The sequence below is a fragment of the Cricetulus griseus genome, chromosome 5, assembly GCF_003668045.3.
Source record: "Cricetulus griseus strain 17A/GY chromosome 5, alternate assembly CriGri-PICRH-1.0, whole genome shotgun sequence".
NCBI lineage: Eukaryota > Metazoa > Chordata > Mammalia > Rodentia > Cricetidae > Cricetulus > Cricetulus griseus.
In genome coordinates, this window is record NC_048598.1 from 15,871,648 (window position 1) to 15,943,736 (window position 72,089).

Below are 72,089 nucleotides of genomic sequence, written 5' to 3' on the forward strand. Positions count from 1 at the left end.
CATTCTTTTGTATGTATGTGTGAGGGGGTATGTGCCGCCGAGTGATGTGATGTGGAGGTCTCTCCTTCCATCTTGTGGGGCCTGGAGATCAAACTAAGATCGTCAGGCTTGGCAGCAAGTACCTTTACCTGCTGAGCACCTCACAGGCCCTTTTTAATTTATTCCTTAAAGCTTTGAAAGTCTAAGCAGGCTCTGCTGTTCAGTTTTGAAACATTCATGAGGGCCATTCTACAGACAACAAAGCAAACACTTAATTGGTTTTTAAGTTTTTTTCTTTCTTTTTTTTTTTTTAGTCACCTCTTGCTGGGTGGGTCGGTCAGTTGGTCTCAAACTCACAATCCTGCTTTGGTCCCCCAAAATCTGTGATTACAGCTATGTGCACTGTGCCCACCTTGACCAGGTATTTTTTTTTTTAAACTTTTTCAATGTTGAGTGTTATTTTTCCCATTGGTTGTATGGGAGGTTAGTATGATTTCCATCTCTCTGATTCCTTTAGTTATGAAAAATAGTTTTACGGTGAAGCTCTGAGAAATTTCATTATGTGATGTTATAAGAGAATAATTGGATCATAGAGTTCTGTTTGATTAGCAGATGGAGAGAGGGCTGAACAGGATTTTATTTAATAAAAGTGTAATAAGAGTATATTGTTTTTCTACATCAATAAGTTTGAACACATACATTCCTAGCAGTTCCTAGAGAGAGCCTCACAACCGCAGACATGCCTTACAGCGTTTACAAAGTATTGCTCATCAGAGTGAGAAAGCTGCAACAGTCCAAACATCCATCAAAGGGAGAGTAAACAGGATCATGGTGTGTTTGTATAATACAGTAGAAAACAATACAGCCGTGGAAATGAGTTAGAACCATACATATTAATATGCATGAATTATAAAAATAGAGAATTTTAAAACCACGGGATATATATGATTTCATTTATACAAAGCTCAAAAATAGGCATATGCAGGTGACAAAATCATTAAAAAAAAAACCCAAAGGGACAATGTACAGGAACTTTAAGATGGTGGTTCCCCTTCTGGTGGAAGGAAGAGGTAGTGATGGGGGAGGGGCCTAGACATGTTCTCCAGGCCTGTTATTTAAGCTGAGTGGGAGGTACAGAGTGTTACTCATTTTATTATCCTTTAAACGGTTCATACAATTATATCAAACCCCCCCCCCCCCAGTTTTCAAACAGCGCTGGGCTGAACTCCTGGCTTTGTAAGTATCAGGTAAATGCTCTGCCACTTGCTACCCTGGGAGCTACACGCCCAGCCCTAAATTCTATTGTATACATCATTCAAAATCAAGGTGATTTGCAAAATAGTGACTGGGACATAGATAAGAGTTGGCAGATTTTGGTTGTGGAGATGGAGAGGTTTCCCTTTGTCATAGCAGGACTCAAGGGGACATTGTAGAGGAAATCCTCTATGCCACCTGCTGGTAGGAAAGAGGGGTGAGAAGTGGGAGTGATGGAGAGACAAAGCCTGGTGAGGTGTGTGTGTGGGAGCATCTGATCAAAGTAGGGAGCACCTCCCATGGAAGCTCCCATGGAAGCAGTGTCTCTGGAGACAAATTTAGTGAGTCTGTAGATTGAGAGATGAGAGGCCAATTAACCTGACATTTTTTTTACTGAGGCATCAGTGAGGGTCTCAATTGATATGTGAAGGGAACATGTTGGAGCCACAAGGAGGGAGAAGGCATGAGGGGCCTCCAACTGGGAAGCTGACTTCCAAGGGGCCAAGAGCAGGCCATGGTGCAGTGTTGAGTGCCCCTGCTTTGTGGATAGAAACATAAGGCTAACCCAGCACACACAGTGGTAGCTGGACTCTGGCAGAGTCTAGATCCCAGTTGGGCTAGTGATCCAGATAATTTAAATAAAGGGGCACTGAAGTGGCAGAGGGATCTGAGGAGGAAATGACTTAGTTGCTGGCCATGGATTTGGTTTGAGTGAAAGGAAAAATAGGTTTGGGTGGGTTAAGGGAGATGTTAGTGCTAGGTTTAATGGCTTTGGGATCTTGCAAAGGCCAATGACTTCTAGTGGTGCAATGGACCAGGGTAAGCCTAAAGTTAATGGTCAGAAATGCTTGGAATGAAGATTCCAGAAGTGATCAGGCATGGCTCATGCCTTTAATCCCAGCACTTGGGAGGCAGAGGCAGGTGAATCTCTTGAGTTCAAGATCAGCCTTGTCTACAAAGTGAGTTCCAGGTCAGCCAGGGCCACACAGAGAAAACCTGTCCTGAAGAAACAAAAGATACCAGAAGTGGTTTAGACCATTCAGTTCAGGGTTGAAGTGACAGAGAGGGACTGGGACAATGACAGTGGTTATTAACTGGGGATGGATGGTGAAACTTGTGTCTGTAGAATAATGACCTGTGTGGATGTAGTCACTGAGAATGAAGACAAGAAAAGGCTGAGAGGAAGACAGAAAGATCAGAAGCGTGTGAAGCAGCAGGTGGCATCTGGCAAAACTGGACAGCTCAGATCCAGCTGGCTGGAAGCTCTGTAGTGGAAAAATGACTGAAGCAGAAACGAACACAAAGGTTTAGAGGGCAGGGTGTGGCTGAGATGCTTCTTGAAATACACCAAGTGTCACCCACTAAGGCATTTTTGCCTGCCACATTAGAAGTGTCAGAGGGGACAGTAAGAATGAACAGCTAGCAAATGAGCTATGTGCAGGGTCCCTGGGGATGAAGGTCTGAGCAGTTTGCGTCTTTAGTAATGACATAAACATGGATTGCTAATTGATGGAGGTGGCCTTTGGATAAAATTGCCCAGCCTTAGCCAGTGGACTTGGGGTTTTTAGACCATTCTCTCCCAAGTGCTCAGGTTTGTTTTATTTTGTGGTTAACTTGAGAAATCCTGTCTCTACCTCTACTGAATTTTGTAGGGGAACCAATGACTAAGTCCTCCAATGGGTCACCTGTCCAGGCTGTTGTGTGATTGCAGGCTAATTGCCTCTCTACTAATTAAGTGTCCTAGGGCAGCCCCAAACACATCAGAGGTAAAACAAAATGATTTTGCTATTTATTATCTTCAGTCTAAGAGGTATGTATGTATGAATGCATACATACTAGGGTACTCCTGTGGTGTCTGTTCACTGATGCTGGCAGACGAGGAAGGTTTGTTTTCTACACTTGATTATGGCCAAGTCTGGCAGCTCTGCTTCCTCAGGCCATATTCCAGCTTTGCCACTGTAAAATTCCATCTCTTATTTGAGGGAGAAGGGCAGGCCACCTACACTGCCCCCCACCAGGTGTTTTGCCTGCATGTATGTCTGTGTACCATGTGACGTCAAAGAGGCAGAAGAGGACTTCTGATCCCTGGGACTGGAGTTACAGGAACCCAGGTCCTCTGGAAGGGTAGCCAATGCTCCTAACTGCTCCTAACATTCACCTCGAAACTGCCTTTCATTTGTTATTCTCATCACACATGTATGACAATACACGTGTATTGGGACAGTCAAGCAATCTGCATTCAAGGCTTTGAGGAATCTGGCTTAGCACTCTGGGTACCTGTATCCAAGTCCTCTGACTCACAGAGGTTCCAAGGGTAGCCTGAGATCCAGTGAGGGTGTCAGAAGCAGATGAAGGCTGTCCTGAGACTAACTCCACTGCCTGCCTGTGAGTCTGGGATTCCATAGAAGACAAGTCTTCCTATACCTGGGAGTGCTCCCCAGTGTGGAAAAGGCTTTGAAATGGCAGCCCTCAACAGCATGGGAGGGGGTCACTCTCAAGTGGGACTATGAATTCTTCTAAGCCAGGGCAGGGCTGCAAAGCTGAGGCTCATCTGGTCTTTGGAAATAAACAGGTCCCTGAACCAGTAGAGTGGTGGCTTCTACCATTTCTTTAGTGTTACTTTGGTTTGGACAGGAAGGAAATTGCTCAGATGTGCTGATTGAGTCAAGGTGTGTTGAGAATGCTCAGCAGTTCTCTGTTGTGGAATATTTGTTTAACTAGGCAAAGGTGTGTTGCATTTTTTGTGCTGCATTTGTTTAACTATGTAAAGATGTGTTGCATTTGCATTACTTAAATAAAATTAACCTGGACTCAGAGAGGCGGAGTTAGCAACTAGCTGACAGGAAGTAGCAGAACACGTTTTTTTTTAGTTGGGGCAGTGTGGAAGGAGAGGGGCTTCCAGGGCACCAGCAGAGAGAGAAAGCCAGTTGCTACTCTATCTGAGCTTGCAGGTTTTTGCCCTAACCTTTGAGTCTCAAGTTTTATTAGAATGATAGAGATTTAGTTAATGCTGCCTTTAGCGGCATCAGCAGAGCAAGTGTCTGAGGGAACAGAATCCTCCCAGGTTATGGCCTGAGCAGCAGGGCCACTGGTAGTTTTAAAGTGCAGCCACTGTGACAAAGGTTGTTTTCTATCAGTAAGAATGTTAAGTAGCTGTTTGCTACTAATTTACCTTTTAGAAAGTATAGAAAGTCATTAACCTTCCTTAGCACAGACTTCTAGAAAGTTAGAGCAAGGCCAGTACACAGGTTAAATTTAGGGACAATTAAAAACTGATAGCTGTTCCCTAATATCATTGGCATTTCTTTGTTTGTTTAAATAGAGAGGACTTTTAAGTTATTTAGCAGATCTGAGTCTGTTAGGAAATTAAGGTAAGAGTCCTATTTTGTATCCCTGAGGTGAGAACAGCTTAGTTACAGTATATCACTCTTATTTGGCAGAGTGGACAAATATGATCTTGGTAGAGCCTAAAAACTATTAATTTACTTGATAATATTTAATTTGAGGGGAAACGTTTCAATTAGGGTAGGAAAACATTGCGCTAGGTACAAAAGGCCAATGGAGGTGAAAGGCAAAGGTTCAGGTTAGAAGTACCAAGCAGAAGAGGTTGATGGCAAATAAGGAACATAAGCAAGCAGGCTCCTGCTTAATTGCTGAAAGGGGATTGGGAAAGCCTTCCAGTCGGCCCACTCTGCCGCCACTCTCCAGAAACAAAAGTAATTACCGTTTGAGTAAGGGAAGCTGTGAATACAAGGAGGACAGGGTATGGAAGGGGCTGGCCGAGTTCCTGCAGAGCAGATGGGATTCCTGGATTTTACCAAAAAAAACCCTTCCCAGAGCAAATACAGAACAGCACTGTCTCTTAGAGGTCAGAAAGAACTATAAAACATTTCTTATAAAAGTAGTTTTTAATAAATCGATGTATTTCAATGTTGTAACATGATAACCCAAATGCTATATCAAGGTAGCAAAAGTGAAGGTTCCTGGTGTTTTAGAAACGCTGTGAATGACAGTACACTTGCATTCAACTTCACAAGAAATTCTTTTCAGGTCCATAAAGATTCACTGACAGCTGTCCCACCTGTTGACAGTGGAGATGTGTGTATAAGACTGAGCAGACAATGAAAGTCTAACAATGGAGCTACACTCTCAAATCATACTGACAAGAACCGCATGTAAAGGCAGGATGGCCAACTGCTGACAGAGACTTTCAAAAATTAGCCATTTAAAGCAAACTTAGCATATACCAAAGCTATAGGAAATGTAGAATGGAGCCATAGACGACACATGGGTTAGAGCCCTGAAGCAGTGACTGTGTTTCTACCCGTCTTGTGATAGAAGCAGCCATGGAAACAGAGTTCTGCAGCTGTCTGTGGTGCCTAGTCTCCACACACACACAACGCTATCAATGGACTAACCCTGGAATCCCTGCTCTGTAAGATGCTGGTGATGGGTAGGTTGCTATTGCTGTGAGTCAGAGCAATAGTTGGCTGGAGTTCAGGCCTGGAGGTGTTCTAGGACAATCACCACCTCTACAGCCCTGTGTTACACTTCTAAAGCTGATGTCCCAGTGAGGGTTAAAAATCCAAGCATATTTAAAATGAGTACCAGAAACCAGCTGTCTGATCTGTTACTGCTGTTACCGTTCAACCTACCAGGAGAAATGGTTTCACCTGGTTACAACTAAAGACGCTGTGTCCGACTCCATGTATTCATTACCAGAGTTTTGACTTGGAATTTTCTTCTTATGAGTTCTGGTTCAGAACAAAATTGCTTTCTTCCAAGGGCAAGAAAAGCAAAATTAATTAAACCCATTCTTAATTTGCACTGTAGAGAAGGTCCTCACTAAATGAGATTTTCTTTCTCTTTCAACCTCAAGTACACTAGACTGCAAGGAATCTCATGTCCAGAATTTGATTTGCTGACTTTCCGAGAACTGGTGCGGGCACTGTTATTTTCCCAGATCTTTATATACTTCAATCTTCAAACACTACAGATAGACGTGAGAACAGCAAGTCGCTTGTGTATTGAGCTGCTGAGATCTGCGTGAGCAGAGGAGCTGTTTCTAGCTATTTACCCAGACATGTCTGAGGGGCCATTTTTCTCTTGGGTCAATAGCAGATTCAAAACATTTATATCTCAATGACTTAGAAATACTTCCATCCATGTTATTAATTAAAAACAAAAACAAAAAAAACCCAAGTCAACTGCACCAAGCATTTCCTACTAAACTAGGCTTGAGGGCTAGGGCTCTTCTTTTAGAGAACAACCTCCTGGAGAGCATTAGTGTTTTGTCCTAAGTCTCATTTTCAGACCTGAACCAAGTCAACTCTTTGTAAAGACCGAATATTCTGTCTTGCTTCACGGTTCCTGATACAAAGGCTCTGCCCCGCCCCCCCCCCCCAATGGAGCAGAGTAACTTGCAACGGCTTTCCTCTCTGGAAACAGAACAGTCAAACAGCACAAAGTGGCTTCATTTTCCTCAGGCCAGTGTTTATAACCCAAGGTTTACTGTCCCTAAGGAGGGTGTGCTTACGTTAAGTATCAATCAAAATCAGCTCATGGAAAAGTTAAAGACGTAATTTACTTAAAGATATGTATCTTCGCATAGAGAACTGTGACTTTCATACTAATGAAGTATGTAAGCTGCAGTCAGTACCTTGGATGTTTCTATGCTGCACCCACTACTTTACACAGGACACTCACTCTTAAGGCAGAACATTGATTGTGACAATGAAATGATTGGTTCTTACATCCAAGGGTCACCTGGGGGTAGACTCTAGCAGACAACTTTCTTACTAAAGAAGACTTAGCTGTATCGAAAACTTCATTCCTAAGATTATGTTATGTAAGAGACACACATTTGAGAACATAAAAAGATGAATCAGACACACAAAAATATGATTTTCCAACGGGAGATCAGTGAAAATAGAATTTCTATTATGAGGCGAAACTACTCTCATCATGAACTAATAAACTCCAATAAACCATTTCTGATATGGTGTACACAAAGTATTAAACATTAAAGAATTACCTTTGGGGGGGTGTTTCTTTAGACTCTAGTTTTCAACGTCTAGTACAAAAGGTAGCCTGGCTAGTTAAAAAAGCAGTTTACTGTCAGTTTGTACTGCTGCTCAGGAAGCTAGGTTAGGACACTCCTACCCCACCAAAAACATCCTGTGCAGGGAGGAGTTTAGTATATATTCAAATAAAAATGAAGCCCCTGCCCCAACACATGTGCAAAAACACTTGTCAGTTATAAGAATAACTTCCATGAAAACATCTTCACTATAGAATTGAGGCATGAAGCCAGGCAGATACAAGAGCACCACCCTGCTGAGGGGGGCATATTTGGGATGAAACCAGTGGCTCCACGGGCACCTAGGAAAATGTGCTACTTAGAATCGGAAGGGAGTGGAGAGGAACTGACCCAGGGCCCCAAGCCCTCGGGCTGTTTGTGCGCTCCTTCATGCCAAGCCGGTTTGGATCCCTGTATCTGGGGCCAGAAATGGTAACCAAACAAATACAAATCTAATGCACAGCTCTTAAGCAGGTGATGGGAATCATAACTCTGTAATTACCTCTTCATGTGCCTACTTTTTATGCTGGAGCTCTGGCAATTTTCAGGATGTATATAAAGATGACCTGCCTAACTTTTGAAGATGAAGATTTTCTTCTTTCATGGTGGTAGAAGTCCATGCAAGACTTGTAAACAGTGATACAAAATACTGTAAACGTAATTTAACAGAGCTCATATAAAACACAGGAAGTGAATCCAAATTTACAAGTGGATTAAAAAAAAGAAAAAAAAAAAAAAAAAAAAAAAAAGAGGGCAGCTTCATATAAAGTTTTCCCTCCTGCGCCAAGTGAATTTTCTTCTTCTTCTTCTTTTTTTTTTTTTGTTTTTGTTTTTGATTACAAATATAATCCTGAGCTGAAAAACTGGGATTTGGGGGAGAGCCATCTTTGCATACAAAATATCCAAAGGACATTTACTCTATTTTCTTTTCTCTAGTACTATTCAGAGACAGTTCTGAAGGTGTGACTTTGGAGATGCTCATAGTTTAGTGTGACGCCCAGTTCTGGCAGCAGCTGCAGGACTTGCCATGGCTGCGGATGCGGCTGCGTCCTCTGCTTCTTCCAGCTCATCCTGGAGCTCTTGGCTGACACTAGACTGCAGTGCGGCTGGAGTGAGCCACTCCTTTGGGAGGCAGCTCTGTAGGAAGGGTATACAGGAGCTGAAGTAGGCCAGTCGGTTGATCCAGCGAGGAATCTCTTTCCCACAAAGAATCTAAGGGGGGAGAAGAGGTTAATGCTGACTGTCTTGCTAAGGGGTGGGTGGCTGTAAGAGAAAATATAGTGCAGACCAGCTTGTGGTGTTTCCGCTCTAGGCTGCTGACAGATAAGCAGAGCCTTCACTCAGGACCCCTGACCCTCCTGAAACCCCTTTACTTTCAGCTGTGTATTTTTTTTTTTTTACAGTTGTGAAATCAAGCTAATTCTGCTCAGCTTTTGTCTGTCTTGGATCCTTGAACTACTCTGAAACACATAAAATTACTGTGAACAGTATACAGAAGAAAAAGGCTTGTTAGCACAAGATGTTACTAGAGTAAGAGAAGCAAGCCTCTTGGGTATTTTTGTCAAATCTTTTTCCAGGTTCTTTTCTGCTCTCCCAATTTCTACCATCCCACTCTGCCCTGGGTGCATTCTATGCCTCTGCATTCAACCATGACCCATTTGTTTCAAGGACGCTCAGATGGTTCAGAAAGAAGTGTCCCCAAATGAAGACTAGCTCCATGATAACTGGCAGAGGAACTTTCATGGTGGAAGTTCCACCCAAGCCCCCATTATCTCCCTCCAAGCCCTGCTGAATCTCAGAAAGCCCGCCAAATGGTGACCTTTCCTTCTGAGGAGCTGGAAGGCCATTGGAAAGTGATGTATCAATTAAATGTGGGCTTTTCTAACTCAGTTTGATTTGGTATGATTTGGATTGCTGCATCAGCAGAGAGGCTTATGGGGTGTAGAAACTTTTCAGGGACAGTGGTCAGAACAAGGCATGGAGGCCTGGCTAGGCTTCAGCCTAGAGACTTTAGTGGACAGAAGTAGGTGTCAACTGGGATTCTTCTTGGCTGATGACCTGCTGCGCTTCTCTGCCCACTGCCCATTCTTAGAGTACTTAGGACTGGAAATCTTCTGCCTACTTCAGATAGTGAGATGCAGCTCAAAATCATGGTGACTTTACCCTGTATCTCACCTTGGCTCTCACAAAAAAAAAAAAAAAAAAAAAAACAAACAAAAAAAAAACTAGGCTCAACTGAATCCACACTAGTTTCACATCATGGGATCTGAAGCTAGTATCTGAAATATCTGCAAATATTAGGTTAATGACTTTGGAAGAAGGCTTCCAAGTTTCTTACACTAAAGTAGTTAACATTTAGAAAGCTAGCAGGTGTGCAATACTTTCCCCTAAGAATTCACAGCAGCATTTCTTAATCCCTTTTCTATCTTAGCTAAAAGGAAAATGAGGTGGCTTCATTAAGGACAGGTAGTGTACTCTGACCATTTGATTACCCATCATCTATCACAGTGCCTAAGAGCAGAGGGAGGCAGGTGGGTACTTAAATATGTTTAAAGAATATTTATGTGGGCACGAGTTGGGAGAAAGCTGAGCAATGAACTCACTAGATACGGTTCCCATCTGTTTATGCACTAGCAAACACTGTGTCTTACATTTGAAATAGACCCAGGAGTATCTGCATAGATATTAACCACATAAGAAATAGTTAAGAAAACTCAAGTTAACATGACAGACACTGCTGCCCATTACACAATCTCCTTCTCAAATTCTGGTTCTATTCAGCAATCTGTTGTCTTCTATTTGTGTTTCAGGAACGCTGACTTCGCCCCAGTTCTTAGGGTTGGGAAGACTGACCAACCTAAAACAGAGTCTGTGATAATCAGCTACCTGCATCTATAGATATGAGTTATGCTGGGATACAGCCATATCTATTTAATTACTGCCTATGCCTCTTGGTTACAATGAGAAGAGGCAGAGCTAAGGTCATGAATGGCTCACAAGCTTAAAGCACCCACTAGCTGTCTCTTTATAAAAAGTTTACCAGTTCTTGAGTTTGTTTGTTTGTTTTTTAAATTTGTTTTAAAGAATGTTATTTTATGCATGAGTGCTTTAACAGCCCGAACATCTGTATGCCATGTATATACAAGAGGGGTTCAGATCCCTAAAACTCGGAGTCAAAACCCATTAATAGGGCGGCGATGCACACCTTTAATCCCAGTGCTCAGGAGACAAAACAACAACAACAAAAACAAACAACCCCCCCCAAACCATTAGTATGTTATTCAGCATTGTAACTACAATTTTTTTTTAAATGAAATAAACCACTAGTAGTGAGGTAACTGTGAAACTTGTCTTCAAATACATCCGTGTAAACGGGGACATATTATTTTTTCCTATGGCTATTTACCAAATAGTATTTGGTTTATATGGTATGAAGGGTAATATTGTCAACTGAACCAACCACCAAATAGATAATGCTCTGGGCAGGTCTGTGAGGATGATCTAGGTTAGATCTTTGAGGTGAGGAGACATACCCTAAAAGACGACAACACTATTCATGGGCCGGGGTCCCAGATAGTGCACAAAAAGGAGAAAGGAAACTCAGCACCAGGTTTATCACTCTGCTTCCTGACTGTAGATGCAGGGAAAGCATGGCTCCTGATGCCATGACAAACCTCCCTTTAACTATAAGCCACAATAATCTCTCCCTTGTTTTCTTTTTGTAACTTTTCTTCCCCAAATCTGTCCCTCTCTCTTTGAAATTTATTTATCCTCCCCCCCCCCAAGACAGGGTTTCTCTGTGGCTTTGGAGGCTGTCCTGGAACTAGCTCTTGTAGACCAGGCTGGTCTCAAAATCACAAAAATCCACCTGCCTCTGCCTCTCGATTGCTGGGATTAAAGGTGTGCTCCACCAATGCCAGACTCAAAGTTACGACTTACAAGTATTAAGTTTGGGTACCAACTCGACAAGGAGAACTATTGTCAACTTTATAAGACTGAGGATAAACAAACAGATAACCTCTGGGCATGTCAGTGAGGGATTTATGTGGGTTAGGTTACTGAATGAGTTGGAGTCCTGGATACCCATTTCTCTGTTTCCTGACTGAGGATACAATGTAGTCAGTAGCCCCAGGCTCCTGCTGCCATGCCTTCCGAGCAATGATGGACTGATGTGTGATGTCCTTCTGTACGCTGGAATATGTTTTTATTGGTTGATGAACAAAGCTGCTTTGGCCTATGGCAGGGTAGAATATCGATAGGCGGGAAATACACACAGAGATAGAGGAAGAAAGAAGACGGAGTTGAGGGAAGATGCAGCTGGCGAGGAAGCAAGACATGTAAAAAGTGAGGTAATGCCATGACCACATGGCAATACATAGATTAGTAGAAATGGCTTAACTGAAATGTAAGAGCCATTGCCCAAACAATTATAACTAATATTAAGACTCTGAGTGATTATTTGGGGGTTGCTGGCAGGACAGTAACTTCTGCTTATAATGGACTTCCTATAAATCAAAATAAATACTAACATTTGTTTCTTTTTTTGAGGTAGGGTTTCTCTATACAGTCTTGGAACTCACTCTATAGATCAGGCTGGTCTCAAACACACAGATACCTACGTGACTCTGCCTCCTGAAACTATTCTCATTATTTATTTATTCGTTTGTTTATTACTTTTTTTGATTTTTTGAGACAGGGCTTCTCTGTGTAGCTTTGGAGGCTGTCCTGGGACTTGCTCTGTAGGCCAGGCTGGCCTCGAACTCAGAGATCCGCCTGCCTCTGCCTCCACCTCCCAAGTGCTAGGATTAAAGGTGTGCGCCACCACTCTTACTTTCTAAAGTTATATCTGTCATAGCAACAAATAACTAATGAACACAAAAGAATCATCTTGTTTTCAAACGCAAATCCAGCAATGCTTTTAGGAATCTCAGTGATATTGATGAAAAAATATGAAGAGGTATGTACAGGAGTATTTATTATAATATTTTGAATGATATCAAAAAGACTAGACTAACTTAAGGACCAGCAACAAGAAACTAGTTCAATTTTATACTGTCACATGAAGACTGTCAGCTGCGAAATGAAAAGCATCGTTATATATTGCTTCAGAATGAACTCTAGAACATAAACAGGTCCCCTTATCTGTGATTTTACTGCTGAAATTTGTTATAATTAGTCCACTTTAGTCTAAAAAATGCTTTTAAGAAAGACTACATCAAGCCTTTAATGCCTACATTTGTGAGGCAGAGGCAGAGAGCCCGGCAATTCTCTGTGAGTTCAAAGACAGCCTGATCTACATAGTGAATTCCAGGCTTGCCAATAGAGAGACCCTGTCTCAAAAAAAAACAAAACAAAAAAGCAAAACAAAACAAGACTACCTCTGCATAACTTTGTTACCGCACAGCATGATGTTTTTGTGGTTATATTCCATTGCAGGTATTTACATGTGGGGGCCTGAATGAGTCATGTTATTTACAGTCTCAGGCACTTGAGCTTCAGACCTCACCTCCTCCCAGTGTGGTTCAGGATGGGTGCTCACAGAGTCCAGTTCCCACCATCACGCCTACTACTTGCCGCCAGGCTTCCCCACCTTAATGGACTCTTACTTGGAAACATAAGCTGAGTAAACTCTTCCATGTTGCCTTGAACACGGTGTTTTATCTTATCAACAGAAAAGTAATTAACACATCATGTAAACAAAACCTATAGTACAAGCCAGGTGTGGTGGCATAGGCTTCAACATGGACTTCAGCACTCAGGAGGCAGGGGCAGATGGATCTGAGTTCCAGGCCAGACTGGCTTACAGAGTGAGTTCCAGAGATACCCAGAGAAACCCTGTCTAAAACCAAACAAATTATCTATTAAGAAGACTCAGGAAGGGGGGACTGAGAGATGGCTCACAGGTTAAGAGCACTGACTGCTCTTCCAGAGGTTCTGAGTTCAATTCCCAGTAACCACATGGTGGCTCACAACCATCTGTAATGAGATCTGGTGCTCTCTTCTGGTGTGCAGATGTACATGGAAGCAGAATGTTGTATACATAATAAATAAATAAATAAAATCTAAAAAAAAAAAAAAAAAAGGAAGAGCCAGGATAATTCAGGTAGGCAACTAAAATTTACCAAACAAAAGCCTCAGCAGCTAAGAAGTGTCCCCTTCTCTGTGAAGCCCTGGCTGTCCTTGAACTCAGAGATTCGCCTGCCTCTTGATGGGGAATATTCTTCTATGTATTTGTTTATTTATCTTATTGGTTGATGAATAAAACACTGCTGGCCAATAGGGTAGCAAGACAGGTGGGACTTGGTATGAGGATGATTCTGGGAAGTGTAGGCAGAGAAGAATCAGCATCCCAGGAAGTGACATAGTTGGGCAGAAACTGCCACTAGCTAACCATAGAGGTCTGGAGGTCTGTGCAGATAGGCAGGTAGTGACGTAGCTGGGCACAATCAGAATATAAGCAGGGACAAACAGAAAATCAATTTCTTCTCTGCGGAGATGTAAAAGGCAAAGGAGCTGCAGGTTCAGCATTCCCGGTAAGCCAAGACCACATGGAAATACTTAAATTGATAGAAACGAGTTAAAAATTAAGTCAGAGCTAGCTAATAAGAAACCATAGCCAACAGCCAACAGTTTCATAATTAATACAGTGTCTGTATGCTTCTTTGGGGGCAGAGAAGGGCAGCGGGACCTCAGCGGGGTGTTACAGCCTCTGCCTCTATAGCGCTGGAATTAAAGGTGTGCCTCACAGCTGCCCAGAACTAACAGTTTTTGGTTTTTCAAGACAGGGTTTCTCTTGTGTAACAGTCCTGGCTGTTCTGGAACTCACTCTGTAGACCAGGCTGGCCTCAAGTGCTGGGATTAAAGGTGTGTGCCACCACCGTCCAGCTGTTAAGTTTCTTAACCTTTACTTTTTTTTAAAGTTAAGAGTTTTAGTTTGTATTGGTTTGCTAGCTTAGGGTATGAGTGGACTTTGAAGGGGTAGGGTCTAGTGGAAGGCGTGTGGGAGCAGGAATGTACTTGAAGGGACACTGGGCACCAGCTCCTTGCCCCACTTCTCTCTCAGTGACATATGTTAAGCCACTTTGCTATTCGTGTAGTTCTCACCAAGACATACTGTGCACAGGCCCCAACCAATGGCAATCCACTGTGAATGAAAAGTATGTTTTTTCTCATGTATTTGTCACAGTTATAAAGTGCTAACATCATCAAGTGAGTAAGAGGCAATTATCTGTAGTCATTCTACCCACAAAAGAATGAACAGAATCACCACTTAAAACTTTGCTGACTCTAAAACTGCCACATTGGATGAAGAAATACAATTTTATGCACATGAAGAATCGGGGTGGGGGGAACACCAAGGTTGAATAGTGACATAGAAAGTACACCAGGAAAGTGTTATCTGCAGAACTTGTAGGATGAAATTGAATTTACCTCTGATAAAGCTGAAGAAAAGTGATTGCAGTTTTTGTGCATCAAATGATAGGCATTGCCTTTATACTCTTTTCCCAGTTCTTCTACAATTTTTTCTATATCATCTTCTAAAAAGTCCGTACTCCCTAAAACAACAGCTTCTCTTAAAGAACAAAAAACAAAATAAACAAAGCAGTTTCGATCAGGTCATTTATAATAAGCATTATTAAATACTTGCTTATTTTCAGGTATATCGCAATAAATAAGTCAGGTCTAACATTCAGACTAAAGGTAAATGAGATACTTAGAAATTTCAATGATTTATAGTTTCTATTTTGCTTTATGAAACATATTCATTAACAGAGAATCAGATTTAAGCTAAAAATACCCCTGCTAAATACACACAGCAAAGAGCCATGAAACCTGACTAAATTTTAAAATATATTATCCAAAATATCAAATAAAAACACTTCAATATATTTCCTGGAAAATGTAACAGATATTACTCAACAAAAGGCAGAATTTTAGATATAAGCTAGTTGTAAAAGACAGTTAAAAATTATTAGAAAATCATTTTACCAGGCATAAATGGAAATTTAGGGGCATCAGAGCTGAGTTAGGAGAGCTATGTACTCAGAAGTGTTGTAACCCTGTTCTGAATTTATCTGTTCTATTCTCGGCACATTAACTATTACAGACCCAGAGGTTTCTTTGGAGCTTCTTGAAATGAAGACTCTAAATATCATGTTAGATGTAACAAGTAAGGAATAAAAAGACTGATTAACACAGGGAAGGGTCCAGAGACACCGCTTGGTTTAGAGCTACTGCTGCATTGATGTTATCAGCAACACTTTCCAGCTTAATCAGTTATTCTGAATTTACAAGTGTTTCTTTGAGAAAACGAAGAGATTTTTATATTAGGTCACAGTAAAAAAAATTCCACTCTGTCCACTTTCCCTCTGAGTTTCCTGAGGCAGAATGTAAGATAAGCAAAGACAACTATATTTGAGAAGCAGACAGAAAGCAACTTAGAGACACCCTGAACAAAAAGCAAAGACAGGTTATTTCACACATTATTTGATTTCCCATCCTTACGTTAACAACTCAATTCAATTTAAATTAAAAATAAAGTGTCAGCCACTAAGCCAAAATTTAAAACTATTTTAACTTTTTAGATTTTTAATCTACAGGATGAATTCTTTATGCCTGAAAACAAGCTCCGACACCTTAAACAGTGCAGAAGAAATTACCCTCCCTACTTACTTAAATTTAAATGTTTCTCCTAGTTCAGAAGCATTTCCTGGGGAAATTTCAAATATTCCAGAAAAAGGATAAGGATGGCCTCCATAAGCAAATTCTGAAAAGATAAAAGTCAAAATTTTTAGTATGTGTTGCATGAAATGTGTTCAGAATGCTGAAGCAGCTTTTAAAATACCTTTACAAGGTCCTGTTTGGGGATTACCAGTACAGAACACCTGTCTTTAAAGGCTGAAATGGTAAGAGTCACAGATACTCCAAAACTGCTCTGTGACTGCTCTGTAGATTGCTCTGCACCTACTCCAGCAGGAGACTGACCAGTATTCAAAAGGGATCAGTCTCTGTGGCACCAGCATACCATGAGGCCAGCAGCTCTGGACTTGGTTGCTTTTAAAGCTTGCACTTCCCTGGAGAAACTGTCTAATGAGAATGAGTTTTCATGTTCCCCCAGAGGAGCTGCTTTGTTTTAGTGTGCTTTGCCATCGTGCTGCAGGCATCCACACCTTCCCGAAGACTCCTGATTGACACTGGATTAGGAGTGAACACACCACTGTACTACGCATGGGGACATATGTCTGTAACCTTAGCACTCGGGGGAGGTGGATCTTGAGTTTTAGACTGGGCTATTTCTAGTGAGTTCCAGGCAGGTCTGAACTATATATGAACTGAGATCCTGTCTGAAACAAACATCAAACCTAAAACACCGTAAAATGACAACATTAAACACACAGCCACCCTCATGGTCTTCAGAGCATCTCTTGTAGCTAGGAGGGTACTATTTGTACATTCTCCTAATACACGCATTTCCAGCTATATGTTCTCATCTACAACAAAAATGCAGACAGCTTCAAGTTAGGAAAGAACCACAACTTCTGGCTTCAATTCTGGCATCTCATTTAGATATTAAGTGGTAAAGGCTTGGTAGATATAAGCAATCTCAAAAAAATGCTTAAGTAAGTTAGTCCTTAAGTCCTGATCACTTAAGATTTACTAAATAACTAGGCATGGTGATGCATGCCTATAATCTTAGTGCTAGAGACGTGGAGGCAGGAGGATCACTATAAGCTTGAGGGAAGCTTGGTCTACATTATGAGTTCCAGATTAGTCAGGGCTACATCTCTGTCTCAAAATGATTAAATAAATGAACATATTTGTTAAATATACAGTCGTAAGTTTTGAAACAAAGCACAGGAAAGAACATGGTAGCTGAGGTTTAGTTTTTCTCATTTAAATTTTATTTGGATGTGTTTGTATCTAGGTATATATGCTACCATGTATGCACAGGTGCCTGCAGGGGCCACAAGAAGACAACAGATTCCCTGGAGATAGAGACACAGTTAGGTACTAACTCTAGTCTCCCTATATCCACACCCAACAGAACTGAAACTGAGCTCCAAGGTTATCTTTTCATTCACAGATTCTGTAGAAATTTTTGAAAAATAATGTAGATGAGGGTGTTTAACACTTTAATTTTGAAATATAAACTTTTTTTTCTTTTTGGTTTTTTGAGACAGGGTTTCTCTGTGTAGTTTTGGAGCCTATCCTGGCACTCGCTCTGGAGACCAGGCTGGCCTCAAACTCACAGAGATTCACCTGTCTCTGCCTCCCAAGTGCTGGGATTAAAGGTGTGTGCCACCAATGCCCGGCTGAAATATAAACACTTTTTAACAAAGAAAGGATTTGATTAGTTACCCTAAACTGACCTGATTTAACTCTGAAGCCCAAGCTAGCTTTGAACTCATAATTCTCCAGTCTCTGCTCCCCAACTGCTGACATTAGAGGTGTCCACTTCCTAAGTTTTTCTTTGTCTATCTGGTCTTGAGGTAGGGTCTCATTCTGGCCTTAAACTCAACAATACTCTTATTTAGCTTTCTAAGAACTGGGATACAACCATATACCACTATGACCTGCTCCTCTTTAAGATTCAGTAAATCGTTCTATATAATTTATTTTTTTAAATATTGTATATATCAAGATTGGATTTGGTCAAAATTCATTGTTTTGGTTTTTTTGAGACAGGGCTTCTCTGTGTAGCCCTGGTTATCTTGGAACTTACTCTGTAGACAAGGCTGGCCTTGAACTTAGAGATCCACCTGCCTCTGCCTCCCAAATGCTGGAACTAAAGGGAAGTGCTGCCACCACCACCTGGTTTCATACTTGGATCTTTAAATTTTTATTTGTTTATTTATATGTTATGTATGAGTGCTCTGCATGTATACCTGCACACCACAAGAGGGCATCAGATCCTATTATAGATGATCGTAAGCCATCTCTCCAGACTCAGATGGATTCTAACCTTCTTAGGTATAGTAATGGAAGACACAGGTCCTTTTAGTTTTTATTTTTTTTTTTTGTACAAGAAACCATTACAATTTCTCTGAGTTTCCACGAACATGCTTTGAGTCATGCTTTTGTTCTTAAATTATTTTATGAAGGGCAGTAAAAATTGTGCAGGTAATAGAGCACTGGACTAGCATATAAGAATATTCGGGCTCAAATTCTAGTTCTGTTAGTTATTAGCAGTGTGAATGGTGACAGGTTAGAGCCTTAATTTCTTTTTATAAAAGAAAAACGCCACATTCTCTTACCTTACAGTGTGATCATATGGTTCCAAAGTTCACAGTACTATGGAAACCGTAACACACTATTCAAATTTAACCAAAAAGGGGTAACACACTTAGGCAAAAGGCCAGAGAGGACACCCATGGCTTCTAGTCCCATCCACTGCATTAATCATTGAAAATTTCAGCTGAAACTCCTCAATGTTTCTTGGGGTTAGCAAGTAAAGCTTAAATGACAAATCTTTATAGCCAAGATTTAATATGCTAAATTGTAGCTAGAAGCAACTAAAAAAAAAAAGGAGGGCGGGGCGGCTAGGTACATAGCCCAGAGGTACAGTACCTGCTTAGTAAGTCTGAGGCCTTGGATTCAATTATCAGCACCTGTCCACCCAAACACAAAGGCAGCAGAAACATCATACTGAAATATTTAAGTAAGTGGAGTTTTTCGTTTAAATTAGTGAATAGGTATGCAGGCAGTTTACCCTGGGTAAATTGGATAATGTATTCTAGTAGGTTACAAAGACTGCCCAGCTTATGTAAATATATGAGCTTCTGCTAAAAGGCAAGCTTCTAATTCATGCTTATGTATCACTCTAACTGAGCAAAATGCTAGGTGTTACTAAAGGCAAGATTGCTTAGCATATTCTTTATTGATACAGGCCTGCAAAATCCAATGTTTTACTGAAACTCTGTAAAGAAATTGGTATTTCAAATTTGACACTTTCTATCCTAACTAAAATGATTATTTTTGTTATGTAGTTAACTTTTCAAAGTGTAAAAGTTTCTTAAAAACTCTTATACATATTAGAGAAAAACAATCATGGTTTAACAACTTCAGAAAGAAGGGCTCGGTTTTTTGAGACAGGGTTTCACTTGTAGCGCTGGTTGTCCTGGAACTCACTCTGTAGACCAGGATGGCTTCGAACTCATAGAAATCTGTCTGCCTCTGTCTCCTGAGTACTGGGATAAAAGGTGCTTGTCACCAAACCTGGCTAAGAAAATGTTTTAGAAGACAAAGTAATTAGAATAAAAAGATAATGAATGTACCCTCTTATATTCTACCACAGACATTTTTTCAAAGCACAGTATAAATAGATGTCCAAGGTTTATTCTACTTTCTGCAATAACATATGTAAGTCACTTAAAAGAAAAGGGACAAAGAAAAAGACCTAACATTATGATTCTGTATTTTCTTTAATTGGCAGAATCTTCAGAAAACATATTTATAAACTGTGTTTACACATACCTCTGCCATAGACTTCAATTCCAGAATGAAAAACTCCAATTCCAATAGATGAGGTGTATTCATTCATCCAGTACTAAGGAGAGAAAAAACAATTTTTGAATATCCATTCATTTACAGTCCAATTCTACAGGACAGACAGAGTGCAAACCTAGTTCTTGCTGTTTTCCCTTACAATGCTGAAACTCAGAGTAGCCTAATCTGCTCTCCCACTTCCAATCTGGAAGGCCTTCCTGTATCTAGACAAATGTTTCAACTTAAGTCCAGCACACTATTTAAGGGTTAGCACATAATACATAACATTTAAATAAAGTAAAATCTAAATTTGGATCAGGTTGGTAACAAAAATTGACATAAAAGTGCCATTAGTGATTAAAACAGCACACATAGAAGGGGTCATGGTGGCACACTCCTTAAATCCCAGCACTTGAGAGGAGAGGCAGGTGGGGTTCAAAGCCAGCCTGGTCTACAGAGTGAGTTCCAGGCTAGCCAGAGCTACACAGTGAGTCCCTATCCCCAAAACAAAACAACCAAACAAAAGCACCACATATAGATATGCATATCTAGCTAGTTTCCCATCTATCCTTAACTGTGTAAAGGTGTGTTACATTTGTTCGTGCTGTATGTATTTGTTTAACAAAGTAAGGATGTGTGTTTAATTATATAATGATGTGTTGCATCTGTTTCACCTTGCCTGCCTAAGGCACCTGATTGGTCTAATAAAAAGCTAAATGGCCAATACTATGCAGGAGAGGATAGATAGGGCTGGCAGGGAGAGAGAACAAAAAGAATGAGAGGAGAAAATGAGGGAGAAAGAGAGTGACATACCTGGGACCAGAAGCCAGGCAGCCGCCAATCAGACACAAGCAGTGGAAGAAAGATACACAGAAGGAAGAAAGGTAAAAAGCCCCAGGCAAAGGTAGATAAAGAGAAACAATTAATTTAGAGTTAAAAGAGCTAGCCAGACACAAGCCTAAGCTAGGTGGAGCATTCATAACTAATAAGACGTCTAGGTGTTGGTGGCGCACACCTTTAATCCCAGCAGTTGGGAGGCAGAGGCAGGTGGATCTCTGTGAGTTTGAGGCCAGCTTGGTCTACAGAGCGAGTCCCAGGACAGGCTCTAAAGCAACCGAGAAACCCTGTCTCGAGGAACAAAACCCAAAAGATCTCTGTGTCATGATTTGGGAGCTGGTTGGTGGTCCTAAACAAAAAGCCTGTTACAATTTAGTATATACCTGTTCATGTGTACATGCATGCATGCCAAGATCAGATGTCAACACTGTCTTTCTCAGTTGCTTCTCCATTTTATTTTATTCAATTCTATTTTAAGACAGGGGTCTCTCACTCAACCTACAGTGTACTGACTGGACAAGCAAGCTCTGGACATGTGCTTGTCTCTATCTTCTTGGCACTGGAGTCAGACAGACATGACTCCTGGGTTTTCCCTTGGGTGTTGGGGATTCCAGTTCAGGTCCTCATGACGTGCAGCACGCGCTTTATCCCCTGAGCCACTGTGGTGGCTACTTGAGAGGATGGAGCCTCAATTAAGAAAATGCCTCAATAAGATCAGGCTATAGGCAGGCCTGTAGAGCATTCTCTTAGTGACTGATGTGAAGGGTCCAGACTATTGTGCATGGTACCATCCCTGGGCTGGTGGTCCTATATTAGGTAACAAAGCAGGCTGAGCAAGCTATGAGCAAGCTAGTAGCACACTGCCCCCCCCATGGCCTTTGCATCAGCTCCTGCCACCAGTGCCAATCCACTTCCCCAGCCACTATTAATTTTGTTTTTGTTTTTGTTTTTTTGGGCCAGGGTTTCTCTGTGTAGCTTTGGAGCCTATCCTGGCACTCACTCTGGAGACCAGGCTGGCCTCAAACTCACAGAGATCCGCCTGCCTCTGCCTCCCGAGTGCTGGGATTAAAGGTGTGTGCCACCAACATCCGGCCCACTATTAATTTTTTGAGACAAGTCTTGCTATCTAATCCAGGCTGCCCTTAAGACCTTCCCACTTTAACACCGAGTGCTGGGATTACAGGTTCATACTACTATATCAGCTCTTTTTCTAAATTTAGTCAAGTTTTAGCTGTGGCTTTACATCCCTTGCTAGAAAACATACATTGTCACAGGCTACTAGAAAAAGCATAAATGGACATGTCATTCCCCCCCTAAATTATATTTAGAAGTAAAAATGAAACAATAAGAAATATTTGGCAACAAGCAAGGTATCTTCCAGTGGTGGTCTGAATGAGAATTGCCCCCACCCCACCCCCACCCCCATTGGTGGAACTACTTGAGATGGATTAGGAGGCGTGGCTTTGTTAGAAACAGTGCCCTGGAGGTAGGCTTTGAGGTTTCAAAAGGCTGGTGGGATTCCCAGTGCTCTCTCTGCCTCCTACCTGTAGTTCAAGATGTGAACTCTTAGCTCCTCTAGCCAGCATGCTTCTGAAACTTTAAGTCCAATTAAATGTTTGTTTGTTTTTAGTAAGTTAGCTTTGCCATTATCACAACAAAGAAAACTAGTATACTTCCCAATTAAGTATCGAAATCCTCAATACAGCTGAGGAGGTATCTGAGCTGTAGAATACCAGCTCATGTACCAGGCCCTGTGTTTGGATCCCAACACTGAAAAATTGATCACAACAATACAGGATATAGCAAAAATATCCTGAAACATGTTTACGTATACATATAAAAAGCTCCTATTTGACAAAGGTAGTATTTAAAACCAATTATTAACAATGGGTAATTATTAAACTAGGTATGATGGTGAGTGCCAATAATCTCAGCATTTGGGAGACTGAGGCAGAGGGTGGTGAATTTAAAACTAGAATGGGTGACACCTTAATACCCTCTCAAAAATGCAAAAAGGAAGGAAAGAATGTATTCATCTAGGGGTGGGCAGGAGACAGAGGTGAGGGCAGCAGGGAAGGTAATGAATGAGAAGTATGATGAGACCCGTGAGGACACCAGATGAAACTCATCACTTTATATAGTAATCTCACAGACAGCGAGAGAGAGAAAACTCTAAAAAGCAAAGAACATCTCTGTCCCCGCCCTCTTGTCAAGACAAGTTTTCTCTGTGCAGCCCTAGCTGGCCTCAAACTCAGGGATCTGCCTACCTCTACCTTCTGAGTGCTGAGATTAAAAGTGTGCATCTTTTAAGAGGATAGTTACTAAAATATATTGGCAAAAACCTGACAAATAAAAACTATGCATCCAAAAATTCTAGTGTGTCTAAAGGTTAGAAGTCAGGAATGGTAATGCATGCCTCTAATACTAGCACAAAGAGGGCTGACACTAGAGGACTGCAAAGTTGAGACCAGGCTGAGCTACATAATAAGTGTGATATCAAGACTGGCTATAAAACAAGACCTTGTCTTAAGTTCACTTTTCTCAGCTAATTTCTTTTCTTTTAAGTAAACCAAAACATCTTTTTTTTTGGGGGGGGGGCGGTGTTGACACAGGTTTCTCTATGGTTTTGGAGGCTGTCCTGGAACTAGCTCAGGCTGGTCTCGAATTCACAGAGATTCATGCCTGCCTCCCGAGTGCTGGGACTGAAGGCATGCACCACTACTACCACCTGGCTAAACCAAAACATTTTGGTTGAATTTAGGCTTGAACTTACAGAAGGAGAAAATCAACACCCACACCCACACCCACTCACTCAAAAATTTGTAACTTTCAATTAGTGAGCTGGCTTAGAGGGTAAAGGTGCTTACTGCCGAGTCTAATGACCTTAGTGCAATCCCTAGGACCCACATGGTAGGAAGAAAACTGGCTCCTGCAAGCTGTCCTCTGACCTCCACATGTGTACCAAGGCACACAGACACACACAAATAAATGTTGTAGATAATTTTGTCATTAAAGAATTGTGTATACTTAAGTAATATTGGAAAATTAAAAGAACACATAGGGAGAAAATTGCAATAAATATAACAAAGTTTAATATGAGATTGTGAATATCCTCTGTAAGAACAATACAACTGGATGGCCTTGCCCCCCCAACGATAGGCGGGACACACACAGGAAAACTTGCTAAGTCATCGCCACAGCACCCCCAGTGCACATGTGCAACCTTCCCTTTAAAAGGTCCAGCCTTCCATCTTTCTCTCTCTCTTTGGCTCCTCTCGGGTTGGCTGACAAGCCAGCTCCATCTCCCCCCCTTTCAGGTAAATAAACTGCACGTGGGTTGTTCATCAGTTGTTCCTTTCTTTATATCAGCAGCTGCAGCTTAAACAGAAGAATAACATCCTCTCTACCCAAATCTACTGGGCTGCCACTTTGTACAACCAGAAGTTGGAAGGCAAGAACATGAGGGATACAATTTAACAAATAAACATAATTTGGGAAGGAGGGGAACATATGTGCAGGTAATAAGGGACTCCATAAAACATTTACCCAAATATATTTATCCTTACAGACAAATAAAAGCTCAGAACAGCCAGGTATAATTAGAAAAGAATCCCCCAAAGATATGTAAGTAACTACAGAAACAATTTGTAGTCAACCAACGGGAACTAATAATCTCACTAGTAAACAGGAAAATACTATATTCTATTTTTTTCTACTATGATTGTCAATACTTTTTTTTTTTTTTTTATTGGAGACAGGGCTTCCCTGTGGCTTTGGAGGCTGTCTTGGAACTAGCTCTTGTAGACCAGGCTGGTCTCGAACTCAGAGATCCACCTGCCTCTGCCTCCCGAATGCTGGGATTAAAGGCGTGTGCCACCAACGCCCAGCTTCCTCTTCAAATAAAATAACATTTGGCACCCAACGGTTTAGGCTCTCCCTGAAACCTCTCCTGCCAGGGGCACGGGAAATTTCGGGGATCCTAAAATCTGAACTCATAACCCACTTTCCATCTCGGTTTTTCCTGGTACTTCCTCCTGCCTACAGTGGCCTGAGATGCCTGGACTCTACATTTCAACTCGCCGCTTTTCCAACTAACCATCTTTGGAATCCACTCATCTGTCTGTTTGCTACAATCCGGTAAGATATCCCTTGAATTTCCCGAGGGTCAGGGTTTGGAATCCCGAGCGGTGCTTTTTTGCTTTTTCAGTTCGGACCCTGGGTCCTTTTCAGTTTCAGGACAGCTGTGGCCCCCTTCAGGGCCAGGGCCCTGGCAACTCCCAGGGGCTGACGGGCATCTGGAGAGGAGCTTTTGCCAGTTTTCCCACTTGCCTCAACCATGGGAAATGCATAAGGAACGCTTTTTTTTTTCCCCTAAGATTTTATTTATTTATTATGTATACAAATTCTGCTTCCATGTATATCTGTACACCAGAAGAGGGTACCAGGTCTCATAATGGATGGTTGTGAGCCACCATGTGGTTGCTGGGAATTGAACTCAGGACCCCTGGAAGTGCAGCCAGCACTCTTAACATCTGAGCCATCTCTCCAGTCCCATAATAAGGAACCCTTTTGGTTGCAGCCAACAGGCAGGTAAACAGACAAAAAGGCGGTTTATGGTTGCTGCCATCTTGGCCATGTGACCTGTCTGTAGGCACGCCCACTCCAGCAGTCTGTGCCAGCAAACCTGGCTGCAGGACTTTTGTTTTCTGTCAGATTATTTTTTTGTCTGTGATGTATTTTTTCACTGGCCCTGTTGCTCATGGCTTATTTATGGAATACTGTGTCTTTACAGGGCCCTCTGTTTAAGTCTACTCTGTCCCTTCAAATCTCCTGTTTGCTACCATGTACGGATCAGAGATTACATTCTGGTTCCCCCTTTACTCTTATCCAGTCCTACTTGTCTGTGTACATGTAATTTAAATTTAACTTTATACTTATCTAACTCTATATGCAACTTAAACTGTGCTAAGTCTCATATTTCTAAACTGCTATGTATCTTTAAATGAGGGTAAACATTTAAAGTCATAAAGGTCTAATTTAACTTTATATTTAGAATATAAGCTAATGAAGGGACCAGCTCCCCATTTCGGCTGCCATAACAGCCGAACACGTGCTTGCCCTGACCTTGCCTTGGTCACTAGGAGGTCAGATGCCTGCCTCATGGCAAGGAACCAATCAGAAGTTAGCTGGTGGTGCCATGCTTTACAACTCTGGGTGTGCTTTACAGACAAGTGCACAGCAATGACGCACAGAGCACAGCAACCACCCTGGGAGGGCCTATGGGCCATAACAACCAGTTGACCAATCAACACAGGGCAAGCCCGCCAAGCCTGGAGGCACACCAATCCCGAGCCTGTGCGTATCCCTAGACACTCCCCTTATGCTGCCCTATAAGATCTCTATGCAGATTTTTAGAGCTGTCTTTCCTAGCCATCCGCCATGGTGGATGGATGGAAGGCCCGAGCTAACATGGGGTTAGCTCATTAAACAACAATAAAGCCTCAAGCAGTTTGCAGCAAGTTTCTGCCTCCGCATGGTGATTGGGGTGGCGGCGGTCCTGGGCGGAGATCCTGGAGGCCTGAGCTTCCAGGGATCTTACACTAACTCTATACAACTTAAATTTAACTCATGTATCTAAATGATGATGAAAGTTTAAAATCATAAAGGTCTATTTCAAATTAACAAAATATTTATACCATTCAGTCTATCCTGTAAGCCATTTACAAAGGAACAGCTTTTATTACAAAAGGGGATTTTTCTCTAACTAAAGGCAAACTTTTGACTGCTGAGATACTAAACAGGCAGACAGCCCTCAAATGTTCAGAGATCTACAGAACAAGGCATTTAAAATGTTTTGTTAAAAAGCTTTCTATAACAGAGATAGGCCAGCTGCTGGCCCCACCCCATTTCCTCCAATAAGACTGATGGGCACTAAAGAAACTTCACCTCAAGTCAGTGACAACGCTAGTCACTGCCCTTCACCTCAACTGCTACAAAGTACTCCAGACCGTGGACAAGAGGACAGTGGAATCGACTTTCCCCGACTTGGTTGGGCCAATGGTAGGCAAGCCTTCCTGTAGTCTGTAATCCACAGGTCACATGCTATCAGCAAGAAGGCAGGTGTCCTGTAGCCCACTACTATGAATGGAGGACCTTGGTGCTGTCCATGCAGCCTGCTGGCAAGTCTCTGTTATTCTTTAATCATTAATTCAAGTAAAATCTTATTCTCCTCAAGAACTCTGATGCTTTTGCCAGCTTAAAGCAAAACAGATTTCAGGAACAGGAATTTTAGGGTTTATCTATGTGACGATAGGAAAGTGTAAAGCATATGAAGGTCTGGGAATGTAGTTACAAAGGTCTGAGGATGGAAAGGTCTAACACGATGGATAAATTCAAGTTATGAAGGTCTGAGAATATAAGGTATACAGGTCTGAGAATGGAAGATCTAAGATGGTAATGTAAGGTGTATGAATTAAAGTTATGAAGGCCTGAGGACAAAAAGGCTTAAGTGATGATAAAGTGAATTGAGACATTAAAAAGAATGAAATATGTTCCAGATTTCTCTCTTTCTCATGCTACCGTTCATAGTAAGTACTACAATACCACTCACTATACAATCATAACTACAAGGTCAAGATTAAGATGCTTTTCATTGCCCTAAAAAACTGTCAATTTTAAAATGTTAATGCTTTCAGCCAAGTTGCTTCTAACATGAATATGCTGCTAATGTGTCTAATACTTATGTTTCCACAAACTCTAAGGATTCTTGTAAGTTCCAGGGAGCTGAATTGGATCAAAACAAACAGGTCAGAGTCACTCCAGTTACTCAATCTGTCCCTGGTCCCAGGACTCCCTTCCCTCTTGTTGGGACTCCTCAGGGATCCCTCCCTCATCTTAGAATCTTCCCCTCAAGTACCAGGACCTACGAAAAAAAGTTTTTCTAAACTTAACCTTGTTCTCTGCTCTGCCAACATCTTGCCAGGTCTAAGAGGAGGCACCAGGGAGTTCCATACAGTCTGGACTGTGATGAAACAACCAGCTACCCTAGGACATGGCAGCACCCCAACCTTCTCAGGTCCCTCAAAGATGGTCAACACCCCCCACGTCAGCAGGAAGCAGTCTTGAGAATTTGACACTCTTATTCCTTAATCTGCCATGTCTAACACCCCATCTTTTTTTAAATAATAAGTAAAGGTAGGATTGAAAGGTTCAGGCATTACGCTGGCCTGCCCCTGTTACCTGGCGGAATCCACTCAGGCAGAACCCTGGTCAGCCCAGGGTTCCATGGGATCTAAGTCTGCATGCAGGTGCAAAGAACCCCTTTAAAAGACAGACCCCTGCCCACTTATGCTCTCTCTACTCTGCTCTTCTGCTCTTCTCTTCTCCCACCTACGTGCGCTCTCTCTGTATGGCGACCAGCCATGGCGGTCAGCCATTAACTCTGTTTCTCTTCTCTCTTAGTCTCTCTACTCTGCTGGGCCTATAATAAACTGGTTAATATGTCTAATATGTCTCAACCTGTGTCTCATCTTACTCCTCTTCTTTTATTTCTAATTTAAGCAAAAGAATAACAGTATGTACTTGTGGATTGCATTACTTCAGTCTAAACTTCAAGTCTTTATATTCTAAAATATGACAATCTTAAAAAGAAGAAATATGTATCACCTCAAAATTTACTCAGTTATGTGGCTTGGTCTGTTTGTGGGGTCCCTGACAATGGGACCAGGTTCTATCCCTAGTACATGAGCTGGTTTTGGAGCCTATTTCCTATGATGGGATGCCTTGTACAGCCTCGATGCAGGGGGGAGGGGCTTGTTCCTGCCTCAACTTGATGTGCCAGGCTTTGCTGACTCCCAATGGGAGGCTTTACCCTTTCTGAAGTGGATTGGGGGGGGGGAGGGTGGAGTACTGAGGTTGGCATGTAAAACATTTAAAATAAAATTAAAAAACTCTGGCCATAATTTTAAAATTCATAATGATGACAGGTGGCTTACATAAAGCAGCTGAAGAACTGCTGAGGCGGCACAATGACACAGGAATAGTGGATAGCTTTCTTTGCAAGTGGTAGTTTCTTTCAAATGGAAGTTGGACCATCAGACTGCTTTTGCTCAAGATTCTAGAAAGCCACAAGTTGCTAGGAATGGATTTTCTTTTCATTTTAACAAAAATATTCCTTTGGACAGAATTAAACAACTTTTAATTCCTAACATCTTTTTACTTTTTTTTTTGAAGGCTTTTAAAGCTGTGTAAGGTACAACAATTAATATTGTTGTTGCTTAGACATTGGTTGCAGTAACAACACATAACACATTATATGAATCATGTGAACAGCCCATAATAGGCAAATCTATACAGATAGAAAATAGAAAGTAGGTCACACACTGCTTACGACTGTGGAGTTGGCGGTGTGAGGTGTGACTGCTGAAGGGTCTGAGTTTTCCACTTATGGTAATGAACATTTTGTAACATTCTCAATGTAGTAAAGCCTCCACTAATTTGTAACACACAGCACAAGAATGCATGTACAAACACATTTTGAGACAGGGGACTTGCTACACAACCCAGGCTAGCTGGAACTCACAATCTTTCTCACTCGGCATACTGAGTAGAGAAGTTACAGATGTGCTCTAACAGTACACTTGGCTGAGTATATTGTTTCATAAATACAAATTATAGTTATCTGTTTTGACTAAACAAAAACTATTTTATATATGCTGTGAATCCCTCAGCAGTAATTTTCCAAGTATAATAAAGATTTTATTCTTTTAATTGGCAATGCCAATTTCTTCCTTGTTAGCAAACTGAGAACAAAAATTCATGAGGAAATAAGTTTCTGTTCCTTTTTTTTGAGACAGGGTTTCTCTGTAGCTTTGTAGCCTGTCCTGGATCTCACTCGTAGACCAGGCTGGCCTTGAACTCAGAGACCCACCTACAGGCGTGCGCCACCACCACTGCCAGTAAGTTTCTGTTCCTTATTCTGAGATGTTACACAGTAAAACTTTATGATGAGAAAACATCTCAGCATGTAGAACACAGTAACTCTTTAGTTAGTGACAGTCCTCAAATATGATGATCCCATAAGATTATAACAGAGCCAAAAAGTTCCTACTGAGTAATGACACTTAAGGTAATGTTGTAACAGTATGCTTGTGGTGATAGATAACCTATAACATATTTTATATATGTATAGTACAAATAATTACAGTACAGAGAACTTGATAATAAGTGTTACTGGTTTAAGTATTACTATACGTTTTGCTGTTATTTTACACTGTTCTTTGCATACTTTAGCTGCTGTGTTATATATGGGCAGGACAGGGTCGCAGCATCTCATGTTTACGTCCCCTTTTACTATATCCATAGGCCATATGCACTATGTGCATTGGGTCTCAACCACAGCACCAGGTCATGATGAGGTCACTGGACCATACCACGTAGGTATGTGTAAGTACACTCTATGAAGTATGTACACAACAAATTTACGCCGGGCGGTGGTGGTGCACGCCTTTATTCCCAGCACTTGGGAGGCAGAGGCAGGCAGATCTCTGTGAGTTTGAGGCCAGCTTGGTCTCCAGAGCGAGTGCCAAGATAGGCTCCAAAGCTACACAGAGAAACACTGTCTCGAAAAACCAAACCAAACCAAACCAAACCAAACCCAAAAACAAATTTACCTGATAACACAAAAATAGGTAACTGATGTATGTCCTGCCTTAATTGATACTTACCTCCATATAGATAATGGATATGACTATCAATGAAAACAAACAAAAATGCAAAATACAGATATCCTAAATTTTTTTCTAGCAACACTAAAGGAAATACAGTTAGTTCTTGAACTTTCTATTCCTAGCCAAACTAAATAGATTACTTCTTAAGTTACAGTCTGCATTTCTAATTCTAAGCTGCCTTCCAAACGTGTGCTTTTAGCTAAAGGAAAACAGGATATAAAAAAGTAGCATTTCAACAGCAGCAGGAAAGAGACTGTATTCTAGTCAGCACCTCTTCTCTTCATACACAACAGCAGCACATTTCTGAAAAAACTGTTTTCATTACAAAATGAGTAAACAGATGCTTTTTCTTTGGGTGAGCATTTTCCTGAATACATTCATCATAGAAGGGTAAGCCCTTCCTTGGAGTTGGTCAGAGAGAGGTGCCCTCCAAATGTTCAGGCTTCCTTGATCTATTATTAGAGAACAGGCCTGGAAGGCTCACTCTTTACATAAATGGCAGGCTGCCTGAGAAGACAGGAATTTAATTCAAGGTCAGCATGCCTTATCAAGTCCTGCCTCTGCTATGCAGACAGTATGGATGAGGCCCTGTTTTGAGATTTAATGGGATAACTGTAAACAAGCTAGGAGAACTGAGCCTTTTACTGAATAATTGCCATTGTGAAATTCTCTTATAGTTATTTATCACTACTAATTATTCATGCTGATAACAATATCCTTTTACAAGTAAAATTTGTAAAATTAGTAGTAGTGATTTCCAGTGCTTCCCTAACTTGGTGTTTACTCCTTGTCATCACTTTTTTTTTTTTTTTGTTTTTCTTTTGAGCCACAGTCTTGCTATGGACTAACATAGGCCTTAAACTCCTTGGATGAACTAGGTAGGTAGCCTCTGGAGTGTTAGGATTACAAGTATTACAAGTATGTACCACCAGATCCAGCTCTTTAAATTGTTATTATCATCATCATTATTTTGGTTTTTTGAGACAGGATTTCCTTGTGTGGCTCTGGCTGTCCTAGAACTCACTCTAGACAGGCTGGTCTCAATCTCAGAGATCTGCCTGCCTCTGCCTCCCAAATGATGGGAGAAAAGGTGTGTACTACCACTGCCTAGCTATTTTTATTATTTCATGTAAGCATTTTTTTTTTATGGCATGTGTGTGGGTGCATGGTATATGAAGAGACCAGAGGCTGTGTGTTAAGACTGGAACTGTCACTGAATCTGGAACTCACAAATGTGGCTAGGCTGGTACATCAATGACTTTCAGGGACCTGCCTGTCTCAGAGCTGGGGCTGTTACAGATGTATACCTAGCTTTTATATGGGTACTGGAGATCTAAAGTCCTCAGGCTTCCGTGGCAAGCAGTTTCCCAACTGAGGCACAGCTCTTTTTTTTCTCCTTTTCCTTTTTAAAACAGGGTTTCTCTGTGTATGCGTATGCAGTCCTGGCTGGTCTGGAACTCAAGCGATCCAGCAGACTCTGTCTCCCAAGTTTGTGCTGGGATTTAAGGCATGCACCACCACTGCCCAGCTTCACAGCTTGAAAAAAAAATTATTTCGCTACCACCAAAACTTATTTTACATAGCATCTAGAGCAAAATCTCCCTACAAAGCTCAGAGAGCTTCTTAAATTTGCAATATGGAAATTCATGCTTTTGTAGAACACCAAGTATAATGTATGTTTAATTCCATTTTATAAACTGGAAACATTTTTTTCTAAGAGAAAATATAAATATTCAAAAATGAAATCACAGCCAAGAAGAAGCATCTATGAAAAACAAAACAAGCTTCTGAACTAGATTATGACTGGATGTTAGCAAGATTTCTGTTAATTTGTGTTGAATATGTCTTTATTGATTTTGTTGTCTAAATAGTAACAGACGCCAAAAGTTTAAACATAGCGTACTCGAGAAAAAAAAATGGATTATCCAGGATATTCTATTCAAACAAAGTTTTAGAAGCTGGCTTCTTATTATCTGGGGATGGTCACTTCTATTCCCAGAGTGTGGTCCTACCAGAGTTGAGTGGACTAAGAACACTTGCTCTGAGACAGCTGCCAAAAGTGGGATGAAGAGTTACATACGATACCAGGGGCCAGTTCTGCAGACAAAGCCTGTCACAGAAAGATGGGGCTGTACAAGGGAGGAAGGAACCAGAACTCACAGATCAACTAGGGGCGGCTCCATATTCACCATTATGCAGTGCTGGCTTCACAACATGATCCCCGTTAGTATTCAGGCATCTGCACTGGCCTGCCCTTGGGGTCCTGACAGGATATGGCCTCCGCTGCAGCCACTAAGAGCACTGCAGGTGTACATTCACTTTGTTTCCTCTGCATCCATACTCCCTCTCTCCCTTTTTCTCTTCTCCCACTCTTGTCCCCAGGGACCAGTCTCTGCCCTCTCTCTCCTCTTCCAATAAATCCCCATGTGAGTCCTGTGGTGTGGCTGACTGCTTTTTGTGGAGTTTTTAAAAATTACAACACTGGGGCAGGAGAGATGGCTCAGAAGTTAAGAGCACGGAATGCTCTTCCAGAGGTCCTGAGTTCAATTCCCAGCAACCACATGGTGGCTCACAACCATCTATAATGAGATCTGATGCCCTCTTCTGGCCTGTAGGCATACATGCAGGCAGAACATTGTATACATAATAAATTTTAAAAAAATTACAACACTGCCAGGAATTGTATGTGGGGGAATGACAAACATTTTAATTTGAAACTTAACAATTGCTAGTAGACTCAAGGGCCCACAATCTTCTAGTTTGGAGCACAGGGGAATTTCTTCTACTATATTTGAACTAATCAACTTAGAAAAAATGTACCAAATATTATCACTAACAGAAACAGCATAAAAGACACTAGATTCAGTGAAGATCCAGCTGTTTGGCCTTGGTTTGTTAGTGGATTTGGTAACTTTTTTGGGGCAGGGAGGAGCGATTTCTAGATAGGGTTTCTCTGTGTAACAGTCCTGGAACTTGATTTATAGACGAAGCTGGCCTCAAACTGACTGAGATCTGCCTGCTTCTACCTCCTGAGTGCTGGGATCAAAGGCGTGCGCCACTACTGCCTGGTGGATTTGGTTTACTCAATCTGTCTCAAAAAAGAAAAGAAAAAACAGTTAATGTGATGTTAATTCAAAATTCTGGAGCTTTGGTGTAAATATTGGCTTAGTTGTTTACTAATTCAAATTGGCAGATGTCTGAGTTCTCCACCCTCAATGCCCATGTGTACATGAGGAAGAAATAAGCAGACTCCATCTTAGAGGGCTGCTTGAAGGGTCAAAGGAGTCAACCCATGCACGCTTAGAAGAGTGGGACCCCTGGTAAACATTAAGTGTCAGAAATAGCAAACCTGGTTTAAACCTGTAATACCAACACTCAGAAGTTACAAGTGGGGGGGGGTTAGGAATGTACTTTCTATACTGAAAAGTAAGTATCAAATGCATATATCTACTGAAGAAAATGGAATATTATTTTTTAGCACACTAAGAAAGGCTGGTGCATTTGTAAACAAGTAGATCAGTTCAGGTTATCTGCCAATCTGTGAATGCGTAACAATTTTCATGATTCTTTCTGAGCTGAAGTCAAATTACCAAGAGTGGTGACTCACTAAATTGAAGAGCAAACAATGTTCGCCTCTACTTTAAGACTCCTACAAGATTTATTTATATCCTGGAGAAGTACAAGGTTGAGTGCAAGACCTCTTGAAGTAAGGCTGTATTTTATAGGCTGTTAATGTTTGTGAGGGCCATGAGAGGGCTAGAGACCAAATTTCATTTTGGCACAAGATCTTGACTTCCTTATGTCTAGGGAAATGGTAAGCACACAGACAAGGGCCAAGATAGGGCCCTGATGTGCATTTTTCCTCCTCTCATACCATGGAGACTTATTTATTCATTCACATCTAGAAAACTTTTTTTAAAAAAGCATTCCATAGTATTAACAAAAGGAAAGCAAACAATGGGAAAGATATGTAAGAAGGCAATATACATAATTACTTAGGGCTCAATTTTGCTTCAATCCAAAAAACTGGCCTAAATGCTTCTATTTATTATTTTAAACTACTGTATACTCAAATGAATTGGGTTATGGCCTTTCTTCTGATAGAGACCTTTCATTAAACTTCACTTTAGTCAGTGACTTGCCTCATCAATTTAATAAACCCTTATGCTTCCAGTTTGAGATCAGCAATGACAAGTGCTATTTCCCTGGTTTGGAACCTAAAATACTTAATACAACCACTTAGGACTTGGAACCAACTTCTGTACACAACAGTGTTAAACAATCTGAGTAAGTGTAAAGTATGGCTGTTTTCCTCCAAATCTAGAAAAGTGTTTGTGTAAGATGTTGGGTAGAATGCTCTACTTGTCCCCCCCTATCGAAAAACAGTACTCAGGGAATAGAAAGTATTTAATTTACTGAGTTTTAAAGCCTCAAATAAACTATGAATAAAACGGAAACTGTAGGTTAATTAATTACCACAGTAAGGTCTCCTATTAACTGGCCCTGGTGATCAAAACATTATTTTACAAAGTTATTTCATAAAATCACTTCATTATAATATTATTTACATAGCAGTCAGTACTTAAAAACCTTGAAGTTTAAGAGTATTATATTCTTAACTATAAAGAATTAGCTAGCCGGGTGTTGGTGGTGCACGCCTTTAATCCCAGCACTCAGGAGGCAGAGACAGGTAGATCTCTGAGTTCGAGACCACCCTGGTCTACAAGCGCTAGTTCCAGGACAGCCTCCAAGGCCACAGAGAAACCCTGTCTCGAAAAACAAAAACAAAAACAAAACAAACAAAAAAAGAATAGTATTATATGCTTTTGAAAAACTTCTATAAAGTTTTTTTTTTCTGATTTTAAGAATACATCTTAAACTGAAGGTTCCTTAATCATTAGTCAATTTCTGGATTGTGTCAATGGGTCACACCAGCATTTTAAATGAACAACATACAGTCGTAGTCATTGAGGACATGTGATAAGGTCCTTTCTAAATATGTGGTTTTAGTTACATGTGTGCATAGGGGTTATTGTGTAAAATGTATTTCTTAGTTGATTCCGGATAAATTTGAGACAGTGTTCTACAAGAGATTTCTAAATTGTACCTCAGTTTAAAATTTATTTTACATTGTTTGTGTTGTTTTGAGATAGGGTTTCAACTCTGTAGCCCAGTGAATTCAAGTGGCTTCGAATTCATGGGTGAGCCAGTCTCTTGAGCACAGGTATGAGCCACCATACCTAGCTGTAAGACTTACTTTAAATGCATATCAACCTGCAAAGTTTTTAAAAAGGGGGGCAATTTTGATTCAAGAAAATATGCGCTAGGACTGTTGCTAGACAGTGAGACAGGAAGATGAAGAATTTGATCTTTGTCTATAAGAACTCATTAAGAATGTAAACCAGGCTCAGCAGTGGTGGTGCACACCTATAATCTCACACTTGGGAGACAGAGGCAGGCAGACCTCTGTGAGTTTGGAGGCTAGCCTGATCTACAAAGCAAGGTCAGGACCGCCAAGGCTAAACAAAGAAACCCTGCCTCAAAAATCCAAAGAAAAGAACGCAAATCAATTACAATTTGGCGTTAATAGAAACATAAAAGAACAATTTTTTGGTTTTTCGAGACAGGATTTCTCTGTGTAGCTTTGGAGCCTATCCTGGCACTCGCTCTGTAGACCAGGCTGGCCTTAATCTCACAGAAATGTGCCTGCCTCTGCCTCCAGAGTGCTGGGAATAAAGGTGTGCGCCCCCAACACCTGGTGTGTAAAAGAACAATTTTTTGAGAGGTCTTTCAAAAGTATACCTTCATTTATTCTATGTGAAATATGTAAATAAGCCAGGTGTGGTGGCACAATTCTTTAACCCCAGCTCTCAGGAGGCAGAGGCAGGTGGGTCTCTTTGTTTGATGCCAGCCTGGTCTACAGTTCCAGGACAGCCAGGGATACCCAGAAGAATCCTGTGTAGCCCGGTTGATCCGGAGCTCGACATGTAGAAACACCCATCTCAAAAAACAAACCACCACCACCAAAACGAAAGAAAAGAAAGGAAGAAATTAATAAAGAGGAAGGAAGGTAGGTAAACTATGTTAGGGAAACAAGCAGCTGCAAATACAGACCACAGTTTTTAGCCTTCTGTCACACAACTCTACTTCCTAGTAACTATCCTCATTGGCCCCGATTTTTCTATATGATCTTGAATTAGGAGGAGGTTAATTTATTACTTTTCCTAAAACATGAAATTATGGTGCCCATTCAGGTACTACCACAAATAAAAAAGAAACTGCTATGGCCTTCTTCTGCTTGAATATCACACAATTTGTTTATCTTGACATTAACTCAGTAATGGAGAAACACCATTCTGAGTACTGTACTTAAATCCCAATTTGAAAAGCAGGAAAAGCCAAGAAGACATCTTTTTGCAAACTAGAATTTCAAATGTATGTGAACCATACAACTCTCACACAATTCAGCGACACCAAGACCTGCTAGAAACAATAAAGATGCTAGGTGCTTCTTGATAGTTCTTTTCACATTGTAGGACAACAAGCTGTAAGTTCTAATTATGGTATTATATAATTCTAATCTGGTATTATGAACTTTTCTCAGGTTAATTTCCTCCTCCTTTAATAAATATGGCGTGTATGATGTGTAAAGGTGTACATGTAAAATGTGCATGTGGAGGTCAGAGAACAGGTTTTGGAAGCCGGTTATTTCTTCCTCTGTGGGTTCTGGAGACTGAACTAAGATTGTCATGTGCACCGCACACTCAAGTGCATAGCAAGCACTTTTACTTGATGGGTTTCTGTTACTGTGAAGAAACATCATGACCATGGCAACTTTAAAAACAAACCAAAACATGTATTTATTCCTATTTTATGTGCACTGGTGTTTGCCTGCATGTATGTCTGTATGATGGTGTCAGGTTCCCTGGAACTGTAGTTATAGACTGTGGTGATATATTATTTATGATTTATTAAAGCTTGCCTGAGGATGCAGGAAGCAAAGTCAGCCACAAGCTATAGAGGTCAGGAGGTAATGGCACACACCTTTAATTCCAGGACTCAGGAGATAAAGTCAGATAGATCTGTTAGTTCAAGGCCACCCAGGGATACATTAGAGTGCATCAGTCTAGAAGAGGATTATAGCTCACACCTTTATTCCCAGCATTAGAGGGTTTATAAAAGATAGAAGCAGGTCTTCAGTAGTCAGTACCGGGCATTCATTCTCCAGCCACATTGAGAACAGGAATGTTCCAGTGCTTTTAGAGGTAAGAGCTCTCTGGTAGTTTGGCTGCTTTGCTTCTCTAATCTTCAGGTTGAACCCCAATTATCTGTCTCTGGGTCTTTTCTTTTTTGTGCTTGACAGTTGTAAACTGCCATGTCGGTGCTTGGAATTGAACCCAGGACCTCTGGAAGAGCAGCTAGTGCTCTTAACCACTGAGCCATCTCTCCAGCCCCAGCAGTAACTTTTTTTTTAAAAGATGTATTTATTATTTATTGTATACAATGTTTTGTCTGCATGTATGCCTACTCCCCAGAAGAGGGCACAAGACCTCATTACAGATGGTTGTGAGCCACAATGTGGCTGCTGGGAATCGAACTCAGGACCTCTGGAAGAGCAGTTGGTGCTCTTAACCTCTGAGGCCCCGCCCCGCAGCAGCAACTTTTATAATGGACAAGAGTTAATTGGTGCTGACTTACAGTTTCAGAGAGTTCATTATCATCGTGGTGGGAAGCATGGTGGCGTGCAGGCAGACATGGTGCTGGACAGGTAGCTGAGAGTTCTACATCTGATCAGCAGGCAGTAGGAAGTAAACATCACACTAGATCTGGCTTGAGCATTTAGACCCCAAAGCCCACCCACTAGTTAGTGATGAACTTCTTCCAAAAAAAGCCACACCTAGTCCAACAAGGCCACACATCCTAATAGTGCCACTCCTTATGAGTCTACGGGGGACTCTATTCTTTCAAACCACCACACTCAACTATTTTATTCACAGAACAATTTGCTAACTCTGTCTCTTTTTTTAAACAACTTCCATAACATTTGAGAGCATTATAAATGCCCGACTAACCCTACTTTTGCACATGTATTTAGCACTTTAAAGCTAGTGTCCAACAACAACAAAAAAATAATACTTTTAGTACTTCAATTTAGTTAGCATTGTTCTTTCTCTGTAAGTGTAGTTTTTCTTTAAATAAAGTGAAGAATGTTAAACTGCATTTTAAATTAGCTTTTTTCCCAAGTAGCATTGGTGAGTGAACATAGTGCTTTATCACTGAACTATAGCTAAACTGTAGTTACGAAGTAACTGCTGAAGCAGGTAAATGACAGCTCACTTGGCTTACATAGTCCTGCAAACGATAACACTACTAAAAACAGCTAGCATTTTCTAGTGCTTATTGGGTGCTAGCTATCATTCTAAGCAAATTTTAATTGATTCATGATCCTTGCAATAACTCCATCATGTGGACACTGCTGTGATTCTCATTTTAGAGAGGAACACAGCCACAGAAGTTAAGTTGACTTCCCCAAGGCCACACTACCATAAAACCGTAAGGATATAAACCATGCTCCCTGATTCTAGGCTTACAAAGATCTGTATTATACTACCCCTGATAACAAATTCCAGGTAGCAAACTTGACTAAGGAGATCAAATACAGCCACCTGTCGCTCCCTCCTCAGTTCTGCCTCTTAGACCAAATCAATAAAGATGGTTGAGGACTTTCAGTTTCTCATCGGACAGATTGGGAAGACTCATAAAAACAACAGATAGCTGAGACAGTAGAATGGTAGCACCATTGCCTGTCTCCATCAGCATGCCTGCTTTACTGTTCTGCAAGCTTCAGGAGAAAGCCTAATGGCCCCCACTCTCTCTCTCTCTTTTTTAAATACTGTCTCACAGTGGTTGGCTGGCCTGTAAGTCACATAGATCCACCTGCCTCTGCCTCATGAGTGCACACCATACCTTCCTCCAACAAACCTTTATAAGGAAGAAAAAGATCAGCTAAGACCTGGCCTCTACCCTCAAGTTCACTGCCTGTGGTACTATGTATGCAATTGGCCCCCAAAAGCTCAAAGGCAATGGCACTATTAGGAGATGTGGCCTTGTTGGAGGAAGTGTGTCACTTTGGGGTGGCTTTGAGGTCTTATATATGCTCAAGTCACACACAGTATCTCAGACCACTTCCTGTCACCCATGTAGAACCCTCAGCTACCCCTCCAGCACCATGTCTGCCTGCATGCCGCCAGGTCCTACTAAGATGATAATGGACTGAATCTCAGAACTGCAACCCACCCAATTAAATGTCTTCCTTTATAAGAGTTGTCATGGTCATGGTGTCTCTTCACAGCAACAGAACCCCTAACTAATACAGAAGTAGGTACCAGGACTTTAGTTGGAAGGAATATGGACCTTGGGCCTGTGGATTAGGAAAGCAGTGAAATGCTTGAAGTAAAAGGCAGAGGTGCTGAATGTGATTTAAGTGTGGGGGCCAGATCAGGAGGTTTCAGAGGAGAATGTTAGTATGTGGCCTAGAGGCAGGTCTTGTGTTATTTTGGTGAAGGATGTGGCTGCTTTTTGTCCTTGTACAAAAAGTCGGCTTGAGGCTAAAGTGAAGAGTTTTGGACTAATTCCATCGGCAGAGGAAATCTCAAAACAGCCTAGTATCGACTCCGTCATGTGGTTTTTAGTGGGAACTCTAATGAAGATTTATAATCAAAGGGATTAAGCTGAGCAGGGTAAATTACCTAATTTAAATTTTGAGGAGAAAAAGAGTACCAGAAAGGGGAATAGAGATAAATTCTGTGTTCAAGGAGATAAACAAATTAAGACCTCGGGGCAAGATCCCACCCAGCCAAGTTTCCAACTTCTGAAAAGGAACTAAAGGAAAGCTCAGAGATAGGTGTGGTGGGGTCCATCTCTAATCCTAGCACTCAATGAAGAGGCTGGCACATCTCCGAGTTTGAGGCCAGCCTGGTTGGTCTACAGAGCAAGTTCAAGGCCAGCCGAGGTTAGGCAGTGAAGGTCGCCATTGAAAACAGAAAGTTGATGAAGATGTAATTAAATGAGGGGGCCATGTTCCAGCCCCAGAAAACAGCAGAAGTTGGTATCTCTGGTCAATTGGTTCTAGAGTTTGGGATAGAAGAAAAGGACCATTGCCTTTGCCTCCCAATCTAAGGAAAGCCATTGAGGCCAGCCATGTTTCAGGAGTGTCCCTGAATGGAAGCCTAGAGAGGTCATTGTGGGAAGCTGTGAAGGTGAAGCCTGGATTGCCTTGGAGAACCCAATATGTTGCAGATGCCAGAGCCGTGGGATACCTGCCTAGGAAGGCTGCTAACAGGGTGCAGAACCAGCCCAAGAGGAAAAAAAAAAAAGAAAGAAAAAGAAAAAGGAAGTATGTCTCACTCAACAAAGCTGAAAGGAATTGGAGATTTAAGGAGTATTTGACATCAGACATAGGGATGCAGAATTGAGTTTGCCCAGCTGGTTTTTGGTCTTATTTTGGTCCAGTATTTCCTCACTATGGTCCCTTCCCTACTTTTTTGGAACAGTAACATATATCCTGTGCCATTGTATCTTGGCAGTGTGTGATCTGTTTTTGATTTTAATTTTATAGGGGATTACAATCAAGATTTTGTGAATCTCAGCAAAGACTTTAAACTTTAAAACATTGTTCAGACTGTGATTGACTACGGAGACTTTTGAAGTTAGACTAAATGCATTTTGCATTATGATACTGTTATAAGCTTATGGGGGTCAGGGAGTGCAATGTGTGGTTTGTTTGTAATTGGCTTCCCTAAACTGATAGGGAATGGCACTATTAGGCGGTGTGGCCTTGTTGGAGTAGGTGTGGGCTTTGAGCTCTTATATATGCTTAAATATCCTTATATATGCTTATATATCCTGCCACCTGCACAAGGTGCAAACCTCTCAGCCACCTCTCCAGTACCATGTCTGCCTGCACCACCAACATGTCCCTCCATGGTATAATGGACCGAGCCTCGGAACTGTAAGCCACTCAATTAAATGTTTTCCTTTATAAGAGTTGTCATGGTCATGGTGCCTCTTCACAGCAATAGAAACCCTATCTAATACACTGCCCTGTTGTGAGAAGCCTGAAATCTATGCTACTGCATTACTGTTTAGTTCCCACAGAAAATATAATAAACAGGTCAGTTCTCATTATTATCAGCCTTAGCACTACAAAGACAGCAGGAAAACAATAGTGAATTGAAAGCCAGGCTAGGATACACAGCAAGACCCTACCTAGAAAAGGAGAAACACTTTATAAATAAAAATGAAAGTAATGAAGTTTTGGAGAAGCTGATTTGAAAAGACCAATCCCCAGGACTAGAGAGACGACTCTGAAGTTAAAGCATACACAACTCTTTCAGAGGACCACATTTCAGTTCCCAACAACAACACTGGGTAGTTCACAACCACCTGTAACTCCAGCTCCAGGGGATCTGATGCCCTCATTTAACCTCCATTGATAACTGTGTGCACATGGCACACATTCACACAGACACACACAATTAAAAAATAACAGAAACAGGGCTGGAGAGATGGTTCAGCAGTTAAGAGCACAGATTGCTCTTCTAGAGGTCCTGAATTCAATTCCCAGCAACCACATGGTGGCTCACAACCATTCGTTATGAGATCTGGTGCCCTCTTCTGCTGTGCAGATATACATGGAAGCAGAATGTTGTATACAAATAAATAATTAAAATCTTAAAAAAAATAACAAAAACAAATCTTTTTAAAAAAGGACAAATTCCCACCTTGAGATCATGGTACAATGCAGTGGATGTTTAACAAATGTCATGGTAAATTCCTCTGAGTTTAAATGGCTCTGCACTGGAAAACATTTTAGCATATATGCTTGTTAATTGGAATGAGGCAGCAGAGTGGGAAAAGTGATATAACAGGAAGGAGATTGGAAACTATTCTGAAGGAAATGAGGAGCTCACATTGGCAGGCTAGGAAAGAAGTGGCTCTAAAGCCACACGGTCAAATTTGAGCACAGCACGGGCAGCCTGTCACTCCATGCAACAGGAGGAAAGAAGGTAGTGACAGGTCAGCGGTGGTGGACAGAGGACACACTTCCAGTGTTTAAAATTCACCCTCAAGTGGCATAATCGGTAGGGTCATCTTGGAAAGTAGCTCAGAATAAGGAGTAGTAAACAAGGCTTGAAATACTGTAGCTTCCTTGGAGACTGGAAAAGTCGATTGACCAGAGGAAAAAGGTAGCACTGCCAGATAGCATTTAAAGTCTGTCTTGGGATATGTGGTCACGATTTCTAAGTAAGTCCTGTCAGAGTGGTCATGTGTTTCTCTCTAACCACAGTCAGTTGCTGAGCCGTGGAGTATATAGAAATGTTTGAATTGGAGCAGCTAGAAGTGTGGCAGAGTGACTAATGGAAGACTGGAATCTAACCCCAGACATGATTATGTGAAGGGACCAGCTTCCCTTTCGGCAGCCATAACAGCCGAACACGTGCTTGCCATAACCTTGCCTTGGTCACTTAGAGGTCAGATGACTGCCTTGTGACAAGGAACCAATCAAAAGTTAGTCAGTCACTAGAAAGTCAGATGCCTGCCTCATGGCAAGGAACCAATCAGAAGTTAGCTGGTGGCGCTATGCTTTACGACCCTGGGTGTGCTTTACGGACAAGCGCACAGCAATGACGCACAAAGCATAGCAACCACCCTGGGAGGGCCTATGGGCCATAACAACCAGTTGACCAATCAACACAGGACAAGCCCTCCAAACCTGGAGGCGCACCAATAGTGAGCCTGTGCGTACCCCTAGACCTCCCCTTATGCTGCCCTATAAGATCTCTTGGGAGGCCCTAGGAGCTGTCTTTTGCTAGCCATCCGCCATGGCGGGTGGGTGAAAGACCCGAGCTAACATGGGGTTAGCTCGTTAAATTACAATAAAGCCTTGTGCAGTTTGCAGCAAGCTCTTGAATCCGCCTGGTGATTGGGGTGACCGCAGTCGTGGCCTGGGACCCTGGATACCTGAGTTTTCGGGGGGTCTAACATATGAATGATTATTGTAAGGAACTAGCTCATGAGACTGTGGAGACCAGCAAGTCCAAGACCTAGGGCAACAACATGAACGGCTACCATGGCCCAGTCAGGTGGATAAAACTAACCTTTACAGAAAAAGTTTAGGACATATGCTATTTTTTTATTTTATTATTATTGTTATTGGTTACTGTACATCCACGAGTTATAGAGAACACTGTGGAAATTGAAGTTCAGAGAGGAAGTGTGAGAGTAGAACAGTTCTTTCCATTTTTCAAGGCCTTGCATATGGTGGACAGATGCCCTAAGCCACTGGTTCTCAACCTGTGGGTCATGACCCCTTTGGGGTCGCATATCAGATATCCTGTATATTATATAGTTATATTACGATTTATAACAGTAGCAAAATTACAATTATGAGGTAGCAATGAAAATAATTTTATGGCTGGGGGGGTCACCCCATGAGGAGCTGTACTAAAGGGCCACAGCATTAGGAAAATGAGAACCACTGCTAAGGTTACCCCTAGCCTTCCAGGGAGAAAACATGCTGGATGAGAGTATAGTTTAAGTGTTAACAGTGCTTAGTTACATCTGTGCTACTTACAATCTGGGCAGGTTTTTCTTTTTTCTCTTTCCTTCCCCTTTCTTTGATTTCCTTTGTTATTCGCTTTAACTTAGATACCACGTGGCTTCCTTTCTCCTTATAATAGCCGGTAAACAAAATCCCTTAAAAATTAGCTCTTTTAATAAGAAAAAATCAATGTCCTATATCCATTATCTCCCTCCTCAAATCACTAAATGTTATTTCACTAAAGTTTCATTTTTTACAAACTTTTTCAGCTAGCTTATGGGCCAAGTTAAGACGGGGAAATATGGATTATTTTATAAATGGTTTGAAACAAATGGTACCCTACTTAAGAACAAACATACAGATTATTTCTAAAATTTTATGTGAGGATGTTCTATTTTCATTTCTGTCGCTGTGACAAACATGTTGACACGAAGCCCCTCGGTCAAGGGTTTATCTGGCTCTTCACTGGAGGGAAGTCAAGGCAGGGACTCAAGTGCACCTACAGTCAAGAGCACAGAGAAACAAACGGATAATTTGCTTGCCCTCATCTAGCTTTACCTTATATAGCTAAGGAGCACCAGAATAGGGAATGGTGCTACTACTACTGCTATCTTCCAAATTCAATTGACAAACAATATAATCCCCAAAGGCATGTCCACAAGACAACCTGATCTAGAAAATGAATTCTAGTTGAGGCTCTCTTCTCAGGTGACTCCAGGTTATGGCAAGCCAAACATTTTTAATTAAAAAATTAAGTTAAAATAAAAAATTAAAGCTGAGTGTGGTGGCACTCAGGAAATGTAAGCCAAATAAACTCTTTCTTACCCTAAGTTGCTTTTGGTCAGAGTATTGTCTTACAGCAACAGGAAAGTAGCTAATACAAATGCCAAGAGAAGTGCAAACAGAGGCCCAGTGACCCTACTGAGATTTGAGTTAGAAGTCATATAAGCATTGCAGCCTGGTAAAGAATCTGGCTGCACACTGCCCCGTCCTAAAAACATAACTGATGGTGATTCAAAAGTAGTTGGCAGCCAGGCATTGGTGGCGCACGCCTTTAATCCCAGCACTTGAGAGGCAGAGGCAGGTGGATCTCTGTGAGTTCGAGGCCAGTCTGATCTACAGAGCAAGTTCCAAGACAGGCTTCAAAGCTACAGAGAAACCTGTTTTGAAAACCACAAAAAAGTAATTGACCAATTTGTTTGGCAGGGAAATTTCAGGTCAGCATAATATCCAAGCACTGGCTTAGTTATTACTACTCACTCCTCTTAGATGTACAGTGAGAGAGGAGAGTAGGAAAATATGAGAAAGGTACCATCTGGCAAGGAAAGGACTGTGAATTTAAAGATGCAGAAAAGGGGTCAGGGAAATGGCTAAATGTGCTTGCCTCATGAGCCTGGAAATTGGAGTTTGGTCCCATGTAAAGATAAAAGGAGAGGTCTGGGCGTTGGTGGCCCACGCCTTTAATCCCAGCACTTGGGAGACAGAGGCAGACGGATCTCTGTGAGTTTGAGGCCAGCCTGGTCTCCAGGGCGAGTGCCAGGATAGGCTCCAAAGCTACACAGAGAAACCCTGTCTCGAAAAACAAAACAACAAAAAAACAAAGATAAAAGGAGAGAACTGACTCCACAAAGTTGTCCTCTGACCTCCATGTGTACCATGACATGACCCTAGGACAGCCCCCTTCCCCATCATTCAACATGCACATAATAAAAATAAAGATGTAGAAAAGGCACGTATGAAGACAGTAGTTTCAACTGTTAGAGACTAATGCCTTTAAAGAGAAATCTTGTACTCTCTAATGACATAACAGGAAAGGTATCCCTGGTTATAATAATAATAATAATAATAATAGTAATAATGAAAACCTCTGCCTACTGAAGACTATTGTGAAGAATGCAAATTCAATAGAAGAGATCCTGAACTGAGAATGGGGGAAGAGGTTCGCTGATAAAAATCAAGAAAATAACTGCCTAGGAAAGTGTGTTCTCAGACTGAACGGCCAAGGTACATGGGGAAGCCACAGCTGTGGTAGGAGGGGACCGGACTACATCTGAAACTGGCAGCAGAACTTGGCATCATTATTCAAATAGTATTCAAATGTTTTGCAGGCATGTAAAAATAAGAAAGCAGCTACTGAGGCCTGGCAATTATTGTCTGGCAGGGTTGGAGTCTCCGAAAGGTGGTCCTGAGAGGTCACAGTATAAAAGCTGTGAAGGTGGAGCCAGTTAAAAGAGAGATCCCAGGACTATTAATAGGATGCCTACCAAAAAAAGCTACAGGTACTGAGTATAGCTGCCCCAGGAGAGAGGTCACATAAGCTGCAGGCAGAACTGGAGGGAAAGACTACTCAAGGCTGTTTTATCTCTGTTGTGATAAAACACCATGACCAAGACAACTTGTAGAAGAAAGTGTTTATTCTGGGTTTACGGTTCCAGGGATAAGACTGATCACAGTGGGAACATGGCAGCAGCAGGCAGACGCGGCGACTGGAGCTGCTGAGAGCTCATACCTCGAAACTTAAGCTGGAAACAGAGAAGGCAAACTGGAAATGACATGTGGCTTTTGTAATTTTAAAGCCTGCCCCAGTGACATACTTCCTCCAGCAAGACCACTTTCTAATCCTACCCAAACAATGCCACAAACTGGGGACCAAATATTCAAATGCCTAAGATTATGAAGGGGCATCTATCACTGAAACCACCACATTCCACTCCCTGAGCCCCTATAGGCTCATGGCCGTATCATAATGCAAAAGATATTTAGTCCAACTTCAAAAGTCTCCATAGTCTTTTAATCTCAACACTGCTTAAAAGTTCAGTCTCTTCTCAGACTCCAGGCAATCTCTTAATTGTAAAACCAAAAAGCAAATTACATACTTCCAGAATACAATTCACAGAATATACACTACTATTCCAAACGGGAGAAATCATGACACAGTGAGAAATACTGAGCCAATTGAAACCCAGCAGGACCAACTCCAAACCCTGTAGCTCCATGCCTGATACAAAGGGCTTAGATCACTCTGCCCTTCCAGATTTGCTGCCTGTAATGATATTTTCTCTCTCTTGGGTGGTCCACTCCCTGTATATAGCTCTAAGAAATGTTCATGGCTCTGGCAGCTCCAAAATCTTGGGATCTCCAACAAAACACAACTTCACTTCCACATCTTTGAACAATGGTCTCTATGTAAAAACACCCTTGCCATACTGCCTGGCCTCACTGACTCCAGTGTCTTTTCACTTACCCTTCATGACTCTAAAGACAGTACCACATGGATGACACTGACAAGTGCGGCATAGGTTTGGGATAGACACTTTGTCCCTTAAAATGTAGAAGCTTTTATCCTTTCTAGAAGCAGAAAATTCTCTGGCATTTTCCTTTCACAAGTTGGTACCCCTTTCTTTATTTCAGTGCAGATCAGACATTAATCTCGTATCTCTTTCATCACAAGCTGAAACATTAAGTCTCCTTGGTGCTTTTTTCCCCCTCATCAAAAAGTATGTTCTCCTCTGCCAAAGAAATTATTTCATTACTTTTATTTTCATTTTTGTTTGTTGTTGTTGTTGTTGCTGTTTTTGTAGGCAGGGTTTCTCTGTTTAATACCCCTAGCTGTCCTGGAATTAGCTCTGTGGACCAGGCTGGCCTTGAACTCACAGAGATCCACCTGCCTTTGCCTCCAAATGCTGGGATCAACTGGCTAGTCCATTTCTTTAAATTTAACCTCAGGTAAATTCTTAGGACATGAGCAGAAAGCACACACACACAATACATACACACCCTCCCTCCCTCCCCAAATAGCACAGGAATGGTTTCTTAGCACAGCTGTTAACATTGTTCCCTTGTGAAATTTCTTGAGCTAGACCTCCAGTCTGCATAACTCTCTGCACTACCTTCCAGGCTCCTCCTAGGATGACCTGGTAAGCCTTGCTTACAGCATCCTACAGCTTACCTAGTACAATGTCCCAACATCTTCCATATTCTACCAGACCCAACATGGTCAGGTTATTCATAGCACTGCCCATCCCCAATACCAAATTCTGTATTAGATACTTTTCTATTGCTATGATAGACTACTAGGACCAAGGCAACTTACAGAAAGAAGGGTTTATTTGGGCTTATGGTTCAGGAGAGCTAAGAGTCTATCACAGGGGTGTTGGGGGTAGTGGAGCTTGGAGGCAGGCAGGCAGGCAGGCAGGCAGGCAGGCAGGCAGGCAGGCAGAGCTGAGAGTTCCAGGCCAGCCTGGTCTACACAGTAAGCTCCAGGACAATCATTGCTACATAGTAAGAGACTGTCTTACTCACCCCTCACCCCTGCCAAAAGCCAAGGACAATAACATTTGTTTTTTTCTAAATATTTATTTATTTTTATGTGCACTGGTGTTTTGCCTGCATGTATGTGTGTGTGTGTGAAGGTGGGAATTGAACCTGGGTCCTTCAGAAGAGCACCCAGTGCTCTTTACTGCTAAGCCATTTCTCCAGCCCCCAAAATGATAATATCTGCTCAGGACAGGCAGAAACAGGTGGATCCCTGGGGCTCACTATCCAGTCAATTTAGCCAACCGGGTGAGTTCTAGGCTAGTCAGAAACCCATTTTTTTAAAAAAAAAGGTGGCCAGCAACCAAGGACACCTGAGGTTGTCTGACTGCCACATATGCATGTGTGTGGACACACAATTCAAATGTGTGACAGACACCCTGCTTAAGTTCAAAACTAGCTAGCTACCTACAACTCGCCTACAAAAGAGAGAAACCCAGCTCTCCACTTCTTCAGGTTCAGCATAGGTACATGTGAGGCATTCTGAACAATGTCTGCAGGAAGAAAGAGAGGGTGGCTCTGCCTAAGCTTTTTTCTTCTGTTAAAGTAGGGGGCAGGTGGACTCCTCCCCGATCCCACTACATCTCACTTCCACAATTCTCTTATACGAGGACACTGAATTTAGTGCTCTGGCAGTAACTTTGCAACTCTGAGGACACAGAGACAAACGCCAGCAAGCTGAGCACAGAAGAGTAGGAGGTTGCAAAATCTTAATGACATGACTGAGCTGCTGAACTATCTCGGGAGCTTTTGAATCTCAGGGTTTAAGATATTACTTTCCCATATAAGCTGATGATTGTCAAGTTGTTACTTTCAACCAAAACTAAGAGCTGGACCAGGCCAAGCCACGGACTGAAGGATTTATAATGAGGGATTTAGGTTTACTTCCAAGTTTTTGATCTGAGGTACTGAGTAAAGAGTGTTGGCTATCAAAAGTGGCAGTGGTGGGATTTGGGGGTACATAGAGGGAACAGTAAGCATAGGAGAGGCATAGAAAGAAGGGGCAAAATCTGCTGCTAGACATGTGGATTCACAGACTGTATGGACTGGTTAGGTGAAGAGTATACTTCGTATATAATACATGAGTGTACATGGAAGTCATTTAGAAAGTCTGAATTAAGTCTACAGATGTATGAAAGAAAACTCAGATCTTATCATACTTTATACTCTCTTGGAGGAGTCTGAGTCTGAGAATTAGGCTAAAACAACACAGTTCAGACAAGTGTTCTAGGTTGTTTCTTTGCCACTTTTTGTTGCTGTTTTTGTTTGTTTTTCAAGACAGGGTCTCTGTGTAGCCCTGGCTGTCCTGGAACTCACTCTAGACCAGGCTGGTCTTGAATTCAGAGATCCACCTGCTGTTGCCTCCTGAGTGCTGGGATTAAAGGCGTGCACCACCACCACCCAGCTTCTTTCCTATCTTTTAAAGACTCTGAAAATACATAGGCACTTTTTAAAAAGAAAGAAACTTGTTTCTAGGATGAATTGATAAACATAAACACTTGCATGTTTTAATTTTTAAGAACTTCATTAGTAGCTAGGATAGCTTAAAGTACACAAATTCTGGATCTATGAAAAATAAACACTGTGTTAAAGCAACTATATCAAAGACTTCTTCCAGTAATTGAACGATACTTGAATTTCCTGACTTTTTATACATACAAGTAAATTAAGAATATATGAATAATCTTTCCCAAGTTTCAGAGAATGACTACTACCATATTTTATCGGTAGTAGGGTTGCTCCAAAGTATATAGACTATAATCACAAAAAAAAAGGAGAGACAGAAAGTAAGTAATAGTTTAGCATAATCTTTTGAGGACTAGATTAGTCCTCCACAAAAAGGAAGGTAACACAGACAACCCTGCTCATTATTTACACACATGTGGTAGGTGTAGAAGAGGAGGAATGATCTATAGCCATCCAATCTAGTGAACAGAAAAAATACAGTCATAGTTGAAGCAGATGACAGGGAAAACCAATGGTTGATTTTGGAACAGCTGATGTACCAGGCTTATAAACAAAAGCAATTATCATCAAAGGCACCTAGAAAGAACAGAAATTATAACCAAAGTTGAAAAAAATTTACCCTGGGCATCAAGCAAAATATATCACTAAGGAAAACTGATTTGAGAAAAATGGGTATAACAGGTAAAAATGTATACCTTAATCCACTTGGCTTTGTCTTAAAGAATGTGACCCCTCCCCCTCCAAGGTTAAGAGTCTTCACAATCCTTCACTCACTCAAAGTTGTGATAGAGATTTCAGTTTTTTTTTTTTTCATGCATCTATCCTCCAGTAAAACTGCACCAGTTCAAAACTCCTAGAGATCAGCCTGTGCTCTCTTTGTATCCTTTTTCCATGCTGACTGATCTCTGCCCTTGAAGACCCTGCCAACTTCTAGTTCACTCCCTTTTTTCTTTCAGCATTTCCTCATCATACAACCACAAAATAGTCAACTTTGGGTCCTCTTCTGCTCTTATTAAAATAATGCTATTCTGCTCTAAATTGTAACTCTTCTGATATCCTCCTTATGATATCCTAAATTCCTTAAAGCAGAGAAGTAATAAAGCCTATCTGTGGTTCTACAGGGTCAAAATTAAATAAGTAATGGTAAGTTTTTGAATAAGTGATATAAGTGTTCATAGACCAAAAGCTCTCAAAAGAACATACAAGGGCAAGTTTCTTAAACATTTTTATTCAAATGTTTCTCTTCCTCTTGATGAAATAACACAATATGTAAGAAATAATTAAGGGAATCATTCCACAGAGACAATACTGAATCAAGACTGTCATCTAGAAATTCTAGATCCTGCTTTTGATCACCTGGGAAGGTCACTTAACTCTTTTTTCTGTCTGCTTTCTCTGTAACTATGTACTAAAGTGACAGGAGGAATAAATTCTTTTTTAATTACTTCATATTTTAAAATCATTTAAAACACTCTTCCTCTAAAAAAATCACTGGTTTGAATATCATCCCTAGTCCTTACCACTTTGAGATTAGTAATGACTTTCCCTGATTCACACAACACACACTACACATCATGTAATACATTCTCAATTTGATCTAAAAAGCAAAACTCTGCTTTACAGATTTCTTTGGGAATCTGAAACCATGACCACCAGTCACTGCATAATCCTAATTTATTAAAAATATAGATATCTCAATATATATTCTCTAGAGTAAAACATATCCAGAGGGATAGTTTATAATAGTCTTCATCAAAAAAAAAAAAAAAATTCAAAGTCTGATGGGCAGGAAGCACTAAAATAATAAAAGGGCAATATTAAATCTGAAGAAAGAATTCTCAAGGAACAGAACACAAAGTTTAAATCCAGAGAATAATTTCTAACCAGGAATGTCATACGATCTTCCAGAATCTATTGTTATTCAACTTTTTCTATCATGATTCACTTTTCCTGGCCTGTTAACCCACCTCCTTTCATCTCCAGACTTACATTGGAACCTACTGGAAGCCCCACTTCTAGTTACAGGCAGACCATATACCCTGTCAACGATAACGCCTAGATATGGCACGAGGAATCCCTTTATATCAATAGTTCCCTGTTCATTAAAAAGAAAAACAACTTATAAACAATATAAAGAAGAGCTAAGAGCTGTAAATAAAAACCAAGACTCCCCACTGTTGAATTTCTTCTAAGTAGCCTTAAGCCAACAGAAATAATGACGGAGAATTTTTCTCAGTGCACATACAAGAAATTTTCAGGCTTCTGTTAAAAAAAAAAAAAAAGTAACCAAAGGCAAGAGAACAAACCCAAATTTGTATCTCACCGTGGCGATCATATACTCTACACAGTGCTTCTAGGGCTAGGTATTGCAACTGCAACCACACAGGAGCCAGTCTCTGAACCCTAGCCTGTGTGTTCGCAGTTCTTCAAAGTTAGATGACATAATAAACAAGGCTTCCCTTCCCTCTCTAGTGGTCACGTCATCCACCTGTTGCAACACCTGGAAAGTGGTCTTCGGAGTCTAGGAAAAGAGCACCTCCCTGATCTCTAAAGAATTCAAAGGGGCTATTTTCTAGATAAATTTTAGCTTCATTCATTTTAATGAGGCTGCCTTGGAGACGAGGGTGTGTTGGCTCCTGTTCACCTTTGGGGAGACTCTAGCATCCGCATCGCAGCTGCGACTTCCTAGACTCGAGGGCCTTGGGAGTTGTTGAAGACTTGAGCATTTGGAGACGGCGAGGATCAGGACAGAGGGGAGCCGGCCGGGCAGCTCGGGGGCCAGGTGGTGGCGGGGAGGTCGCACGGCGACGGGAACCTCGGAGAGGACGCCGCTCGTCCGCCCGGGGTCGGGCCCACGGTCAGGGGAGCTGAGGGCTGGGAGGAGGCTCGAACCCCAGCCCTCCCTGGGGCTCGCCGGGCATCTCCAGGAGGCGCGCCGGCCAGTGTGGGGATTAGAAGGCAGCGCGGCGTCCCCTCCCCCCTCCCCCCACCCCGAGCGCTACGCTGGAGGCGGGGACGCGAGGCAGGAAGCCGCGGGCCGGGGTCCCAGCCGGTCCGCGAGGGTCGCCAGGGGCAGCACTCACCATGTCGTACACGTTGAGCACCACTAACTGGTTAGCCCCCATCCTCCTCCCCGCGGCCGCCGCCTCGTCCTCCAGCCGCTCCGTCTCCGCGGGGCGGAGGCCGCTGCCACCCCCGCGGGAGCTCCAGGCAGGGCTCGAGCCGGGCACTAAGCGTCCAGCCCGGCCCGCCGCAGCCGGGGCGGAAGCATCCGGCAGCCGGGGACGCTCCCGGGAGCCGCCGACAGAAGCCTGTGTGAGGACCGGGCCAGACCGGTGGAGAGCCCGCTCCGGCTCAGGCGCCTCCCCTCGGCCGCAGACACGTGGGGGAGGGCGGAGCCTGGGCGAGGGGCGGGCTCCGGGCACCCAGGAGGCGGGGCCCGCCCGGCGCCAGGGTTGAGCCCGCCTGCGCGCTGACTCTCAGGCGCCGCACCTCGAGACCTAAGATGGCGGCGAGCCGGGCGCCTCTTCACCCCGAAGGTTCGAGGTCGCAGAAAGACTACAGTTCCCAGAATGCAGCGCGGAAGGCCCCGTTTCCTATTGGGCGTACAGGCAGCCTGACTACGACTCCCAGCATGCTCCAGGATTCGCCCCTCGCCCCCACACCCGCTCTGCCTCACGTCTCCCTGGGAGACTACAACTCCCAGCGTGCCGTTCTGTGGATCTGTCCGCGGAACCTTGACTGTTCGTCCTTGGCGAGCGGAGCAGTGTTCTATCTTTCAGCGCTGTTTCCGATGCTGGTAGCGTGAGACCTGAATCCAACGGAATGTGAAGAACTGATGACTAAGTTTTCCAAAGCCCTTCTTTTTTTAAAAATTTTTTTTGCAAGTGTAGGAATGAGGAAATGAAGGAAGGTTACTGTTGTAAGGTAGGGCGTAAGAAGCACCCAGTTTTCCTCAATATGGAATTCACATTTCGTGTGAGTATCCTGCTCACGTGGGAAGAGTGTAGCAACGCATAGATTAGCTCAGTCCTAGGACACAGAAAGCGTTTGTGCACCCATTCAACAAATACTATATTCTGTGTTCTGCCATATTCCGTGCAATGAGGTAGACTGAGGAATGCTGGATCCCGAGTCTTCAGTTTATGATTGAGATTGGATATCTATTTTAGATTTGTGTGTGTGTGTGTGTGTGTGTGTGTGTGTGTGTGTGTGAGAGAGAGAGAGAGAGAGAGAGAGAGAGAGAGAGAGAGAGAGAGAGAGAGAGAGAGAGAGAGAGAGAGAGGAGAGAGATGGGTGTGTGTGCAGGTGCCCAAGGAAGCCATAAGAGGATTGGCTTTTGATGCCCTCTGGAACTGAAGTTGAAGGCAGTTCTAACTTGCTTCATCCGGTTGCTGGAAACCAGACACAGGTCCTCTGGAAGAGCAGCAAGGGCACTTAGTGTGTGATCCATCTCTCCAGCCCCCGAGGATGGATTTTAAATGAAGACTTGGTAGGGTTTGGGCCAAAGAGTGGAGTGTGTGTGTCCATAAGTCTTTTAGAAAGATTGCTTGAGTTTCTGTGTGGAATTTTAAAGAGGTAAAGGAAATGAAAACATGAAGGTTAACATGACAGACTGTAAAAATAGCGTCTCAAATTATATGTAACCTTTGATGTGTCGCTCTACTGACTCTAACAAGCCCTGACTTGCTGTGGTCAGTGAGACATTAACAAATATAATGCAAGAGAGTTGAAAAAGCACTTTGGACTTGCTTGGCTTCTTCCCGATCCTGAGAGTCTAGCATTATCTAAACAAGTTTGGACATTGAGTTTGTTGCAGGGGTTGGGGATGGGGTGGTTTCAAGAATAGGTTTCAGATTTTTGACAGACATTTGAATAGGTAATATGCTATTTAATAATATATGAAACTTTAGAGGGAGAAGCAGGTTGGGAAGAGGGTAATCGAGTTATTGTTAGGTCATGTTATATTTTAAGTGTCTTCTGCACAAGCTTAAGAAAGTGGGTAGGCATTTCCATAAATGAAATGGAGTCATAACCATTAAACTGACTAAAATCAACATTTAAGTAGAATTTAAAGCCTAGAGACTGGTTGAATAGTCTAGTATTCTACTTAACATTTCTGTTGCTGTGATAACAGACACTCTGGCCAAAAGCATCTTAGGAGAAGAAAGAGTTTATGGGTCACAGTCCATCACTGAAGTAAACCAGGATAGGACAAGAAATTAAAGCAGAAACCTTGGAGGAACACTGTTTTCTGGCTCATTCACAGGCTTTTGCTTGGCTAGCTTTTCTATACAGCTCAAGCCCACCTGCCCAGGAAATGGTACCACACAAAGTGGGCTGGACCAGCATGCCAATTAAGGCAGTCAAGATAATACCCACAGGCCAATCTGGTCAAGGTAACACTTTAATTAGGACTCCTTTCTCTTATGACTCTAAGCAATGTCGAGTTGAAAGTTGAAGCACTAGGAAGCATAGAAAAAGGTGCAGATGGAAAGGAATGTTAAATGGGGAGGGAGATGGGAGGACAGGAGAAAGGAGGGAATATGGAGAGGGACAACTAACATTATAATTGCCTTTTGAAAAACCTATGGAAACTTACGATTGTAAAAGCTTCCTAAAATATATACATATATGAAAGGAGTTTAAATGGAGTCACCATATAATGGGACAGATAATGCCCCAACTAGGTATCTTAAGCCACCAAGTAAAACCTCCAATGCCCAAAATGGGTTAAGTCTTGTTGAGTTGTTGGACAACAGAGTCCTATAGACACCTTCCCCCAACATCACAGTATTGCTAAAGCTATTGGTTACTTTCCATAACCTGACAGTAAGGCCTTATTGCTAAAGATACCATTTATGTCATCAAGCATGGAGAAATTGATCTGTTGCCCAACTAGAAGCTTCACTCCTACTGACTAGTGTTCATGGTAGTGGATGGAAGGTTTTTTTCATAATACCAGAGGAAAAGATACTCACCAATATTACCCAGCTACAAACCCACTTGCTACAACAGCAACTTGCCTGCAAAATATATGATGTAATAGTGGCACAAATGTTACAGGAGTATCCAACAACCCCCCTTCTCTCGGTAAATTATGTTTAAAGTCCACTTAGTGAACTGGAATTCAAACATGAAACTACTAAAGTGGCTAAGAACCTACAACTAGATAGTTCATGGACCCAGGAAATACCTACTACTATTATTTTGCAAAGGAAACATAGCAATAAAATGACTCCTAATAACCTACTGCTAGATCCCAAATCAGTGGTTCACTCAACCCTCATCAGAGAAGCTTCTTGCAGTAGATGGGAAATGAACTGACTGGGTTTGTGTGTCAATTTGACAGTAGCTAGGAACTAAAGAGGAAGGAGCCTCAGTTGAGGAAATGCCTCCATGAGATCCAGCTGTAAGGCATTTTCCCAATTAGTGAATAAAGGGGGAAGTCCCAATGTATGGTTGGTAGTGCCATCCCCAGACTGTTGGTCCTGGGTTCTGTAAGAAAGTAGGTAGAGCAAGCCAGGGGAAAGCAAGCCAGGAAGCAGCTCCAGTAACCCTCCATGGCCTCTGCATCAGTTCCTGCCTCCAGGTTTCACCCGTTTGAGTTCCTGTTCTGACTTCCTCTAATGATGAACTATGATCTGAAATAACCAAATAACACCCCCCCAACACATACACAAACATGATTCTTGGTCATGGTGTTTCATTGCAGCAATAGAAACCCCAAGACAGGAATTGTTCCAGAGATCCATAAATGAGCAATGTGCAGAGAGTGGGAGATTTTGGAGCACTCAGCCCTAAATGAAATATCATCCTCAAACTCAAAGAACTGTGCAGAAGAGGAGGCAGAAGGGTTTAAAAGCCTTAACTTTTGGTGCTTAACTCCAAGGAAACAGTATCATCCAGATATATATGAACTCAGACACCATGATAGCACACTGCAAGACCTGTAGCTGTTCAAACTAGGTATAATCCCAGTATGGAGAAGAGAAGGCAGGCACAAAGTCCCACCCCTAGCCAAGAAGATATTTGTAACAGATACCTGCTGGGAAAGGGAAAAGCCGTTTTCTCCAATGAAGAGTCAGTAGGTATGTTAACCACACTCCAGGCAGGCCCTATATCCCCGAGTAGTTAACCAATATAAAACAGGTTCCATCTTGCTAGGCATGGTGGCACATGCCTTTAGTCCTAGCAGAGGCAGAGGTGGCTCTCTATGAGTTCAAGGCCAGCCTAATCTACAAAGCGAGATCTAAGACAGCTAGGGCAGTTACACAGAGAAAGTCTGTCTTGAAAAAAACAAACAAAAAACCCCAAAACACAGCAACAAACAAAGGATTATTTTTAAAAAGCATGTGTGCTTTTGCTTCTTCTTTTTTTTTTTGTCTGACCTTTTTCTTTTCTGGGAGAGAGAATATGAAGTTAGATGGGTAGGGAAGTGGGAAAGGATCTGGAAGGAGTTTGGGAAGGGGAAAAATGTGATCAAAATATATTGTATGTAGGAGAAAAAGACAAAATAAGCAAAGAAAGTACATATGGGGACAGGTGATGGCTCAGTGTTGTGCAAGCGTGAGGGCCTATGGTCAGATCTGTGATCCCTGTGTGAAAATCAGGCATGGCGGTATGCTTCTACAACTCCGGTGCTTGTGGGAAGGAGGTACGCAGATCTTATGATTCTGTAGCCAGCTAGTCTAACTCAAAAGATAAAGTTTCACACGCACAGAAATGAAAGCATCTTAAGGTCACACAAAAGTGGAAGAGGAAATGCAGAGACAGCATGGAAATCAGAAAGAACATGCTAAGTCAGGAGTCACAGAGGCAGCCACAGAAGGGACTCTAAAGGCCTGTCAGAAATATTGAGGGAAAAAATGAAGATAAGGACATAGGGACAACTCTAAACTTAAGGCCATGACTGGATAGGGCCAGTCATGTTTCATGGAGGACATTTTAAAGATGGGACATCCTGGGGCATAATTGTATGTCCAGGGAGATTTAATTATGTAGGGAGGGAGTAGGGATCAAGGACATAAGTGGAGGAGTTATAAGTTTGATAGGAGGAATGCTTTATTCATAATGACAGTATGGAAGGCAGAGGGCAAATGTGTAATGGCATAAAAGCTCAGGGAGACAGAAGGAAGCAGGCTGGGAAGTTGAGATGTGTATAGTGCCTGTCCTTCCTCCCCCTTTCCTTCTTTTATCCCTTTTCATTCTTTTGGTTTTTGAGATAGTGTCTTGCTATGTAGATGAGGCAGGCCTTGAACTTTCAATGATCCCCCTGCCTCTGCCTCTCAAGTGCTGGTATTACCAAGCTGGGCTCCTTATGAGAATGATATTTCTGAATTTTATTTTTCTCAAATGTAAGGTGAGATTATTATGGGAAATAAGGATACAAAGGGCTAAAGGGAGTTTGAAAATGTATTGATCTACCAGTGGAAACCATCCATCATTTATTCAGTCATTGAACAAGTACCAACTATGTTTTGTGTGTCAGCCATTATCAGTAGTTCATTCGTTCATTCAAAATGAGTCAGACATGATTGCTTCCCTCACTAAACTTAGAGTGAAAGATAACATATATATATATATATATATATATATATATATATATATATATATATATATATATATATATAAAATCTTATGGTGAATTTGAAGTATTATCTTTGTGAGACCTAGTAAAGGGACCACTAAGACATGGGAGATCCAGAAACATATAAGATATATATATATATATATATCTTAAAATCGACATGGACTAGCAGTAGTAGCAGAACTAGATAAAAGCTTATTTGAGGCAGTTGTTAAGAGAGACATTGTTAATTAAGGAATTGTTCTGAATGTGGTGGCTCAGGTCTGTAATCCTAGCAGGTGGGAGGTTGAGACAGGAGAGTTACCAGGGAGTTCAAGGCGGCCTGCTTGGGCTATGTAATAGGTTCTAGGCTAGTCAGGAATACAGTGTGGTCTCCTGTCCCAAAATTAAATTTTGAGTCGGGCACTAGAAGTCTAAAAAGACAAAAAGGAGTCTGGGAATGTGGTTCAGTTTGGCCCTCAGCACTATGTAAAACTGGTATGGGGGTATGAAAGAAAATGGCTCCCAAAGGGAGTGGCAGTATTAGGAGGAGTGGCCTTGTTGGAGGAAGTGTGTCACTGTGGAAGTGGGCTTTGAAGTTTCTTTTTCTCAAGCTTCCCTCAGCTGACTTCCCTTTGCCTGCAAGATATAGCAGTCTCAGCTCCAGCAGCACACCTGCCTGTGTGCCGCCATGCTCCCCCCAGTATAATGGACTGAACCTCTGAAACTGTAGGCAAAGCCCTTAGTAAAATGTTTTCCTTATAAGAGTTGCCGTGGTCATAGTGTCTCTTCACAGCAATAAAACCCTAACTAAGACAACTGGGTATGGTGGCACACATCCTAGCACTTTGTCTGGGGTGGAGGTAAAAGCAGGAGTGTCAGAAGTTCAAGGTCATTCTCAGCTACATGGTGAATTTGAAGCCTGCCTAGGTCTTTGTGAGACCTAGTAAAGGGACCACTAAGACATGGGAGATCCAGAAACATTCCTAGGCTCAGTGTGTTATGTTTTGTTTAAATTAGATATCAAGAAAAAGAGGAGGCGCAAGATGAGACATATTAAGTAGTTTATTATAGGCCCGGCAGAGTAGGGAGACTAAGAGAGAAGAGGAACGGGGGTAATGGCTGACCGCCATGGCTGGTCGCCATAGAGAGGCAGAGAAAGAGTGTAGGTGGGAGAAGAGCAGAGCAGAGTGAAGAAGAAGCAGAGAGAGAGCGAAACAGGGAAGTTGGAACTTTTAAAGGGAAGACTGTGCATGTGCACTGAGGTTCCACGCATGTCCAGAGTCCTCACGCAGGCTGTAAATGCGTGGCGGGTGATGTGGTGATGGCACGTCCCTGTGTGTGCCCTGACTGTTGTCAGGGGGCAGGGTCTGTATCTTAAAGAGGTAGAGCCAATCATCATTAAAGCCTGAACCTTTCACAGTGAACAATGAAAAGAGTCTGGAATGTAAACTTTCTCTCTCTCTCTCTCTCTCTCTGAAGGAACCAGCTTCCCTTTTGGCAGCCATAACAGCCGAACACGTGCTTGCCATAAACCTGCCTTGGTCACTTAGAGGTCAGATGCCTGTCTTGTGACAAGGAACCTTGGTCACTTAGAGGTCAGATGCCTGCCTCGTGACAAGGAACCAATCAGAAGTCAGCTGGTGGCGCTATGCTTTACGACCCTGGGTGTGCTTTACGGACAAGCGCACAGCAATGACGTAGAGAGCATAGCAACCACCCTGGGAGGGCCTATGGGCCATAACAACCAGTTGACCAATCAACACAGGGCAAGCCCTCCAAGCCTGGAAGCACACCAATCGTGAGCCTGTGCGTAAGCCTGTGCGTACCCCTAGACACTCCCCTTACGCTGCCCTATAAGATCTTTTGGGAGACCGAAGGAGCGGTCTTTTCTAGCTGTCCGCCATGGCGGGTGGGTGAAAGACCCGAGCTAACATGGGGTTAGCTCGTTAAATTACAATAAAGCCTCATGCAGTTTGCATCAAGCTTTTGCCTCCATTCTGTGTTTGGGGTGGCCGCCGTCCTGGACTAAGATTCTGGAAGCCTCAGCTTTCTGAGGGTCTTACATTTCCTCTCTCTCTCTCTCTGTGTGTGTGTGTGTGTGTGTGTGTGTGTGTGTGTGTGTGTGTCTTGGTTTTTGAGACAGTCCTAGCTTCCCTAAAACTTGCTCTGTTGATCAGGCTCGTCTCAAACTCACAGAGATCTGCCTGCCTCTTCTTTTAAAGTACTGGGGTTAAAGACATGTGTGACTGTGCCTGACTTGAATTTAACTTTTCTGAAGATGGGATTCAATACTAAATGCACATGTTCATATTAATAGATTAGTGCTGCTCTCAGGCTTTGTCAAATAGCCTCCTTATTGCAGCAGATTTTTAAAAATTTATTTATTTTGGTAGGGTTTTTGTTTGTTTAGTTTTTTGAGGTGGGGTTTCTCTGTGTATCAGCTCTGGCTGCCCTAAAGCTTTCTCTGTAGACCAGGCTGGCCTCAAAATCACCGACATCTACTGCCTCTGCCTCTCAGGTGCTGGGATTAAAGGTATGCACTACTACCACCTGGCCTGTAGCAGACTTTTTTTTTCCCCTGAGACAGGGTTTCTCTTTGTGTAGCTTTGGGGCCTATGCTGGCACTTGCTCTGGAGACCAGGCTGGCAGCAGACTCTTTATTGGTCAAAATACCTTAGATAATGGGACAGTGGAGTGCTGAACCTTAAATGAGACATTTGTATCATCTTCTCCAAAGTTTCAGGGAACATCACAGAAGGGGGCGGGGGACAGAATGTAAGAGCTAGAGGATAGGGGGTAAACTATAGGTGTGGCTACTACACAAGACCTGCCCAAGATTGGGCCCATGAGGGGGTCATGAGGCCCCACCCCTGCATGGTGGATCATTGTCAGTTAATAGTTGCTGAAGGGTAGGGTATCACTTTCTTTAGTAGTATAGCCAATGGTAGGTCACCTGTGCTCCAGTATATAACCTATTCATGCTCATGAAAACAACCCTAATTAAACTCAGACAGTGGGTCTCACAAGCAAAAGAGACAAGAAAGTAGGTGGTGGGTTTGTTGGGATGAAGTTTTTTAGTGGGAGGGGAAAGGGGGAAGGAAGACAGTCTTAGGGTTTCTGTTGCTGTGAAGAGACACCATGACAACTCTTACAAAAGAAAACATTTAATTGAGGTGTGGCTTAGTTTCATGTTGGGAGCCAAGAACTTATTCCATTTGACGTCCAAACCTCCAGAGCTCCATTCTGCATTGTATTGCAGATGCTAGCTGATTTGCTGTTGAATGGCATAGCCTCAGTGGAGAATGTCCTCTAGTTTTGCATCTCTACAGGACTAAGCATTTGAATAGGCCTGCACCAAGGCAGAGGGCTAGGTCTACATGACAGTGAGGACAAAGGGTGAGGAAGTATTCGGCAGAGAGGTCTACCGGAGGAGGGACAGTTGAGAGAGATCTGTTGATAGGGTCTAGGAAGATGGGAAGAAAATGGTCTCAGGGTCAGGGAAGAATGGTTAGATTATAGCCAGGAAGATGCTGAATAAAGGAGAGACTCCAGTTTTGCAGCATGGAACTGAGAGCTCTCTAAAGATGACAAGATGCCTGTGTCTGGTCTTTATCACTGTTGGGTTGCTAGGAGGTTCCAAGTCCACATTCCCCCACTCAGGCTGAACCTTGAGGCTTCCATGGTTTGGGGCTGAGACATGCTGGGCCACGACAGTTTCAGAGGTTTAGTCCATTGTCATCATGGTAGTGAGCATGGTTGTGTGCAGGCAGACGTGGTGCTGGAGAAGGAGCTGCTAAATGTTGATATGTAGGCAACAGGAAGTAGACTGTCACACTGAATGAAGCTTGAGCAAAGGAGACCTCAAAGCCTGCCCCTACAGTGACACACTTCCTCCAATAAGGCCATGCCTACTTCAACAAAGCCACACCTCTTAATGGTGCCACTCCCTTTGGAGGCCATTTTCTTTAAAACCATCACACTAAAGGTGAAATTACTAAAACTCAGTGTGTGTGTGTGTGTGTGTGTGTGTGTATGTGATTGCCAAAGAATAAAAAAAATCATAAAAGATCCTTAAATGAGATATCTATTCTCTCCTCACCCCAAGGTTGATATAGCTATTCTGTCCTCACCCCAAGGTTCGGGAATGTTATAGAAGCTGTGATTGTAAGAGCCAGAGGTTGGTGGAGGACAGTTGTAAAACAGTGTGTTGGGGACATGACAGGAAGTTGCACTCATGAACTCTCACAAGAACTATATAGTTACTACTCCAGCATGAATGAGAAGGGGCTCCCAAGGCCTGATTCTTAGTTGGCAAACTACAGGGTCCTCTTCACATCAACCATCACTCAAGACAGTTCCTCAAAGGAGGTATTCTATATCTTCAGTTTTGGGGTGACTTGCTAGGCCAGTTTGTTGAGATGGAAAGGAAAGTGATTGACAAAGTCTTTGATAACAGTTGATCATATTGTCACTATTACTCCATAACTGGAGGCAATGATAGTTTCAATCAACTGCCATTGGAACCTGCCATTCCTCCCTCCCTCCCTCCCTCCCTCCCTCCCTCCCTCCCTCCCTCCCTCCTTCCTTTCTTCCCTCCCTCTCTCCTCCCTCCCTCCCTCCCTCCCTCCCTCTCTTCCTCCCTCTTTCCCTCCTTCCTTCTTTCCTTTTTTTTTCTTAAAGATTTTATTTATTTATTATGTATACAACATTCTGCTTCCATGTATGCCTGTGTGCCACAAGAAGGCACCAGATCTCATTACAGATGGTTGTGAACCATCATGTGGTTGCTGGGAATTTTTCAGATCTCTAGAAGACAGCCAGTGCTCTTAACCTCTGAGCCATCTCTCCAGCCCCTCTCCTTTTCTTTTTTTTAGAAGCACAGTTTCATTATGTAGCCCAGGCTGACTTTAAACTCCCCATCAACTTGCTCTGCCCCTCTCCTGATGTTAGACCCCCGAAAACTCAAGTATTCGGGGTCCCAGGCCACGACTGTGGTCACCCCAATCACCAGGCAGATTCAAGAGCTTGCTGCAAACTGCATGAGGCTTTATTGTAATTTAACGAGCTAACCCCATGTTAGCTCGGGTCTTTCACCCACCCGCCATGGCGGATGGCTAGCAAAAGACAGCTCCTAGGGTCTCCCAAGAGATCTTATAGGGCAGCATAAGGGGAGGTCTAGGGGTACGCACAGGCTCACGATTGGTGCGCCTCCAGGTTTGGAGGGCTTGTCCTGTGTTGATTGGTCAACTGGTTGTTATGGCCCATAGGCCCTCCCAGGGTGGTTGCTATGCTCTCTACGTCATTGCTGTGCGCTTGTCCGTAAAGCACACCCAGGGTCGTAAAGCATAGCGCCACCAGCTGACTTCTGATTGGTTCCTTGTCACGAGACAGGCATCTGACTTTCTAGTGACTAAGGTTCCTTGTCAGGAGACAGGCATCTGACCTCTAAGTGACTAAGGCAGGTTTATGGCAAGCACGTGTTCGGCTGTTATGGCTGCCAAAAGGGAAGCCAGTTCCTTCATTCCCCCATTTTCTTTTTTGGAAATTCCAATCATGGAATTGCTGTCTCTCTAGCATCCCCATCAGGGAGTGATAGATATTGGCACCCCCATGCAAGGGAGTTCCTTTTGACTTAGCATTTTAACCAGGGAAAATGGACGCCGAAATTCTTTTCCAAACTGCTTCCTGCTGACTTTGGGACGAAGTTAGGGACCCCAGAAGGTTGAAATGCTAGTCAAAAGCAAAAAGGAATTTAGGCAATGGGGAATTTATTAGGGGCTTCTGGTTAGCAGACACTGTTGCAGAGACAGGGGGTGTCCATATCAGCTGGACTGGTTTACGTCCACAGCAAGTCTAGGGCTCGCAGTCTACTTAGAACAGCCTGTAGTGAGTACTGATACTCAGATGTCTGCCAGAAGCAGAAACCTGTTTAAGACATGTTTAAACTAGGAACAGAGGTTAAAACTTTGAAGCCCGCAGTGCAGAAAAAGCAGATATCTGTTTAAACAGCAGGAACATATTTATAACTTTGAGTCCTAGCAAAAACTGCAGATTTGGGCTATAAGCATGTACATTTTTCTTCTGTCCAGAGAGCCAGGTATGGATTGGACAGAGGTGCCTTTGGCCTGATGAAAAGCTCTTTAAATTTGTACTTAGATGACAACCAAAATAAACTTAAAAACCTTGAGCTTGTGCCTGAACAGTAGATAGTTACTATTTTATCAGCTAACATACTGACTAGTCTATAGTGGATCTGATTGACTGATGCTGTCAAGCTGACAACCAGTAATATTTCAGAGATCTGAGAAGGGTATATTTTATCCGAATCTACTAAAAAGTGACAGAAGCCAGTTAGAAGCAAGTCCATATACAGTTAGCCATACCCAAGTTTCTCCATTACCGCTGGAGGCAGCTGTCTCAAAGAACAGCAATCTTCGCCAGGCCTATACTGTGAGAATTTTTTTTTTTTCTCTCTGTGGAAGAGGGACATGAAAAAGTCTAGGCAAAGGGGGTACAATCAATTTTCCAGTGTCCAGCAGCTTTGTCCACAGTCTCGGCCAGGTTCTGGCAGGCGGCAGGTATCACATCTGAGCATCTCGCTCACTGGTCCAGGTGCAGGAACTAGGTTGCCTCATAATCTTCTTTGGAGATTTTGGGTCACTGTCAGGATCTGGCAGTCTGTCTGACATTATAAACTTTAAAGATAATGATTTAAATGCCATATTCTGAAGATCTCTGAAGCATTAGAGGTCTGTTTGTCTGTTTTAGTCACTTTCCTTAAACACATAAGAAGCACACAGGTGGCTAGGTAATGTCTTATTTCTGAAATTAATTTCCAGTCTGACTGTAACTGGTTTTAACTTAGTAAAATGTTTGAAACAGCACAGCTGAACTTAAAACTGCATAGAGCTACCTTATATTCCTTAACAGTAGCTTAACTTCTTTCTGAGGCAGGGTTTTTCTGTGACTTTGGAGCCTGTTCTGGAATTCGATCTGCCGGACCAGGCAGGCCTTGAACTCATAAAGATCCATCTGCCTCTTACTCCCGAATGCTGGGATTAAAGGTGTATGCCACCAACACCCTGAGCTTAAAGATGTGTGCTACCAACATCCTAAACTTAACTTCTAAAAACATAAACATAAACATCTTATAATAGATCAGCATCTTTCATAAAACAAGAACTTTGCATTGTCAGGCTTTGCTTAAAAATAATTCTAAATTGAAGCTCTTTAAGTACAAACATTAATAAAAACAAACATTTGAAAAACTGGTTTTAAAAAGAAATTTAAATTCCCTTAAGGTCTTTCTGTAATATATAGAAGCATTAACATTTTAAATCTTAACTGAAAACTTGTTTCTAAGATGGTATCTCTAATTTCCATGCGGTCACCTTTAGTCAAGATGGCGGTTTAAGTATCCTTTTTTTAACTTCAGCAAAATGGCTACCAGGAAACAGAACATTTTAAAACAAGCATACATAAATTACTTGAGAAATAAACAGGATTTTTAAAACTGAATTAACTTGATATGGTTAAAATTTTAACTTATATTACCAATTTTAAAATTTATTGTTTGTAGACATGAGAAACCATAGCACAGTTTACAGTTTACATTTTTTTCTCACTTGTAACAACCTTTTCTCTGACCTTCGACAACTTTCCTCTGACCTTCTACAACTTACTTTAACCCTCTATAACTTTCTGTAACAATCTTTTTTTCTGACCTCCAACAACTTTTCTCTGACCTTTTACAACTTGCTTTAACCCTCTATAACTTCTATCTCTTGCTTTAACTCTCTATAACCTTTTAGTTCATTTCTCTGACTTTCTTAGACATTCTTAGACAAATTTCCTTTTTTTCTTTCCCTCTTTATTATTTAAGTCTCCTACATTTTTTCTCATTTCTCAGTCAACATAAAAATTTTGTCAAAGTCCCTTTTACAGTTCTTAATAACTTTAAGGCCTTTTTTTTTTTTTTTTTAGAACATCCGGATCAGGACAGATGGTTCACCCGTCTGAGCTAGCTTCATGTGCTCAAGGCAGAGAGACCTGGGGTGGGGGTGCTGCTGGTAACCCCAGACCCTTGGCCAATCCAGGGGTGAGAAAAAGACCCCTGCAGTCCCCCTGCATACCATGTGTGTAGTGCATAAAGAATGCCGGGCAGCTAGGCAAATGGCAGGGACCCACAGGACCCGCAAGTGGGGATAGGGAAAGACTCACCTACATCTGCCAGGCTCAGCTGTGGTTCGAGTTCAAAAAAGCAGCCTCGGGGGACTCCAACACAACACATTGTAACCCATGACACATGGCAGAACTCCTTTCCCATGCCACGTGCTTAGGGCAGCAAGAAAAGACCCCTGACCCATGCATGCCACAAATATGAAACATGGACAACATGGACAGACATTAGACAGGACAAACCGCGGCAAAGAAATGGCGCCCCAAACCAAAATTACAAACAACCCTTGGACTTACATCCAGGGCAGAACCAAGGATTCCAGAAACACGTCTATTTCTGGGCCCGTGAGTCTTACCCTATGGTTCAAATCAAACGACCCTCAGACTTTCGTCCAGGGCAGGACTTCAGGCTTTCGAAACACGTCTATTTCCCCATGAAGTCCAAATTCCAAATAATACAAATTACAAATTCTGTGCAGATCAAATTCAAGTCATGGCACCATACAAAACAGCAAGAGACAAAACAAGCAAACATTGAACATTTAACATATAAGTTGCGAGCTCGAATCATCTTACCTCCAAGATCGAATCCACTGAGGTGAAGGGTGGTCGCAAATCCCGGACGAGCCCCCAAAATGTTAGACCCCCGAAAACTCAAGTATTCGGGGTCCCAGGCCACGTTCTCGGTCACCCCAATCACCAGGCGGATTCGAGAGCTTGCTGCAAACTGCATGAGGCTTTATTGTAATTTAACGAGCTAACCCCATGTTAGCTCGGGTCTTTCACCCACCCGCCATGGTGGATGGCTAGCAAAAGACAGCTCCTAGGGTCTCCCAAGAGATCTTATAGGGCAGCATAAGGGGAGTGTCTAGGGGTATGCACAGGCTCACGATTGGTGTGCTTCCAGGCTTGGAGGGCTTGCCCTGTGTTGATTGGTCAACTGGTTGTTATGGCCCATAGGCCCTCCCAGGGTGGTTGCTATGCTCTCTACGTCATTGCTGTGCGCTTGTCCGTATAACACACCCAGGGTCGTAAAGCATAGGGCCACCAGCTGACTTCTGATAGGCTCCTTGTCACGAGACAGGCATCTGACTTTCTAGTGACTAAGGTTCCTTGTCACGAGACAGGCATCTGACCTCTAAGTGACCAAGGCAGGTTTATGGCAAGCACGTGTTCGGCTGTTATGGCTGCCAAAAGGGAAGCCAGTTCCTTCACTGAGAAATGGGGTTAGACCTTTTTTGTTTTTTAACCCTTTATTTATTCTCTTTTATGTGCACAGGTGTTTTGCCTGCACATGGGTATGTGTACCATGTGTGTGCAGTGCTGTCAGAGGCCAGAAGAGGGTGTCAGAAACAGGAGTTACTGTGAGTGGCCATGTGGATTCTGGGATGCAAACCCAGCTCCTTTGGAAGAGCTGCCTACTTCTTCTTTCTCCCCCCACCCCACTTTTTTTTCTTTTGATTTTTTGAGACAGGGTTTCTCTGGCTGTCCTGGAACTCACAGAGATCCACCTGCCTCTGCCTTCCCTCTGCTGGGATTAAAGGCATACACGGCTGCCACCACCACCCAGTTTTTTATTTTTTAAATGCAATGTAACAATGTGTATGCTATCTTTAAAAAGAATAAAAACAATAACAAACACAGTAATATAATATATGTTATTTGGGGGACTAATTTAAGAAAATTTTTCAGATCTTGAATTTAATAATAGTATGAGTTTTTATTTAATGTTTCTTATCCAAATACACATCCTTAATATAATTACATATATGTACATTACCTATCTACATATATATCCAGAATTAACTCTCAGTTTTCCTAATGCTTCTTCTGCTTTGTAGGAGGCTTGTGAAGTGGTTCAAAAATAAACTGTCTATAAATCCTCATGTACCAGAAGTAGCTCAGAATTAGAATGCTGATGAATGTGAGCATCAAGACAAAAATCAAGGCAGCCACCAGGTAGAAACTTGGGCTAGAATAAGAACAACAAAAAAGAAGCCATCAGAAGCCATTATTCACATTCTGCCTGTTAATTTACTCAGTCAAGGTGTCTTAGAAAGGCTAGCTCCTCTGCTGGTCACACAGAACAGAATGATAAGACCAAGCATCGGTCCTCAAGGAGGTTAAATGTTTGAGGTTGATCAGTGTGCTCATCAGGAGAGGGGCGCATGAAGGAGCTCTGTGAAGTGGTGTAGACGAGAGACCCCAGGGTGGGTAGGAGTCAGCTAGTGGTGCCTGGCAGTAGAGGAAGTGACTATGGCTAAACGGTGTTTTAGGCAAAGGGAGATGTATGTGCCTGGAGAAGATGCCATGGAAACGTGAAGAAACCTTGGGGTCCTTCTAGGACATTCTGGAATGGAGCCTAGTTGTGTGTGACTATAGCTGCAGAGTCAGACAGTGTGGCTAGAAATGAGGCGTGACCAAGGATTGGGGATGTGGTTCAGTGCTAGAGCCCCTTGTCCAATAGGAATGAGGTCTGGGTTTGCCTTCTAGTCCAGAGGGAAAAAATAGGTGGGCAAGTGTCAGATTAAGAAAAAGCTTACACTAAGTAGAGAGTATGGAGTTTAGACAGAAGGCAAGAGGGGTTTCATGGGTATGGATAAGATGGGAGTTGTAAGAGATGATCCTGTGAGGGATGAACAGCGAAGGTCATGGGGACCAGTTTTAAGGTGTTTGTAATGATGGTGTGGGTAAAGGGATGGAGAGATGTGGTTAGGTCCAAGATATGTTTCAAGGTTAAAATGGGTTTGTCTTGGCAATTGTTAAGATGTAACACTTCAGGAATTTGAAGGAATAAAGAGAACTGCTAAGTATGGGGAACAGTCTCCGCGAGGATGGTGTCACTATGCACTGACAGCAAATTCAGAGGGAAGGAGACACACAAGGAGAACTGGTTTTAGTGTGCTCCCAGACTGGCCTGGAATTCCTGAGCTCAAATAATCCTCTCACCTCAGGCTATAGAGTAAGGGGTGCTACCCTTACAGGCTCAGGGCCTGGTTATATGACTGAAAATTTATTTGTGAACGTGTGTGAGAGCATATATATAAGTGTGTGGGTATATATGTGAATATATTTGTGAGAGCATGGGTAAGTGCGTGCGTGCGTGCGTGCGTGCGTGCGTGTGTGTGTGTGTGTGTGTGTGTGTGTGTGTGTGTTGGAAGCTACTCTCTGCTGGGGCCCTTCGGGTCTTTTCACCTAGGATTCTGTGACTGTACCTCCCATGAGAGGCGGCTTATTTCTTAGTCTAGAAACTTAAGTGTTGTTTTCTATTTGAGACTTTAATGTCTGACTAGAACACTTAGTTGTGGTGTTACAGTTTCTCTGGACCTGCAGTTATCTTAGTGTGATTTTTTTTTTCTTCTGGGGCCAAGCAAATGGCTGTTTCCTGGACCTTGATCAGCATAATTTCTCTCTGTTAGGCATTGTGCTGAGATGGGAGATTCATGGGTTCCAGGCCAGCCTTGGTAAAGCCAGGAAACAGAATAAAACTAAAACAAGCATATACATAAAAAACTGCAGCATTATCAGGTACTGCTCATTACCGGGGAATCACTCCGAAGGTCTCAATCGCAAAAATAGCTGTTAGGTTACAGAAACTGCAAATTAGAAAAAATGGTATTAAAGGTTAAGCAGAACGTATTTAAAATAATCTTTGCATCTCTATGGTAACAGTCAGATCATATGTAACCTTATTAATGTGTCATTTTTTTTGACAAGGACACAATAGATAGTTGTACTTACAGAACAGTTATGATGGTTTTTCTGTTGATGCATCTTTAGGCTAGATAACCTCACAGCATTACACATGTTGGGTGGTAGTTTCCAAGGCAACGGTCATAATGACATTAATAATAATGAACAATCATAAGCATCTTCAGAAGTACTACACAATTAACTATTGCATACTGAGCCCTATGATCACTGAAGATGGGTGCTAAATGAGCATTTACTACATGCCAGGTGGTATGCAGAATGTAAAGTTGGGGCTTTTTACCCAGGCACTTAATGTACTTCTCAGAATCCTATAAAGATAGGGATTGTTGACCACTTATGAACAAATTGGCAATTTGCTTAGTTCTGAATTTTTCTTTGTATGGTTAGAACTTGGAAGGTGTCACTGTTGGGGTGGTAGTGGTGTGTGCCTTTAATCCCAGCACTGGGGTTGGGGAGCAGAGGTAGACAGGGTTTCTCTATGAGTTCGAGGCCAGCCTGGTCTACAGAGTGAGTTCCAGGACAGCCAGGACTACCCAGAGAAACACTGTCTCAGAAAAAATGAACAAAAAAGAGAAAGAAAGGGGTCACTGTGTAGTAACAGATGGACGGATGATGTTAGGACATGTATGTAATCACATAATTTGGAAGGCTGAAGCAAGAGATTGCAGATTAACTGTGTAGGAGACCTTGTCTCAAAAAAGACACAACTTCACAATCAAGGAAAAGAAGTAGACAAGTACTTAACTTTTTTCCCCAGAGACAGGGTTTCTCTGTGTAGCCCTGACTGTCCTGGAACTCACTCTGTAGACCAAGCTGGCCTCCAACTCACAGAGACCCATCTGCCTCTCTGCCTTCCAAGTGCTGGGATTAAAGGTGTGTGCCACTGCCTGGCACTTTAACATTCCTCCTTCAGAAAGTGACAGGGCAGATGGACAGAAAATGTGTCTATCAGATTAATGCTATTGGAGATTTGTTATCTGTTGTATGGGAACGAACCTGTCTTCCTTTTCTCGTTGCTAAGGTCAAACCCCTGATAAAAACAACTAAAGGAAAGGGGATTACCATGGCTCACAGTTCAGGGCGTGGTCTATCACGGTGGGGAAGGCAGGACAACAGCACCCTCGTGAGGAAGCTGTGGGTGACGAATGCCAGAGCGCAGCTCACATTCTTTTCACCTGGTTGGGGACCCCAGCACACAGAATTGTGCTGCCCACGTTTTTAGGGTGGGTCTTCCCTACCTCAGTCTAATCCAGAAAAGTTCCTCACAGACACATCCAGTGACTTGTCTTTAGTTACTCTAGCTCCTGTCAATTGACAATAAGAACCATGCATGACAAAATGTGAAGACTGTTTGAAGAGGTCTGTTTGAGGTGAATTTATTAGATACGAGTTTCTCATCTACCTTCAGGCTGGGTCCAGAAGAAACTGTTCATCACAGCACTGAAAATTGTATCCGTATCAGAAGCTGAGTGGAGAGTCCTGAGGTTTCAGGAAGGGGATGCTACCATAGAAATGGGCTCTTCCATTATGGTTAGAATGACACAAAAGCCAAATGGATTTACTATTGGAGAAGGAAAGTATGGTAACCATCGTAGAAAACACTTGGCTGGAGTGGATCTTTGTGTATGGAGAATTGATTATGGGTCCTCTTTGGCTGATATGACAAGGTCTGGGTTGATTTCACAAGGAACAAGTGATAGGTTACTTGCTTAGCATGTATGAGGCCTCGGCTCTGTTCCAGTATTGCAAATAAGTAAACAAATGAAGTTAAATTAATCAGTAAATTAAAATCAACATGGCAGGCCTAGAACAGGGACCTCAAAGGATGTGGTGGTAGTGGAGACACTGCCAAGCATGTGCCCCTGAGATTTTCTTTTC

The 72,089-nt window shown here is 42.3% G+C and overlaps 1 protein-coding gene across 1 annotated transcript; it reads right to left on the reverse strand.

Moving 5' to 3' along the window:
* Nucleotides 1–596: 596 nt before the first annotated feature.
* Nucleotides 597–53,200, reverse strand: Desi2 (desumoylating isopeptidase 2). Its single transcript, XM_027418867.2, has 5 exons — nucleotides 52,831–53,200; nucleotides 19,787–19,859; nucleotides 15,986–16,079; nucleotides 14,744–14,885; nucleotides 597–8,524 (listed from the first exon to the last, which is right to left on the reverse strand). The coding sequence occupies exons 1-5, from the start codon at nucleotides 52,870–52,872 to the stop codon at nucleotides 8,291–8,293; spliced, it is 585 nt and encodes a 194-aa protein (XP_027274668.1). The 5' UTR covers nucleotides 52,873–53,200; the 3' UTR covers nucleotides 597–8,290.
* Between the last annotated feature and the right edge of the window lie 18,889 nt (nucleotides 53,201–72,089).

Excerpts from the sequence above, each read along its gene's own strand:
- Desi2 (XM_027418867.2), bottom strand. The coding sequence starts at position 52,872 with ATGGGGGCTAACCAGTTAGTGGTGCTCAACGTGTACGACATG. Across the intron at positions 19,860-52,830 it reads TGCTCAACGTGTACGACATG|TACTGGATGAATGAATACAC; the intron begins GTGAGTGCTGCC and ends TTCTCTCCTTAG. Across the intron at positions 14,886-15,985 it reads GGAGAAACATTTAAATTTAA|AGAAGCTGTTGTTTTAGGGA; the intron begins GTAAGTAGGGAG and ends TTGTTCTTTAAG.